Source organism: Calypte anna, chromosome 4A (genome assembly GCF_003957555.1).
Source record: "Calypte anna isolate BGI_N300 chromosome 4A, bCalAnn1_v1.p, whole genome shotgun sequence".
Lineage (NCBI taxonomy): Eukaryota > Metazoa > Chordata > Aves > Apodiformes > Trochilidae > Calypte > Calypte anna.
Genome location: NC_044248.1, coordinates 4,709,886 through 4,781,974, shown reverse-complemented (window position 1 = coordinate 4,781,974; position 72,089 = coordinate 4,709,886). Strand labels below are relative to the sequence as shown.

The 72,089-nt window shown below is 41.0% G+C and overlaps 2 protein-coding genes across 3 annotated transcripts; one reads left to right on the top strand and one right to left on the bottom strand.

The window, feature by feature from the left end:
- The first annotated feature begins 13,367 nt into the window (after positions 1-13,367).
- CLNK (cytokine dependent hematopoietic cell linker) lies at positions 13,368-39,421 on the top strand. Its single transcript, XM_030450167.1, has 15 exons — positions 13,368-13,524; positions 17,084-17,144; positions 17,502-17,520; positions 18,306-18,351; positions 19,485-19,513; positions 19,695-19,714; positions 21,437-21,565; positions 24,601-24,628; positions 26,199-26,217; positions 27,297-27,372; positions 29,414-29,454; positions 33,152-33,273; positions 33,597-33,674; positions 33,851-34,006; positions 39,275-39,421. Exons 1-15 carry the CDS (start codon positions 13,377-13,379, stop codon positions 39,419-39,421), a joined length of 1,119 nt encoding a protein of 372 aa, XP_030306027.1. The 5' UTR covers positions 13,368-13,376.
- Positions 39,422-40,704: 1,283 nt separating this feature from the next.
- On the bottom strand, positions 40,705-54,806 carry ZNF518B (zinc finger protein 518B). 2 transcript variants are annotated; one of them, XM_030450267.1, is made up of 2 exons: positions 54,646-54,806; positions 40,705-47,186 (listed from the first exon to the last, which is right to left on the bottom strand). In XM_030450267.1, the coding sequence occupies exon 2, from the start codon at positions 46,976-46,978 to the stop codon at positions 43,748-43,750; it is 3,231 nt and encodes a 1,076-aa protein (XP_030306127.1). In that variant the 5' UTR covers positions 46,979-47,186; positions 54,646-54,806; the 3' UTR covers positions 40,705-43,747. The 2 variants fall into 2 exon arrangements, with proteins under 2 accessions (XP_030306127.1, XP_030306126.1); XM_030450266.1 differs by lacking the exon at positions 54,646-54,806 and adding an exon at positions 54,171-54,231 and having other exon boundaries at positions 43,617-47,186.
- Positions 54,807-72,089: the final 17,283 nt, after the last annotated feature.

The following is a 72,089-nucleotide window of genomic DNA, read 5'->3' as shown; positions in this document are numbered from 1 at the left end:
ATGGGGAATGGCTTTAAGCTGGAAGAAAGGAGGTTTATCTTAGACATTAGGAGGGATTTGTTTAATCTGAGAGTGGTGAGACCCTGGCCCAGGTTTTCCAAGGAAGCTGTGGCTGCCCCATCCCTGGCAGTGTCCAAGTCCAGGTTGGATGGGGCTTGGAGCAACCTGGGCTGGTGGGAGGGGTCCCTGCCTTGGAACTGGATGAGCTTTAAGGTCCCTTCCAACCCAAACCATTCCATGGTTCCATGATTCTATGATTTTTCCTCATTATTCTCTCCCTTTCAGTGCAAAGTCACCTGGCTGGGATTCATTACAGCAATTCCAAACCAGATGAGGCTGGCATCCCAATAAAAGTGTGTTCTGTGTACCCCAGGTGTCAGCCTGAATACCTGTATTAACCAGTACTAGAGAAGTGGAATTCATAACACCTGCACCAGGGGACTTCTTGCCCTGATAAGCAAGTTTTATAGTGTTCTCTGGGAGGATGAGGTGGCATTTTGCAGCTTGGCACTAAGGAACTGTATCCGACACGTCTATATTCTGCATTTAAGCAGTACAATAATTAATTAATGTTCATTGTATTTCTGTTTCTGTGGGGTTATTTGTACTGATATTATGCTGCTTGGTTGGTGTGTTTATCCACACAATTTTAAAGGTTGCCAGGGAAACCTAGAACATTCTTTTTTTGAAGAAAAGAATTCAAATTAATTGTGTCAGTCATGATTTTTAAATAGTTTTGCCATATTTTTTGTCATTATGCTAAGACAATATGGATTTTAATATTTATTATTGTGCACCTAACATTTTCTTTAGGTTAAAAGAAAAAAAAAACCCAAAAACAACACAAGTCTCCTCCTATGAGTCACAGTTGGAGGAGGTTTTGACAATGTTATCTAGATTTAAAGTTTATTTCTGCTCTTTTGACTTCATTTTGATTAATGAGGGCAACAGCAGAGGTGATTAAGCCTTGCCCCAAACCAAATCTTACTAATATATAAGTAACAGCATCTAAAGAGATACATTTTACCTGAAAATAAATGATCAGCACAACCCACCTTCAAACCACCATGTAGCAAAATGACCCCATGATTGCAAAGTCCCCCAAAATCCAATCCCACTGCCACCAGCAGCGCTCATACCCCCTTCATCCACCATTTCAGGAAACAAACTGGTTTCTGAATTATAGCATCCCTTAACAGCCAGCCTGGTAAAAACTTATTTAAAAAATATCTTTAATCCATGTGTTGTGATGATCAGAACAATAAACAGAAGGATTCTTCTGTTGCATTAAGCAGCCCATACACCATAATACTGACCTTTTTCAGTTGTAGTAATGATGAAAAGGGATTTTTTCTCTCCAAGAGCTTTACAGCTACCTGGATTTTCAAGCTCAGGTCTGACCCCCTTCAGATGACTACAGTCAGCACAGAGTTGCATGCTCCCTGTTTTATTCCTTCTCTTCTAGCAAAAGTTGTTAAAGTTGTTTTTTTTTTTTACCTTCAACTTCTTCTTTTAGCCCTTATTTTTTAGTTGCAGCCACCTGTTATCTTTTATGCATCCTCTGGACTGGGACTGACCTTGTGATCCTGGATCATCTGGCACGGGGAGGATCTGAACTCACAAACTTTTCTGCAAAACCAAATAAATACTCCAAGAACTGCAAAACAGGGAAACAATTACGAATATTTGGGGCCAAATTGTGCCATTTTCAGTCTCTGATGAAGAAAGATTTGACACATAAGCAAGGCAGGGCCTTTGGAATGTAATAACAGATTGAAGAAAGCATCAGGCAATATTGAATTTTTTCATGTCAAACACTGCCCTCAGAGGAGAGCTATTTAATATGACAGCTACTTTGGCTGTAGAAATGGGAGAAAGAGAATAAAGATAAGAAAAAATGGGCTTTTTTTTCAACCATCTGCACTTCTGTTATTGACTTAGCCACCTTTTATTCCTGGGAAGGAAAATTTACCCTAGCAATAATCCCCTTAAATGCTGTGAAGTAGATAAGCTTCCAAATGGAGTAAGTGCCTGACAATTTCCCTAGCAATTTCATGACTTTGGGAAATTCCAAGAGTCTTGAAACTCAGATTTGCAGACACCCAATTCATCATCCATGAATCATAATTTATTGCCAGAGAAGCCATCAAAGTTGACATGAATGGGAATGTCACCCTTATCTCTAGGTGCTCCATTACAATTTGTCTGCAGTTAAATATTAGTCAATCATCACTAAAAATGAAGCTGAGCCTCAGTTTTTCTCCACTTTAAACCTTCTGGCCATACATAGCTTAAATCTTGAGCTCAGGGGGTTATTTCTTCTCTGTCTGTGCCAATGCCCTGCATGATCACAGACACACAGTTTAGGGTTTTGTAGCTGCTCAGTCTGGAAAGAGGATGGGAAATGGCAAAAATTAAAGAAGACAGAGAGTTAAAGGAAATTTCACATTCCCCTTAGCTTAAAGAAGGTGAAAATGTCTTCAATTGTATAGAAAGAAAACAATCCCACCTTTTTGAAGAAGGAAGGAGCAATGTTGCTGTAGGTTTGACCAAAGAACGAAGAAAATCCTGTGAAGGAAAAAAAACCTTTTGCCCTACAATTAGATGTAGGGATTTTTAAAGGCACAGCTTTATTTTAAACCAAAACAGGTGAAAACAAGACTTTTTGTAATCTTTTTTCATAGAATCCTAGAATCCTAGAATTGGCTGGGTTGGAAGGGACCTCAGAGATCATCAAGTCCAACCCTTGATCCACTCCCGCTGCAGTTCCCAGCCCATGGCACTGAGTGCCACATCCAGGCTCTTTGGAAATATCTCCAGACACGGAGAATCCACTACTTCCCTGGGCAGCCCATTCCAATGCCTGATCACCCTCTCCAGAAAGAAATTCTTTCTCATCTCCAACCTAAACCTCCCCTGGCACAACTTGAGACCCTGCCCTCTTGTCTTGCTGAGAGTTGCCTGGGAAAAGAGCCCAACCCCCCCCTGGCTCCAACCTCCTTTCAGGGAGTTGGAGAGAGTGATGAGGTCTCCCCTGAGCCTCCTCTTCTCCAGACTGAACACCCCCAGCTCCCTCAGCCTCTCCTCACAGGACTTCTGCTGGATCCCTTCACAGCCTCCTTGCTCTTCTCTGGACCTGCTCCAGCACCTCAATCTCCTTCCTGAGCTGAGGGGCCCAGAACTGGACACAGGACTCAAGCTGTGGCCTCACCAGGGCTGAGTACAGGGGCAGAATCCCTTCCCTGGACCTGCTGGCCACGCTGTTCCTGAGCCAGCCCAGGATGCCATTGGCCTTCTTGGCCACCTGGGCACACTGCTGGCTCCTGTTCAGCTTCCTGGCAATCCAGACTCCCAGGTCCCTTTCTGCCACTCTGTGCCCAGCCTGGAGCTCCCCATGGGGTTGTTGTGGCCAAAGTGCAGGACCCGGCACTTGGCCGTGTTGAACCTCATCCCGTTGGGATCAGCCCAACTCTTCAGTTTTTTAGGCAAGGCAAGGATTTTATTAATACATATCACCCAAAAGGTGCCAAGTGTCCTTACCCATAATAAATTTCTGATAAATCCTGTACTTCTGAGCCATTTATGCTACCAGTTACCAGGACCAGTTCTGAAGTACTCCTGGAAGTGGCCAATAAAAGAGAAATTCAACCTCAGTGCTGCATCTCCCCAAACTCAAACTAAAGAGACCAAAATAGTTCCCTGCTGCAAGGCAAGGGAGAACTTGCAGAAGGTCACTCTTCATCTGCATGTTGGGAAAGTTGCCACCAGAAAGGTCAGGGAGGGATGCAGTAAATTCAAACACACAAAAATTACATTCCCTGTATGTATAATATTTATATGAAATAGGCTTTTGCATTTGTAAGACACACTGCCTTAGGGGGAGTTGAGGGAGAAGCCTTGCAAAGGAGGAAATTGTTCTTTTAAAGGACAAAAAAAATTCTACCTGAATAATAAAAAGCATAAAGAAGAGAGAAATCAGTTACCTGTTCATATTCCTGATGTTTCAGAGAGATAACTCAGCAGTATAGATTTAACCATTTCACCAAAATTCTCTAATTACAGCAACAGCTCAAGCACTCTTCTTGCATGAATTACACAGCTGAAAATAAAATCTTTTCTCATTCTTTGCATTTGAGCTCTTTAGTATTTCCAAACTATCAGTTAGAAAAATTAATTCATTATCAAGGTGCATTCTAATATTGATTAAATATCAATATTGGTCAGGGGGTGTTTTTTTGTTTATTTTGTTTTTACAAAGGAGCTGGGGGCATGTTTATGAAGAAAAAAAACAGAATTTCATTTGGTAGCACTCTAATCAGTGTTACCAAACATCATCAGAACTCTACAATCAGAATCTAGGAATTGACAGGAATTTGGGCAGTGTGACATTGTTAAAGAGAACACAACCATTATTTGGCATTATTTGGTGAGATAACCCTTAACTCTTTTGCTGCAAACACTGCAACCAAAGGGTGAAAGCTGAAAACATCTCAGTGTTTCTTTCCAGGATTTGCAGATTATTTTGCAGGAATAAAATAAGGAGCTCTGTTTCTAGTAGGGTTTAGGAGCAACCAGAGAGGCCAAGAGAACTGATCCCTCTTGCTTTGACAGCTACATCACTGGTGTTGAACAAGCATTTTACTGGCAATAGAGACCTTGGATAGATGTCCCCCCTGTGTTCTCATTCCCATTTAGTTGTACAAGAGTGTAAGGAATGCCTTGCTCTAAAGAAACCAAAATGCTGGGTGAAGGAATTCAGTTTCCAACTTGCTTTCTCCAAGCAGAATGCGTTGATTTTTAATTTTTTTTACTTTAGTTGTTGGTTTTGGTGTGGGTTTTTTTTGTTTGGTTTTGTTGTTGTTCTGGTTTTTTGTTTGTTTGCTTGTTGGATTTTTTTCCTTTTGCTTTGTGTTTTTTTCTTAAATAGCTGAAAAGAACAAGAATATCAGCTAAAAATTAGAATCATAGAATCATAGAATCATAGAATTGGCTGGGTTGGAAGGGACCTCAGAGATCATCAAGTCCAACCCTTGATCCACTCCCGCTGCAGTTCCCAGCCCATGGCACTCAGTGCCACATCCAGGCTCTTTTGAAATATCTCCAGACACGGAGAATCCACTACTTCCCTGGGCAGCCCATTCCAATGCCTGATCACCCTCTCCAGAAAGAAATTCTTTCTCATGTCCAGCCTAAACCTCCCCTGGCACAACTTGAGACCCTGCCCTCTTGTCTTGCTGAGAGTTGCCTGGGAAAAGAGCCCAACCCCCCCCTGGCTCCAACCTCCTTTCAGGGAGTTGTAGAGAGTGATGAGGTCTCCCCTGAGCCTCCTCTTCTCCAGCCTCAACACCCCCAGCTCCCTCAGCCTCTCCTCATAGGATCTGTGCTCGAGTCCCTTCACCAGCCCAGTTGCCCTCCTTTGGACCAGCTCCAGCACCTTGATCAAACTACCTCCGCAGTCACTAGACTATGGCACTGAGTGCCATATCGAGTCACTTTTTAAATGTCTCCAGGGACGAAGAGTCCACCACCTCCCCAGGCAGCCCGTTCCAATGTCTGATCACCCTTTCCGTGAAAAAATTCTTTCTAATATCCAATCTGAACTTCCCCCGGCACAACTTAAGACCCTGCCCTCTTGTCTTACTGAGAGTTGCCTGGGAAAAGAGCCCAACCCCCCCCTGGCTCCAACCTCCTTTCAGGGAGTTGTAGAGAGTGATGAGGTCTCCCCTGAGCCTCCTCTTCTTCAGGCTGAACACCCCCAGCTCCCTCAGCCTCTCCTCATAGGGTCTGTGCTCGAGTCCCTTCACCAGCCTGGTTGCCCTCCTTTGGACCTGCTCCAGGACCTCAATCTCCTTCTTGAACTGAGGGGCCCAGAACCGAACACAGTACTGAACACAGAGAATTTCCATTCAGAGAATGGAAATGTTTAAGGTAGGGAATCATTTACATACGTGCATTCCCCAGACTGGAAAAATCTGTTGTCCAGCTCTGCTCACACTTTTATTTCTTCCCTCCCACTGCTGCTTTGTAATAGTAAGATTTTGTTCAATTTTTTCAGAGCTAACAGAAAAACAATAGCACATCACCCCACAGATCCCAACAGCAGGAGGACAACTTTGCCAAAAAATAGGTAAGGAAACAAATTCCTTTTAAAAGCCCTGATAAGAAACATCAATGGGATTTTGATTATTGATGTGCCCAAGCTCTAAGCAACAGACAGAGAAGGAGCAGATGACTCTGGGCTGCTTTACAGCCTGCTCACTGAACAGAAAACCACTCAGCTTTGTTTAAAAGCTGCTGCTAACCTGAATTATCTTGTAATTCAGCTATGATTCATATTTGGGATGGTATTTCACAGACTTTGGGCAATTCCAAGGGCAGATGCTTAGCTACAAGTTAAAAGAAGTGTGCACTAATCCAGTCCTCCCATCACCCCTGGCTGTATCACTGCAAAATATTTCTCCTTGTTTCTGAATCCTAATAATTCTACTACTGGAATGATCCAAAAATGTTGCTGGATGGGCTGATAACAGAGCTAAGGTCCAGAGAGCAAAGAAGGTGATGGCAAGAGAACCATCATCCAGAACATAAGGATGAGGTCAAGACCTGTTAGTTGTTTTTTCCACAGTAAATATATCTCACATGCCCTATGGCAGAGTAATAGCAGGATGGAATACCACACCAGGATGATAAATTATATAAAAATATAATATATATATATATATTGTATATATAAAATTCAGGTTTTGGCTGGCAGAAAGGGAAGAGAGACCTGGGCAGTGACAGAGCCACACATGAAAGGGAGGTTTAGCTCCTACCTCCCTAAACAACTTCATTCCTGAAATAAATATCCAGCAAAAATATACTGAATATGCAAAAGCAGCAATAAGGCTGGGTCAATATTTATGTCTACCATGAAAGTTTGCAAAACCAGTGGAGTTCTTAGTAACTGCCCCAATCTTAGAGCTGTAAGAAAATTTAAGTTTTGACCCAACAGTATTGAGTACCCAGTTCTGCCAAACTAATTTTTAATTACTATCCTTCCATCTTTCACTCATTTTATTAATCTAGACTCTCTGAGAAGTTTCCTAGAGCAATGGTAATTTCTAATATTAAAGTGAATTGGGTTTTTTTCTTTTTTATATCCTTAGATCCTGCCCAAACATATGTGCTGGAATGAATCCTTACACACATCCAAAAGGTAAAATTATTTCAGTACTGAAATAGGAAGCACCATAGAGTGTCTTTTTACCTTACTTATTACTCAGAGTCAGTGATGGCTTGTAATATGCAAGGCATAAAAGATCAGAACCTTCTAAGATCATAAAAATTAAAATTAGGTGCAAGGAAAAAAGGGAAAAAAATATTGCTATCCACTAATTAGAAACTGGATACCCACAGATGAAGACAGCAAAAAGGTGCCTCCCAAAAATACTGGTTTCTTGATGTTATACACCACAAAAAGCCATCAATAAATCATCCTCTGGTTGGAGCCTGAAAAAATAGCACTGGATGAGGAGTTTTGGAAAGTGACTAAGGGAATTTTCCTTTTTCCCATGTCACTACTGATGAAGGACTCCCTTCTTTTCACTGCTGCTCTTCCAAAGCAATGAGCCAATGACACAGGATCTCTAAACCCAACTCCATGACAGATTATGGTCAGTGGTAAAGCATGTTTTTAAATCACATTGATTTCATAAGTCAAACATTGCTCCTACTTGAGTTAGTGGAAAATGATGCCATATTTCACAGCTGCAGATGAGCTAACAGATATTTAATGCAAAGCATATAATATTAGCTAACTAAATGGGGGCACAACCTGCCAGATAAATGTATTTGATGTGATGTATGTTTATGTGAAGTTTACTTAAATGTATTCAATATCAATATGACACAGAAGACTTAGATCTAGGGCTGGAAAAAGCAGTTCTGCATAAATAAAATGCAGCAGAGCCTTACCATCTGATTGAGATCTATCTATGGATAGCTGGCCACATCACAAAACCTCACTATAAATGATATTTTTTCATGGAACTTTTTCCCAGTCAGAAGAGAAGCCTGCCTAGCTTTTTACTTGGTCTTGGAATTAAACCTCTGCAATTCAAGCAGCTTCTACTTGTCATGCCTAATCCCCCCTAGGAGCTAGAGGAAGATGTCAATAGAACAGGACAAGTTTTTCCATTGTACTTTTGGAGCAGACAGAAAACCAAAGTGACTTTGCAAACCCCTCTGCAGGTTCTGCCTTGCAGCATTTCCAGCCTCTGTTTTCTCTTGGAGTGGTTAGGAGGTTTATTAAAATGTATCCCCCAATATTTTATTGCTTTCTGCCACGGGCTGAAACACCCCAAACAGGGACTTGCAAACCACTGTGTGCTCACAGCCTCCCAGAAGTCAAGAGAAAGAGCTTTACCTTCTGCTTTGGCATCTAAAGAAAGGCTGGGATTCTGATGTTGGGTGTTCATGTACAAATTGCTCTCCTGTCACCCTTCTGATCAGCTTTTTTTTTTTTTTTTTTGGGTCACTGTGAAAAGCAGGCAAGGTTGCCACGAAAAGCACACAGTTTTATTCCCTTGCAAATTAAAGAGAAATTAATTTATTCTCTTTTGTCCTTTGACACCAGGCATTCTCTGCCAGCTGGCAGAAACACACCCCCCCATATGCCATGGAGATTTAACACCTTCCTGTTGCTCTGACTGATACACTTCACTTAATAGTTTCACAGAGGATGTAGAAAAGGAGGAAAAAAAATAAAATTCAGACTGAATAAAATAGAATCACTCCCCATAGCTTGAGAAGACTCTGACTCCTGCAGGGCTTTAGCTTGCAGTGAGAAAATATTCATATCAGAAGGTCCAGCTGATTGCAACTACCTGGCACAAGGATTCTGTCCTTTCATCCCTATACAAGAGAAACCAGGAAATTGGATATTCCAGGAGGATTCCTATAGAAAACAGTAATTTTCTTTTCAGCTCTTTGCCTGGCTCCCACCACCCCTGTGGCTTGCAGCACTTCTCCTTCTGAAGGCCCCATTCATACAGCAGAGCTGACAGAATGAAAATATTCCCTATGACCACCAAAATGCCAGTCTGAAATCACAGGAGGAGGGGTTTCTAGCTGGTTTGCACCCCTCAGCTTGCACAGAGCAAATATTTGGGCACCCACCTTATGTAAAGGGAAGGAGGGGAGCAATGCTGCCTCTCCCCCCCTTCCATCACAAGGTGCAAAGGAGGCACGAGAAGAGATGGAGAAGGGGGGATGGAGTTCTTCCAAACTCTGGTGATCCCAATGGAACAAAATAGAATATAAACCAGCCTGGACATCAGATTGTAAACTGATGTGGGAGGGCAATAAATCACCCCCAAGACTTGTGTCAAAGAGTCTCCTTTCAGCATGAAGCCATGAAATGCATAGCTAATAGCTTCAGTGTTTACCACTGTTACTGGTTTCTTATTGGGGAGGATAAAATGACCATTCTTTTAACTAGCAGAAATTCAAAAAGCTATAATTTAAGACACTGACTGCCTTCTTTCATTATTATATCAGTAGCATCTAATTATCCTTTCATTTGCATCTGTTTTCCTTGGTAATATTATTGATTTAACTGGGTTTCATTCTGGCCTGTACCAGCATAACCAAAAATCAGACAACAAATCTGCATGAATAACTGTACCCAATCCCCAACCCTCCCACCCTGAGCAGGGCTGAAAATACTGCACACATCAAATAAATGAACATTCAATGCCATCTGCTGGGGTGTACAAAACTCTGCAATAAAAACTGGGGCATACAAGCTGCAAAAAAATCACCCAGTATTCAAACCTTTGAAGAACATCAGTAAAAAATGTAAAGAGGATGTTTAGGTACAGTCTGAATTCCCTGAAACACAGCTGGAAGGGAGGGCTGTGGGATGCTGCCCATCCTTCATGTACTTGGACAGGCTACAACACCTGGGTCAAAAGTTAATTTTAACTCTCTCCTTTGCATGAAAGGGTTTCAGTCAACAATTTCCCCTTCATCCTAAGCATTAGAGCATGCTGTAATTATACATTACTGCTTAGGTTTAAGAGGAGGCATTACATGCTCTGCTTTTGAACTCAGGTCCAAGATTTGTGAGGCAGCCCAAGCAAGGATTGCTTCAACATCCTGGAACAAGGACACATCCCCAGCAGCCATGGCAGGTTTACATCCAGCAGGCACTGGAATAAAGATGTAAATCAGGTTCAGGGAAGAAACTGGGAGCCTCTTCTCAGCTGAACTCATTCTCCTGCTCATCAGCTCTTCAGCCCCATGCTCACCTGGCTATACCATGAAATCCTCTATGGGCAAAAAGCCACAACCCAGGATAGTTTAGAACCTGTAATTAGAGTGTTCTGCTTTGGCAAATGTGAATTTGGAGCTTCTCAAGCTGAAACATACTCAGATTTCTTGAGCAAGGGCTGTGCTACCACAAGACAGCAGCAAAACTCATTTTCCAGCTCAAGTCTTGCAAGCAAGAGTTCAGAGGTTTTCTTCTGCCACTGAATGAACAAGATCTGCTTCTGTTCAGAGGAGGGATTTCCAGACCAGGACCCTCAAAATCACCAGGACAAGCCCTTACAGTTCCACACCAAGCAGGAAAATTCAGGACAGGAGTTCAAGCACATCCTTCTCTGAGTATTTTCTGGGGAGGGCTCATGACACAGCTTGTGAATCCCATTTCTACCCAGAAACTTCCTCATGCATTGCACAGGTCACCCAACCCATGGGTGGATTTGCTTCATCTCCTTTTTTTTTTTTTTAGTATTTGTAAAAGGGTTATTTTTAATAGCTTCATTCTATTATATCTTATTAGTTCTTATATAATTTTCTACAGAATGACACCTGATTTTTTTTTTTTTCTCCATTTTATACAGAAAACAGAAGGCTGATTCCTGCTAACACTTATTACTTTGTAAGTATCAAAGTTTTTCCTGAAATTTCACTTTTGTCTCTCTTCCTGATGTGTGTTAATATTGCCTTGGCTATAATGCTGGTAACAGAAGATTTCATCCTCATTGTTAATACAAAATGAAGCATGAGAATTCTGCAGTATTTAGGAGAACTGTGCTGTAGTGGGAGGTCAGTGCTTCCATTTAAGGAACCTAAACCACATCTTTATCATAAGATCCTGTGAAAATAACAGAAGTCAAGCTGAACAAGCATGAAAATCATAAACCTGCCTGGGTTTAATATATAAATATTGCAAAGGAAAGCTGAAAAGCTAACTGCACATTTCAATGTCTTCCCATTTCCCCTTGGTTTTGAGCTTCAAGATTGCAAACATCTTGCAAGTCAGAGGAAGATGAACAGAAAGCACAGGTCTGTTGTTTAATGAGCAAGTTGAACAAGAAATGATGATTAAAGAATGCTGATGCAATTGATGCTTGGCTGCTTCAGGTTTCATGGAAAGGTTAATTACAGTCAGACCCCATATGGGACTGATACCAACTACACAGAAGAGTGCAAGAGAGGAACAGGAAAAGAACAGCCAGAAGAATATTTACTGTTGCTAAAGCATTTAAGAAAGTATTTGAAATAATTTCTGAGACATTAATTGATTATCTCTAGGAATTTTCCAGAGTCCCTAATTCCTAAAGCTATGGATAAGAACAGTGGTAGCCCCAATTCCTTACACTTAGCAAAATTATGTACATTATGTACAAAATTGCAAATGTGAACACAAAGGACATCTCATCAGCTCCTCAAACCAAAGAAATGATTTCCTTCTTGGCAAAAATAAGATGAAAATGGAGAGAAAGACAGCAGGAGATGTGATGTATCTTGATTTTTGTTAAGGTTTTTTGTTAGGTTTTCTATTTTCCTAGAAGACAGTCTCACTAGTAGAAACCTGGAAACCTGGTCTAGATGATAATGTGTGAAGTGTCTGCATAATTGATTGAAAAAATATCCAGCTTCAGCCTAGTTGGCAGTAGTCTGATACTGAACTGGAAAGAGTTATTCAGCAGAAGATCCTGCAAACCCAGGTACCCTGCAGGAGTCTGTCTTGGGTACAGTGGGATTTTAGAATCATGAAATAATTTGGGTTGGAAGGGACCTCTCAAGGTCACCCAGTCCAACCTCTGCAGTATCAGGGACACCCTCACCCAGATCAGGTTGCTCAGAGCCTCCTCAAGCCTCACCTTGAACATCTCCAGGGATGAGGCCTCAACCACCTCCCTGGGCAACCTGGGACATTTTTCCACTGCCCTCATGGTAAATAATTTTTTCCTAAGAACCATTCTAAGTCTACTCTTTAATTTAAAACCATTGCCTTTGCAAAGAGTCCCTCTCCATCCTTCCTGCATCCCCTTCAGACACTGGAAGGTCACTCTTATGTCTCCCCGGAGCTTTCTCTTCTCCAGGCTGAACAACCCCAGCTCCCTCAGCCTGGCTTCATTTTCTCTGTTATAAAAAGACAAACCTCAACCTGAAAAGAACCCTCAAGAACCTTTCTTGGAGGTCTGCTTGATGCTGTAACAAATATGTCTACAAACTAGAGACAGTTCATAGGGAAGTAACACTGAGGTTCAAAATCTTTTAAAGGAAGGAGTTTAAGAAGAGATTAAAACAAACATCAGGTGGGTGCACCTCTACTGTCTCTGGTGACAAAATATGAATTACAGAGACACTAAGTGCTCTCACTTGACTTCTCTCAGCAGTAATCTCAGCTCTGCACCGTTTGTGGGTACCTCCTCTTGAAGGAAGCCAGCAGTTATGTTCCAGCATGTAAACAGTGAGTAGGAAGGATGGAGTAGGACTCTAGAAAATAACCTAGAACACACCTTATACAAGTGTGTAGACACATCTAGAGACAACCTGAGTTGTTCTCAGCACCACCTTTCTGTAGCCTCCTGTGTTCAATACACACTTGCTATCACTTTCCCTCGGACTGCACAGTTGCCTGCAGGAATTCCCATGCAGGAGCATGATTTGATTTTAAAGCCTGACACTTGTGAAGAGTTGGTAGAGATAAACTTGCCAGTAACATATGTAAGCAGTCAGTACAACACAAATAAAACATGGATAAGATCACAATAAAAGGCACAGTTTCAAATGTCTGTGATTTTCATAAAATTAACTATCTTTATATTTGCAGGAGTGGTGACAGGCCAGTTCCAGAGAGAAGTGTCCCCAAAGGCTATTTAAGGAATCTAAATTTAGATCTTTTATGAAACAAAAATTTAGATCCTCAAAACCCTTGCCCAACTTCTTTCCAAGCCTTCATTTCCAACAGAAAATGTCCTGTGCCCCAAAATATCTGGTCCTGGTAATCATATATGTCCCAAATCCAATATTAATCTTGAACTTAAATCTATTCATATTGTCTGTGTATCTCTTCTATCCAGAACAAAGATCTGAAAATGAAGGGCAAGAGTGACTTCCAATCTTCCTCCAAATTACCTGAGGAGGAAGAAGGTGACTATGAGACTGTAAGTTCTTCCACTCTGGAGGCCATCCATGCTTTGAGAATCCTTCCTGCCAAACCCCCACAAGAATCTGAATATGCAGGTAACTTTTGCTGTCTGTGGAAAATGAGCCAAACCTACAGGTAAACAGGAACAGCAGAGATTTGGGATTTTCAGTCTGGATATATTGTTTTTAATTAAATGGTTCAACAAAAAAATAAAGCACTGGTGGGCAGGAACAAGATCAGACCTTTGTCTGCATCTTCATATCACAGGATCATAGAATCCTCATGGTTCGAAACAACCTTCAAGATAATCAAGTCCAGATAACCAAGTCCAATCAGTCCTACACCACAGTAACCCCCAAATCATCTCCCAGAGCACCAAATCCACCCTGTTGTGAACACCTCCAGGGATGACAACTCCACCACCTCCCTGGGCAACCTCTTGTGATGTCTCTCCACCCTTCTGGTGAAGAAATTTTTCCTAATATCTAATTGGACCCTCCCCTGGCACAACTTGAACCAGTTTCCTCTTGTCCTATCACAGTCACTGGGTAGAAGAGGCCAGCTCCTGCCTCACTTCAGCCTCTTTTCAGGGAGCTCTAGAGGGCACTAAGGCTTCCTCTCCTCTGCACTTTGGCCACAACAACCCCATGCAGCGCTACAGGCTGGGCACAGAGTAGTTGGAGAGCAGCCAGACAGAAAGGGACCTGGGAGTCTGGATTGCCAGGAAGCTGAACAGGAGCCAGCAGTGTGCCCAGGTGCCCAAGAAGGCCAATGGCATCCTGGCCTGGATCAGGAACAGCGTGGCCAGCAGGTCCAGGGAAGGGATTCTGCCCCTGTGCTCAGCCCTGGTGAGGCCACAGCTTGAGTCCTGTGTCCAGTTCTGGGCCCCTCAGCTCAGGAAGGAGCTTGAGGTGATGGAGCAGGTCCAAAGGAAGGCAGCCAGGCTGGCGAAAGTACTTAAGCACAGATCCTGTGAGAAGAGGCTGAGGGAGCTGGGGGTGTTGAGGCTGGAGAAGAGGAGGCTCAGGGGAGACCTCATCACTCTCTCCAACTCCCTGAAAGGAGGTTGGAGCCAGGGGGGGTTGGGCTCTTTTCCCAGGCAACTCTCAGCAAGACAAGAGGGCAGGGTCTCAAGTTGTGCCAGGGGAGGTTTAGGTTGGAGATGAGAAAGAATTTCTTTCTGGAGAGGGTGATCAGGCATTGGAATGGGCTGCCCAGGGAAGTAGTGGATTCTCCGTGTCTGGAGATATTTCAAAAGAGCCTGGATGTGGCACTGAGTGCCATGGGCTGGGAACTGCAGCGGGAGTGGATCAAGGGTTGGACTTGATGATCTCTGAGGTCCCTTCCCATCCAGCCAATTCTATGATTCTATGATTCTCAGCCTCCTTTTCTCCTCCAGCCTGAACAGCCCCAGCTCCCTCAGCCTTTCTTCATCAGACCTCTTTTCCAGACCCATAATCACCCTACTTGTCCTTCTCCTCACCCTTCTCAGCACCTTGATGACCTTCCCATGCCATGGTGGCCCAAACTGCACACAAGGTGTGGCCTCACCAAGGATGGGTACAAGGGTAAGGTCACCTTCCTGGCCACCTGGGCAAATGTGGCTCATTTTCAGCCAGATGTGAACCAGCAACCACCTTCTCAGGTCCTTCTCTGCTGGGAACAGAACACTCCTCCCCAAGCCTGCAGTGCTGCTGGGGGTTCTGGTGGCCAAAGGGCAGGACCCAACACTTGGCCATGGTGACAATCATACTACTGGCCTTTGGCCCATGGGTCAAACCTGTCCAGATCCCTCTACAGAGCCTTCCTACCCTCCGGCAGATCAACACTTCCACCCAGTTTGGTGTCATCTGCAGTAGTGTCACCTGCAATAGTGTCACCTGCAAACTTACTGAGGGTGCACTCTGTCCCCTCAATCCAAATCATCCATAAAGACATTAAACTGAGCCCTGGGGGACACCCCTTGTGACCAGTCACCAGCTGGATTTAACACCATTGACCACAACTCTTTGGATCACCCAACCAGTTGTTGATGCTACAGTTACCTTTCTGCCCATTAGATAATGTTAAATTTATAATTAAATGCTGCTTGTGTAATTTCAGTATTACCTTCATGGGAGAAATTCCAAGATCCCATTCCACCTGGAATGCACAAAAACAAGAACCCACAGCCCTTTCTAAAAACTGCCCTTTAATTCTACAAACCTTTAAGCTGCAAAACACACGAAACTTCCCTCCAGAGGGTAATTTTCAGATGCAGAAAAGCAGCATTCATTTTAAAGCCATTCTCTGCTGCTTTTAGTAGCAGTAATAAGCAATTACTTTGAGTACTTTTCTCAGGAATTCTTAACCTTTCAAGACAGCTGCATTAATCAAGTCTTGGTTTACTAAAGCCATCCTAAGTTGCATTTAACTCCCAAACATACAGTACCAATTAATATCCCCTTTATGGAACTGAAACATCATCCCACCTGTCCAGTCCTCAAAGCCATCACCAACACTCTGAGAAGGTTTTAAATCATGGAAAACCAGGAGGAAATTCTAGACGAGGAAGAATGGAAAGCAAACCCCAAAAATACCTGAAATCCAGGATCAATATATGTATGAAGCTTCCCCAGTTCACACCAAAGCCAGCAGAGACTTTTCTCCTGCTTTTCGTGGGAGTTATTTGATGTCTAAAGGCACAGGAGGCTTTTAATGTGAGTTCATGTGTAAGTGTGTGAGCAGTTTATGCTCTCTGTAAACAGCCAGATATTCTACATGATGTCCCAGAGACTCGTTTGCTGATTTAATTTGGAAATCTGAACTAAATTCCAAATACTTTTATCATTTTTTATCATTTTTATTGTGAAGACTTTCAGTCAGCAGTCAGCATTTTTGTTGTTTATGGAGGACTATCCTGAAAAACCCAAAAGACACCTTTTTTTGGTGTGTGATTTCAGAGAAAAGACATTCAGCCAGATTTTTTTTCCCTGTGTGTTAAGCTCAGTAACAACAACATGGCAGAGGGAGGAAAGGCCTGAAAATGTATTTCAGTGCTAACTTCCTATTTTCCCACCTTCCCTAGACAAACCAAAATGCCCTTGGATATAAAATTAATGACTTGAAAACACTTTATCTCTTTTAAAAACACACACTGATGGACAACCTGGGCCTTTCTTTTAGCTGGCAATGGATGCAGAACTTATTAAAGGCTAAAATTAAAATGAAAAAGCTCTCTGGAGCTCTCTTCCCCTTCTCACAAAACCAGGACAAAATGTCATTGTGAAGAGCAGAGGTTCAAATAAAAAAAACAATTTTAAATATTTAATTTTAAATAAAATTTAAATAAATTTTAATAAAATTTTAATTAAAAATGATATTTTAAGTCACTGTCTGCCTTAACTGGGTACCAGTTTATAGAGGGGTTGGGTTTTATTGGGGTTTTTTTTTTAGTTTCTTTAATGGCAGTGCAGAGGTTCAGCTTAAGGCTCTAACGAGGGCCCCAAAGCATCTCCTGAAAACAGATTTTTGGGAAAAAGGGAAAAAAATTAAATGCTTTAAAACCTCTAAGATCTGACCTGAAAAACCCATATTTTGAAACACTAAAATATCTTCTTCTTCAAACATGGTGTTACTGAATTACTCAGCCTTGCTCTTTCTTCCTTTTTACAGACAAACGTTGCTTGAAGCCTCCAGGTGCCACCTCTCCCCCAGCACCACCAGACCCCTCACTGCTCAGCTGTAAGTGGAGCCCTGAAACCCAACTCACAGCCTCATTTTCCCTTTTTGCAGCAGCAATTAAATCACAGGAGATTTCAAGCCACAAAACTTTGCTTTCTACTCGTTCCTGTGAGCTGTTCCTGTGTCACACTGCACCAAAACCCTCCCCATTTTCACTTCTGGGCTGCCAGGGGTCTCCAAGCATGGGAATCATAGAATCATAGAATCATAGAATCATAGAATAGGCTGGGTTGGAAGGGACCTCAGAGATCATCAAGTCCAACCCTTGATCAACTACCACCACAGTCACTAGACTATGGCACTGAGTGCCATATCGAGTTGCTTTTTAAATGTCTCCAGGGACGAAGAGTCCACCACCTCCCCAAGCAGCCCGTTCCAATGTCTGATCACCCTTTCTGTGAAAAAATTCTTTCTAATATCCAATCTGAACTTCCCCCGGCACAACTTGAGACCGTGCCCTCTTGTCTTGCTGAGAGTTGCCTGGGAAAAGAGCCCAACCCCCCCTGGCTCCAACCTCCTTTCAGGGAGTTGTAGAGAGTGATGAGGTCTCCCCTGAGCCTCCTCTTCTTCAGGCTGAACACCCCCAGCTCCCTCAGCCTCTCCTCATAGGATCTGTGTTCGAGTCCCTTCACCAGCCTGGTTGCCCTCCTTTGGACCTGCTCCAGCACCTCAATCTCCTTCTTGAACTGAGGGGCCCAGAACTGGACACAGGACTCAAGCTGTGGCCTCCCCCAGGGCTGAGCACAGGGGCAGAATCCCTTCCCTGGACCTGCTGGCCACGCTGTTCCTGAGCCAGCCCAGGATGCCATTGGCCTTCTTGGCCACCTGGGCACACTGCTGGCTCCTGTTCAGCTTCCTGGCAATCCAGACTCCCAGCTCCCTTTCTGCCACTCTGTGCCCAGCCTGGAGCTCCCCATGGGGTTGTTGTGGCCAAAGTGCAGGACCCGGCACTTGGCCGTGTTGAACCTCATCCCGTTGGGATCAGCCCAACTCTCCAGTCTGTCCAGGTCCCTCTGCAGAGCCCTCCTGCCTTCCAGCTGATTCACACTTCTCCCCATCTCTGATCATCTCAGGGGCAGCCCCATTTCTGCTTAGAGATTTAAGGATGATGACTGAGATCATATATATTTATTTTTTTTTTAATTTATTACAGAAACACACGTGTGTTCTGGAGGAGAGGAGCGTGGCAGGTGTTAGAGGTAAAATAAAATAAAATAATAAAAAAGAAAATTAATATAAAATTAAAAGATAAAATTAAAAGATAAAATTAAAAGAAAATAAGAAGATAAAATTAAAAGATACAATTAAAAGATAAAATTAAAAGATAAATAAAAAGAAAAATTAAAAGATAAAATTGAAAGAAAAATAAAGATAAAATTAAAAGCTAAGATAAAAACCTAAAATAATTAAAATTTAATTTTAAAAAAATATATAAAATTAAATAAAATTAAATTAAATAAATAACAAAATAACATAAAAGTTAACGTTAAAAATTAAATAAAAAAATAAAATAATAAATAAATAGATGAATAAAAGTAAATTAAAATTTTAAAATATAATTTAAACGTTAAAAATAGTAAATAATAATGTAAAGATAAAACAAATAAAACTATAAAATAAAAATTAAAAATTAAATTAAATTTAAAAATCCATGCAAAAAGGAATCTTTTTTTCCTTGTAGTTCACACCACGACACAAAACAAAGAGCAGCATTTTAGTGCATCCTGAGCTAGCACTGCACATACAGAACCTATTATTTTTTTATCATAAATGCACAGTTATTAAATGTTTATTAACCTTTCCTCTTATGCCCAGTGCTATGAGGCAGCTTTGCCACAAGATGGCAGGAAGAGCACAGAAAACTTTTTGGTATTTTCTAGAGTTGTTGCACATTTAAGGTACAATTGTTTTATTCTGAGCAGCTTGAAGAACTTAAATAACATTGCATCCCTTCCTGCATTAGTCAGGATTTCAGTGTACAGAATTTATGAAAATATTTTCCAAATCAAAATCTGATACAAAAAGATTACAGAGGGTTTTTTATTAATAAGATGTTCATTCATTAGATATTCATGTATTATATTCATATTAATATTTATTTAAATAACCAGGCATATCTTGGTAAATCTGAGAGTGAAATAAAACAGATTTAATTCCATTTCTTATGTTTCTTTTTAAAAAAAAAAAATAATTATACAAAAATCAAAGCAGAAAAAAAAATTGGGTGGTGATAGATTGCCATTAATAACAACGATATTAGAATAAAGCTACACCTTTACTTGTCAATTATATGGGTAGCACTCTAGTAATAATTATTAATAATTCTTTCTAGGAGAAAGAACTAAAATCAATGGAGCTCAGGTAAGCAGCATCTCCCATCAGTTAAAAGCCTTAAAAATCATTTTGCCATTTAATGTATTTGGTTTAAATATTAATCTTATCTCTTAATATTAATCTCCTTAATCTCATGTCTTTACATTTCTTTTTTGTTTTGTAAAACAAGGCAAAAAGTTTACAGAGGTTTCTGTTTCCTCTTTTCCAGGACCCTGTGCCCCCCCCAAGGTAAGATCACTGAAGAGATCACGTAATCATAGAATCCTAGAATTGGCTGGGTTGGAAGGGACCTCAGAGATCATCGAGTCCAACCCTTGATCCACTCCCGCTGCAGTTCCCAGCCCATGGCACTCAGTGCCACATCCAGGCTCTTTGGAAATATCTCCAGACACGGAGAATCCACTACTTCCCTGGGCAGCCCATTCCAATGCCTGATCACCCTCTCCAGAAAGAAATTCTTTCTCATCTCCAACCTAAACCTCCCCTGGCACAACTTGAGACCCTGCCCTCTTGTCTTGTTGAAAGTCGTCTGAACCCTCCCACCCATCTGAGATGCTCCTGGGAATTAGATGCCTGGAATTGAGCTGCCATCCTTTTATTCCCTGGCTCCATCTGGACTTTTTTAGGTTCTGGCATGAAATTAGGGACAACTTAAGTGTTTATAGCAGGAGCTCAGGGCTGCAGCTTCAGAATCAACTTGGCTGAGCTTACAAACTCAAAAGCTGAGAAACCTTGGATTCAAGCCAGATACAAATTATTGGGGGTTGGGAGGGATCTCCCTACAATTTATATCAGTGCTTTGGTACTCCATTGCCTCTTAAATCATCCTTTTTTTTTTTACTACAAAACTAAGTCATGTCCACAGAAATCAAATGTAACATTGCAACTTACTCCCACAGAAGATGGACCAAGCTCTGCTCCAGAAATCTATTTTTCTCTGATATGTCCCCAAAAAAAAAAAAATGTTGCTTCTTTTCAAGCAAATATAACCCCCATTATATATATATATAAATATATTAAAAATATATTTTAAAGTATATTTTTAAATAAAAAAATAACCCCCCAAAATAACTGCTATATTTCAGGCACCCTTCCAAAAGGTCATCCAGGACCAATGAGCTTATTCCTCTGTGCCTACACTGACTGACAGCTATAAAAAAATTAATATATTATTAGTATTATAGACTTATTCAAATTATTCCTTAAGTTAAAATATGAAATGTGATCACAAAAGGCCAATGTAGCTTCACAAATTCAAAACTGTAAAAGACCAGAAATAAGAATGTTCTCATTTTATTATGGTAAAAAATTTCACTGTTTCCATGTGTATCCAGGGGGCCAGAATGGTTCTTAATTTTCTCACCTGACTTAATTTTGGGCTGTATCATGCAAACACTCCCCAGGAGCCCAGCACTGGAGGGCCCAGTACAGGATGACTCCACCTCCAGTTTCCCCCATCCAAGCTCTCCATCCCACAGCTCCCAGTTGGAGCTGGGCTGGGACTGGCTGGACCCAAGAGCTGAAGCAGAGAGTGGCCACATCTGCCAGGAAACCCTGGGCACGTGTTAGCTGCAAGTTTTCTGGGATGAAGAACACTTTTTCCTCTCTGTTTGAGCTGCAGGGTGTTCCCTGGCTGGGCCTTAAGCACAGCCATAGCCATCCAAAAATATCATGTGGAAAGCTGAGCTTGGCACATGGTGGTGAAGCACACAAAAGGTGGGTTTAAGTGGCACCCAACACAGTACAACAATATCTTGCAAATGTAGAATATTCTCCAATATTATTATTGCTATGGAAGGGCCCCAAGGAGCTCCTGGCCCTGAGCACAAATGCATTGAAATGCTCTTGGGATATTTTAGTGGTTTGTTTCTTTAGCCTGCACTTACAACATGGTCCCTGCACCTCCTTCATGCCCTAATGGTTCTTTAAATTCATCTTTGACTTCTCTAGGCCTCTGAAGACACTGCCAAAGCAGTATCAGCCTCTTCCTCCAGAGCCAAAGACAAGCAGCCAGCTCTTCCACACCAGGAAAATGCTCAGCCAAGCTCAGGCTTTTCCAACATCAGCAAAAGCCACAAGGTATGGGTGCATTCCTCATCTTCCTGCCCTGAGAATCAAAACAATCTTCTCAGTCAAACCACGAAACTCCATCTTTACCTCCATTGCACCTCTGCTTTTGCTTAAGGAAAAAAAAAAATAGTTACTCTTTAGACAGCTGTGAATAATTGGGAGAAGTGGTATGGAAGGTAATATGACACTGCCATTTTTTAAAGAGAAAACTGCTAAAATAAGGGTAAAGAAGTAGAAAAGTAGGCAGAACTTTCCTGAACTCTTTTGTTTAAGCTTTGTCCTTCTTTTTCTTATTAACATTTGGAGCCTTAGAAACAATTATACTTACTTAGCACAGCTGGAGAACCCCACGATGGGGAAACTCACTGAACACACCAGAGATACAGAAATAGACTCCACACGCCAAGGACGTGACATTCAACAAAAGAAATGACTGATCTGGAGCCAAAAGTCTTGCTCCAGCCCATGAAACCAATGAATCCAGACTCTGAGTCACTTTTTGCCCTTTCCATCTTGTCAGAGAATCACAGAATCCTTACAGTTGGAAAAGATCTGTAAGATCACCACATCCAACTGTGCCCTCCAAAAAAAATATCTGTATTAATATCTGTATCACCCACCACAGCCTGTCCTGAAGTGCCTGGTTCTTAAATACCCCCAGGGATGGGGACTCCACCACCACCATTCAGGGCCTGATGCTGTCTCATTAAAGAAATTCTTCCTCAGATTTAGTCCAACCCTTGGGCACATCTGAGCTGTGTACTCTCCATCCTTCCATAGCTTCCATTTCAGATCAATGGGATGGAATTTTGCTTCATTTTACAAAGGTCACTACAAATCCCATGAGGGGGAAAAAAAAAAAAGCTAAGAAATCAATGAAGTAATCTTCTGCTTTAAGTATATACTCAGGGAGCCAGCTCTGAGTATGGGCTGGAGGGAGGGAGCTCATTTCCGGAATGTAAATTCCTTCAGAGATTAAGTTCCAAAAGCTGTTGGTTGTCAGGAAGCTGAACAGGAGCCAGCAGTGTGCCCAGGTGGCCAAGAAGGCCAATGGCATCCTGGCCTGGATCAGGAACAGCGTGGCCAGCAGGTCCAGGGAAGGGATTCTGCCCCTGTGCTCAGCCCTGAGGAGGCCACAGCTTGAGTCCTGTGTCCAGTTCTGGGCCCCTCAGCTCAGGAAGGAGATTGAGGTGCTGGAGCAGGTCCAGAGAAGAGCAAGGAGGCTGTGAAGAGATCCAGCAGAATTCCCGTGAGGAAGGGCTGAGGGAGCTGGGGGTGTTGAGGCTGGAGAAGAGGAGGCTCAGGGGAGACCTCATCACTCTCTCCAACTCCCTGAAAGGAGGTTGGAGCCAGGGGGGGGTTGGGCTCTTTTCCCAGGCAACTCTCAGCAAGACAAGAGGGCATGGTCTTACGTTGTGCCAGGGGAGGTTTAGGTTGGAGATTAGAAAGAATTTCTTTCTGGAGAGGGTGATCAGGCATTGGAATGGGCTGCCCAGGGAAGTAGTGGATTCTCCGTGTCTGGAGATATTTCAAAAGAGACTGGATGTGGCACTCAGTGCCATGGTCTAGCAACCGCAACAGTGGTTCAACGGTTGGACTTGATGATCTCTGAGGTCCCTTCCAACCCAGCCAATTCTATGATTCTATGACAATATGAAGTAGCTTCATGTTCAGATCTGTGACCTGCCCTAGGGTTACAAAGCTCCAAATCCCACGCCTGATCCCCTCCCTCCTTAGGGCAGCCCATCCATTGAAAGCTCTGGAGAACTGTCCCAAGCTCTGTTTGCCAGCAGATGTCCTTGGGTTGGAAACTCCAATTTTAAAGCAAACTCTAATATAAACACATGCCATTTCTTATGCTGGAATTAAAAAGCAGTAGCAAAAACCATAACCACCAAATCCACACAGCAGTTATAGATCCTAATGTATTTCTAATAGGTTTTGTGTTGGTTTATTTTTTAATTACTCTAATTTTTTTTTAATCACATCAGAAAGAGACTAAGACTACATATGATCTGGGGAAAGCACAAATTTCCCACAGAGAAACTTCACTCATATTTATTTCTCACTTATCTTCAGTCCAGTCCTAGTTCTGGAAGGAGAAAACATGGGTTTGAGCTGCAGTGTGGAGCAGGGCAGAACCACAGCCAGGTTCTTCTGGGCTGTCAGCAAAGCTGTCAAAGCCCAGATGTGGTTCAGCACTCCAAGTCCTGTTTTCCAACCAGATCTGGAAGACTTGGACTATTAAAACATCATTAGTCACCCACTCTCTAAATAGCCTCATAGCAAACACAGGCATGTGCAGGATGCTGGAAGGCATCTTAGAAGTTGAATGCTAAATAGCTCCTAAAATGACACCTTCTAAGGCTTCTGTTATTATGAGATGAAAGCTTCTAAAAAGCATATGTGCTCAACAAAACCAGGACACCTAACAAAAGGTGTCAGACTCAATGCATTGCCCTTTTCAGGGAGAGTATTTTGTGATGAACCTTATCAGAAAATAAAGATATTCCTGTTGATCAGGTGCATCAGCAGCAGGCAGAAAAATATTTTTACACCTACTTGAAGCAGGACCAGGAGAAACATTCTCCATTTCTCTTTTCTTGGGCTGCAGCTCCTGTCCTCTACATTTTCTATTCTGCCTCTATGAATATTTAATTCTTTTTAACTCTTCAAGGAATTTCCCTCTACTTATAGCTGAAGTCAAAGTTTGTGGTAAGACATTTTGGCATCAGATGACAAGTAGTGAGGAAAGCTGATCATCATTCATATCTTTTCTCCCCTCCTCACAGAATAAATGTTTTTAAAAAAAACCTTTAATGAACTCAATGGATGCTCCTTTTTTTTTTTTTATTGAAGTCCATTACTTTTTCTTGCAAATAATTTCTGTTAAAAAAATAATCAGACTCCATTTCCATAGCAGTAATAAAATCCTTCCCATGCTGTTAATTTCCAATGCTGATGTAATCAAAGTATTCAAGCACTTCAAGTGATTTTTATTTTGGGATAATGAAGTATTTTCCATGTAATTCTTTCTTTTCCAGCCATCTATCTGTTAAGGAAGCAAATGAAGTAAGTAATCATCTTCATCTATATTATGACCATACAAAGCATTCACATTCCAGCCATCCCCTATCACGAGGGCTGTAGTCCTACTCTATAGACTGCTCTGACCCTTAACTTTCAAATCCTTGGAGGTTTTTTTCATCACAGTTATGACTTGGGGGTTGGGAGGGGCTGTTACAGAACCCTGGTCATGGTTAGAAACCCTTTTGGTTTGAGAGATCATTTAAAAGCATGGTTTGATTCCAATATTGTAATGAACATTTAAGACAAAAAAAAAAAAAAGATATTGGAAAGAAAGAGAAGATTTAAGATTTTAACACAAATAGCTTTGTCTTATGCTAGATAGTGACACGTTACAACCCAAATATGAAAGCACCCCCAAGAACAATAAATACCCTACATCTGTGGTTAATCCCTCAGTGTACAGCTGCACAAATACTGCAGCTCCTAACAGGCTCATGGTTTGGCTACATCTTAAGGAGAAATACTCTATATCTCCTCACAGGGAAAAGATAAAATTTCTTTTGGATCACTTACCAGTCCTATAGCTCCAAAAACATAAAATAGTTTCAGTGTGAGCTGAAGGATGCCCCATCAGGATATTTCTGACACCAAAGAGTGGGTCAAGAGGTTTGAGAGTAGGACTGTCCTTCCCCAGGACCCAAACAAGCTCTACTAAAGGTGAAGAGAAGCATTGAAGCATTCTGAAATTGGGAAGGAAGAATGGAAAATCCTGCCCCAAAATGGACTAAACTATTCTTGAGAGAAATTCATGTTCTGGAGGTTTGCAAGACCCAGCTGGAGAAATCTCTGAGGCCAAATCTTATCTCCCACTTCCCCGTGCTTTAAGCAGGTGTTTGCACTAGAGATGAGCCCAAGTCCCTTTCAACCTAAGTGAGGCTTTGGATTTCTAAGGAATGGGAAATATTACTGGGGAAGGAATGATCAAGGTGCAATGATTAAAAAGGGAAAAACATCCTTATTTATGTATTATTATAGTATTGTGTTTATCAGAGTAATTAAAACTAATACTATTCCCATGTGAATCAAATAATACAGAAGTTAAATAATAAAGCAGTGAGAAATTATGACTCAAATTCAGGTCTCTAGACAGCCATCCATCATTCTCTCCTTTGTAACATCTTCTGCTGCAGTAAGACTCTCCAGACAGTGATTGTGAATGAAGTATCTGCCATGACAGGAATAATAATTGTGCTGTCAGTTGAAGAGATGGAAAAGAAATGACTAATTTGAATCATTACATTGTCTATCTCCAAATCAATCTCTTGATTTAATACAAGATTAATGATGGAAAACCACATTGCAAGTTAAACTGATGCCCAATAGGCATTATGAAATGATGATCACTGGGATAAACCATACATTCATTTAGATCCCTCAAAATTCAGTTCTTGTTGTCAGGAAACTTTCAGCCTGAGCTTTTGACAAAGTGATCAGCTTTGATTAAATGTCTGTAAATTGCTTTAATATTAAAAGATAGTTGGATCTGGTGGGGTAAGGAAAAGCTGGTAATCAAAAGAACAATATTTACTGTCTATGTTCTCCTTTTATATAGGCACCTGGAAGAGAACAAGGTTAGTACTTCAAAATATGATACTAATTTCTGGACTTTTCCTCACAGTAGAAACAACCCTGTATTTAATGAGACAGCTCCCAGGTGAGCATCTGGTGAGAACAGGGACTTAGAGTCACCTCAACACTTGTGGAAGATGTAGTGGAAAAAGGGAATTTAATTTGGCATTACCTACAGCTACTTGGGGAACTTGGGTTCCAAATTCTAAGCAAATCAAAGTCTTAAGATGCTGGGGAAAAAAAGAGTGTTAGAACTTAAAAAAAAACCTGAAGGATAAATTGAAAAGGTTAACCCTGAAAAGACTGGATCTGTACAGAGAATATCACCCTCCTTTCCATCTCTTTCTTCTTGGAATTTTAGGGCAATTTTTACTAAAACATTTTGAATAGCTTTAGCTTTTTAAAGTTACAAAAAGCAGGGTGTTTAAAAAAATAAGCAAACAAGCAAAACACACAAAAACAGTCAAAAAAACCCAAAACCAAAAAGACCCAAACCTGCTTCAAAAACATAGAAACTCTTTACAAAGAGCTGAAGCCACTGGCTGTGCTATGTGTGCATGAAGGTCCATGGAAAAAAAAAAAGTTACACTGAAATGTTCTGCAAAGAGAGAGAGTCTGCATGATTTTTCTGCTGTTTACACCTCAGTATTAAGGAGTTCATAATTTCCTCTGGCATTTCCCTTTGTGCAGTTTTCCTGATTTTCAGCTGGAAATAGCACTGCCTGCTTCAATGCACCCAATGCCTCTCCAGCCTGTCCAATAAAAAGGATTTACAGACCCTCTGTATGCTTCTAGTAGGGCACTCTCCATTATTTAAGTTTTATTAAGGCATATTTGGCAGCAGCAAAACTTGTAGCAAGCATTCACCACCTAACATCCAGCCCTGGCAGAACTGTTTCCTACTGAACTCATTAGCAGACTCATTTAAGGCAGACTGATTGCAGCCAATTTTCTTATTGAACTCCTCTCCCCTCCCCTATGAATTCAATTAAGTTCATTTATTTCTCAGTAGCTGCTAGAGAGTGTCAAAGCTACATGTGAGAGGAAACTGTAAGTTCTTTTTCTTATTTTATTCTGATAGCTCCAGGTCTGGGGGAGACACCTGGAATGGCTTTTCAAGCACAACAGTACAAACCAAACCATCATCCTGAAGCCAGGTAGGAATGTAAGAAATGTAAAAGTTTATACTAGCTGCTTCAAGGACTAAAAATTCTGCCTTAGAAAACTATACTTGACTATGAATACTATATATATATATATATATATATATACACTTGTCACGGTTTAACACTGGCCCGGCGATTAAACCGAATAACAGACGCTCTCTATTAATCTCTCTCTCCTTGATAAAGAAAGGAGAGAGAATAAGGGAGAGAGACTGATGAGTTGGAAACTAAACTACACAACTTTAATGAAACAGTAATGATAAATAGGAAAAATTACTAAATATATACAGATATACAGGAAAATGGATACCACATTCCTCCCTCCTTTCCCCCAATAACTCTCACGTCACCACCGAGGCTGCAGGGCAGCCCTGGGAAAGTCCAGGCTGGACTCCTGGAGTCGGCAGCAGTTGGGAGCTGGAGGCAGGAACACACAGATATGGGCTGGGATGGATCAGGAGCACAGGCAGACGAATGGACGGGATACTTCCAGGATGCTGGGTGAAGGAAGGGAAGCAGGGAAATCAGGAAATCCAGAAGTCTGGAAATCCGGAAAAGATCTGGCTCGGCCCTCGTGATGCCTCAAATTTATACTGAGTGTGACGTGTATGGGATGGAATCCTCTGTTTGGTCAATTCTGGCATCTATCTTGTCTGTTCCTCCCCAAAGGAGGCTGCAGGTGGGACCTCTTTATCCTCCTGGACGGTAAAATGTTTTCCTCAGAGCTGAGCAGTGTCCTTGGCTCTGCACACCAGTCTCTAGCAGTAACTCTAAACATCAAGTGTTATCAGTCCTAGAAGCACACACTGTCTGAGAAACTTGCTGTTCATTTCAGCAAGTGCAACTACTTACAAGAGACTTAGCTAAAAGCAAAAGTACAAGACAGAAAATCACCTTTATCCTGGCCCAAACCAGGACAACACTATGAATACTATCTATATATAGAGAGAGAGATAGATATGATACTGCTTTTTGATGCCATGGAGTGATTATGTTTTGCCCTGATGCATATTAACAGTCTTTGAGAATTGCTGCCAAGCTATTCTAATTGCTTCTGACTGATTTTTACCTTTAAAAGCATCCCACTGTATTACATTTTTTTGCCTCACTTTGTGTGACAGGGTGTTAAATGTGCTGCATAAAGCAGCTCTGCCACCTCCAGTCTCAGCAGATCCTCTCCCCCCTGTTTTCTATAAGAACACACACTTGGCTTCCCAAAACTGAATTATTTTTCCATAGAAAACTGCCACAGTTTCTCCTATTTTTTTTTTAACCTACACAATTTTTTTTAATGTGTTTTAAAACCTACATCCTCTTAAAGCACTCAACAAAACCCAAAAAGGATTAAGTAGGATCAAGTAGAGGAAGTTTGTGAATGATTTCACATCTTTCCTAGACTCCATCTCTCATCCAGCCTATGATTATGGCATTTCTCCAAGATAAAATTATTGTCTGGAGTAAATATGAAGACATTTGTGACCCCCTTTCATTTTGTTTCCTCTTGAGTGGTACCAGCAGCTCCATCATGGGATTTCATTTTGTTGATGCTCTTCCTCTGTAACTGTTCCACTCAACAACAAAACAAAATACCAGCTGGGTATTCAGCAGCAGTCTAGAAAATCAGAAAGGACAGGGAACAACAGCTCCCTGGGTCTTCGTCCCCTACGACTGAGAATATCAGGTGAAATTAGAAAGGAATGGGCTCAGAACAAAAAAAAAAAAAAAAAAAAAAGCAATCAGTGCTTCACTACACGTGTAGTTATAAATGTGCAACCCTTGCCAAAGGCTCTTGCAGAGAGTGAAAATATATTTAACTTCAAAACTGGTGAAATAATGGAAGAGGAATCTGTCAGAGGATGCTAAATACCCCCTGAAACCCAGGCAGGCCCAAAGATGCCATCAGCAGGGGGAGGGAAAGGGGTTCAGGGACAGCACAGCTCTGCACTGCTCTCTAATTTGACTCTTTCTGAAATGCTCAGCACCACCAGAAATGATTTTTCTGATATGAGTCTCCTTCCTTGCTTTCTCCCAGCTTTCAGTCCACGGGGAGCTCTAAAAGCATTTGCAGCTCAGGTAAGAACCAGAGATTGCTTTGTAAACTAAAGCAGGCAGGGATGAAGAAGGATGAGGAAGAGCTTTGTGTTGCCACCTGTGTGCATCTGCAGGGAGGGGCTACAGTGCATGGAGATGGTGAATAAAAGGATTGCTACAGAAAGCAAGGAGAAAAAAAAGTCAAAGGATGGCACAGTCAACACAGTGAAGAAATAAGCAGAGAGTTACTTGCTCAGCTAAAACCTATGCCTGGTTTAAGCCAAGAAACACCCAACCTAGAATGCAAGTGCTAACCCACTGCAGATCCCCCCACCTTGAAAAGGAAGGGGATGTTTTAGGTGAGCCACTGAAGGACAAGGAGGAGAGGAGGTGAAAAAAAACTGGGAATCCAAAGAGATAGCCATGGAGAAAGAGCATGCTGTGAGCATCAGTCCCTGCTTTGCCAGGCAGCGATGCAGCCAGTTGGGCTAAATGGAAACCACAGATGTTCAGGACTTTGCAGAGCTGCTCCTCTGAGTTTTATGCCTTTGGGTACACAAATAACACTCATCTTGGAAGAAATCCCTTTAGATTTATCCCAGATTCCTAGAGGGAGGGACATAATCAGGCAAGTCTGTCCAATCACCATGGTTGGAAGCAGGACATCCCCCAAACTGTGTGGGGACATCCTATGGGAACATCCTGGAAGCCAACATTAACACTGGGGGGGTGCCCTGCCAAGAAGAAGCCTGTGCTGCAGCTTGCCCAGGAGCCATGGCCATGGCCCTCTGCTCATTTTCCAAGGAATTCTTTAAGATCCCCAGAACTGAATGGGACACACACTGCTACCACTTGCTTCCCAGGCACAGTCCCTCTAATCCTAAAGGCAGATTTCTCCAGACATCATTACAAGTTGTGCTAGCTTTTTGCCATCACATCACATTCTGTCTTGTTCACCAAGCCTGCTATCACATTGCTTTTAGATAAATACAGCCTCAGGAGGTTTAAATCCCAAATTTCTATGTGGCTCATCCCTACCTTTCAGTGTGGTTACACCTACTTTAAGAAAATCTTTCACCAAAACCCAAAGGAGACAAAAAAACAACCCAGTATCTACTGGCAGACTTCCTGATGTTCTCAGCACTCTCTCAATCCCTTTTTTCTTTTTATTTTGTTTCTTTCTTTCCATCTCCACTTCAGACACTTCCTTGGTCATCAGGCTCTCTTGGATGGCATCATCTCCTTTAATCTCCTTTCCCCTCTGTAAACTCTTTGCCCACATGAAACACTTCCCACTCATGAAACAAACAAGCAGCCCTCCCCCTCCTGCCATCCCACAATTGCCTTTCAAGTCCACATTTGGATTTAAAAAAAAAATTAAAGAAGAAATATTAATTTTATTGAACTTGGAGAAATATCCTCTTTTATGCAAGTACCTATTTGTCTATTTTAGATTTTATTGTTGAAAACAAATTAATTTCTGTTAAAAAATGCAAAGCAATCCAATTTCACAGCAAGCTGCTAACTCCACCCGAATGAGACCACAAGCACTGCAAGACAATTTTCCACTTTGTCTCCACAGTTTAAAAAAAATAAAAGCAAAAATCAGAATAAAAACCCACTACAGAACATACACAGCACCAGTCACAAAGCAAACATGGTCCCAGCTGTAGGATATATTTTTAAAAAAACATATATATATATATAAAAAAATATATAAATATATATATATAAAAATATATAAAATAAATATACATGTACATATACATTTTATATGTATCCCCATATATATATATGTTTCCCCATATATATATATATATCCCCATATATATCCCCATATATATATATATGGGGATAGGCACCAAAAATGCAATGTGAACCCAAATGTCAAACCCAGGATTCAATAAGCTGAACAGTGACAGATTTGCATTTTGACAACTCCAACAGATTGCAGAACCACAGAATGGATGTCCCAGCCCCTCTGAGCAGTGATTTCCCTTCTGAGCAGACTGCCTGCCTGCTGAAGATCATGGCTATTTGTCTACTGAGATCAGTGCACATTGTTTACTGCCTTAAAAACAAATGTAACCCTGTTATAAACCAGAACATGGGACATGTGTGCATGAAGCAGTGAAAAGAATTATTCTGCTGTGAAAGAATGTCTTCCAAGGCAGATTTCTACAATATTCAGCTACATATGGATTGAAAAATAATAAACTGATAAAGCATGAACAATAGATAAAATATAATGAAATACCACTCTGGCAAACAGGACTGCCTCTTGTGAAAGTAACCAGAAGGAAAAGATGGAAGCCATTGATAATCATTTTTTTTTTTCATAATAGACACAAGGTCATTTCTCCCCCCAGCACTGCATGGAACAAAAATGCTTTCTGTTGTAAAGCAGGGTGTGGTGGGTTTCATTCTTCAAATTAACCTTTTTTTTTTTCCCACATATTTTGAGCTGCATCCAACCTATACATTGGATCTATACATACAGGGCCATTGCTTTTCTCAGGATGATTGCAGCATTCTGCTCACTGCTCCTGCTCCATCCCCTGAACTCCTGCATCTCCAGCAAGCTGGGCCTGGCTGGTAAAGGGCAACCCTGTACCTACAGATGGCAAAACCACCTTTGTTTGGGGAGGGAACCTTCATCTGCTTCTTAACAAATTTAGGACTGAGAAGTGCATTAATTGAAACAAATTGCAGAGGAGACTGAAATTCATCAGCACAGCAAAACCACTGAATCATTCATTTCAGCCCTGGTGAGGCCACAGCTTGAGTCCTGTGTCCAGTTCTGGGCCCCTCAGCTCAGGAAGGAGATTGAGGTGCTGGAACAGGACCAAAGGAGGGCAACCAGGCTGGTGAAGGGACTCAAGCACAGACCCTATGAGGAGAGGCTGAGGGAGCTGGGGGTGTTGAGGCTGGAGAAGAGGAGGCTCAGGGGAGACCTCATCACTCTCTCCAACTCCCTGAAAGGAGGTTGGAGCCAGGGGGGGGTTGGGCTCTTTTCCCAGGCAACTCTCAGCAAGACAAGAGGGCAGGGTCTCAAGTTGTGCCAGGGGAGGTTTAGGTTGGAGATTAGAAAGAATTTCTTTCTGGAGAGGGTGATCAGGCATTGGAATGGGCTGCCCAGGGAAGTAGTGGATTCTCCGTGTCTGGAGATATTTCAAAAGAGACTGGATGTGGCACTGAGTGCCATGGGCTGGGAACTGCAGCGGGAGTGGATCAAGGGTTGGACTTGATGATCTCTGACGTCCCTTCCAACCCAGCCAATTCTATGATTCTATGAAGATTTCAACAACTTGGTGGAAACAATGTTAGATTTACAGTAAGGGGCTTTGATCTGATCCAACACAAACCCAAGGGGCTCAAAAGGTCAGAGCACAGAATGAGCCACCCCGTGGACCAGATGTATTTGTTTTTTATTTAGCATTTGCTGGTTTATTTAATGGTTTAATATTCTGCTACGTTTCTGTGCACAAGAACCTGGCAGAGTGAGGTCAATTAAAAACTAATGTATTGAGTTTCTCAGAGCATGAATCTGAAATCACTGCTGCTGCATCAGTGCAAGACAACTCTTAAATGACAGCTCTACATTTTCCAGGCTAATATTGGGTTTCTAAACTGTAAATGTTATTCTCAGTGTTACTAAGTAAAACTGGTAAGGTAAAATGAAATTATAACATAAGGTTCAAAAAGCACAATTATTTTCCTTCTGAATTTGTTTTCACAGGGTCCATGTTAAATGTAGAGAAGAGGTCACCATCTCCTATGCCATCCACAGCATGCAAAAGCAAATTAAAACATTCTCTAGTAAAACAGGATTCACAACCTCTTGCCCAACCCATTGAAAAGGTAAAGAACACTCCATAAAGAGAAAGTTTTTTAGAAAACAGGATTATCACTACAGGGCACATGCATGTATAGCATAAGAACTGATATTTACTGAAAACATTTTCCTGAGAAATTAAATGGCCTGGAAATAAACAAGGGATAAGAATTTTAGTGCCTTAATTTGGTTTGGATTTCCTACCAAGACTTCTCATTATAGATGCATTACAATCATTTTTACCAACTGTGCTCAACTTGCTTCACGTGCAGATTAGATCTGCTCTGGTTTGGCTGGCTTGTGCTTCTGCTTAACTTCTCTACACTGCTTATTTTATCTTAAAATTAAGGATTTGAACAAATATGAATGGTACCTTGGAGAATACGATCGCCAGGAGGCAGAGGAGGCACTGTTAGAGGAGAGCACTGTGAGTACAATTTCCCTTCCAACACAGGGGGTAAAATCTTGGGGAAAATAATCTTGGGGAAATCTTGTAAAATAATCTTGTAAAATCTTGGGGAAAATTCCTCTAAACCATTTCTGATGTGGTTACAAGGTTTGTCTGGCTTTTTTTTGTTCATAATTTAAATCCGTGCCACACAGGACGAGACGTTCTTGGTGAGAAATTGTTCCAAGAAATCCAACACTGAGCCCTATGTTTTGGTTGTTTATTATGGAAGAAGAGTCTACAACATTAAAGTGCGTTTTCTAGAGGAGAGCCAACAATATGCACTGGGAACAGGGCTCAGAGGAGATGATGTAAGTAAAAGCCCATTTAATGTGAATATCTTGCTTTTAGGCCACACTTGACAAGTTCTTAATCTTAAGGAATAGTCATGAACTCCCCCACATAACAAACTTGCTGTTTCACTGAAGTGTCTTTTACAATATTATGTCTTAAAGTTTCAAGGAACTTCACAATTTAAATCTGGATTTTACACAGGATGCTCAAATTTTGATTTAAATTGATGTGAAAATTTCTTAAGTGCTTATAACACTTCTACCAACTCTACGTAACACCTGTAAAACAAAGGGGAAAAGTCCTCCCTTTCCAGGTCTATTTATTACTTTAGAATATTTGGTAATTTGTTATAATATAAGGAGATATTTTTAAATATCTACAACTCCACATATCTAAGAGCCTGGCCTGTTGCTGGTATTGCTGCATAATTGACTTTCTCTCATATAGCAAAAGGGGACTCAGTATCTTCTTTAAAAATGAGGAACTAGGACAAGTTATGGATATTCAGAAGCAACTAAATCATGTGGGTCCTCACCAAATCAAGTGTTTCAGACATGGTAAAGAGAAAGTATCTTTAGATTAGCAATGTTTTTTTACATCATTAAATTAAATTCTACTCATGCTGACTTTAATCCTTATTCTACCTTTATGGTCAAAGAGCATATATTATACCTGCATGACTTTCACACCAGAAAAAAAAAAGATAAAATTGGAATGGTCATTCCTACAAAGATAAAAAGTGAGTAAAGATACAAAGAGAAATTAAAGGAACTTAAGAAAGCTCAGCTGGGCATGAAATCCAGCATATGGGAGGACCAGCTGCACAGCAAGAAAAAAAAAAAGCTATGATGGATTTTATTAAGCTATGCAAACAACAGAAATCCAAGTAAGGTGAAGCAGCAAAGCTGAACCTTGAATTATGTTCTTTTCATGCTTATCAATGTTTTAAAAACTTATCTTTTCTATAGACAGACTGAAAAAAACCACCAAAAAAAAAACTGAAATCAAAACTGACCCCAGCTAACTTGATAAACTTGGCAGGTCCAAGATTTCCATTTGGATCCTTGTCAGAAAACATGGGATAGGATTCATCAGCTTTCTAGAGATGAAGGACAAAGTTTAGTGTGTTGTTCTTCAGGTTTAATAATGAAAGGGAAAAAAAAATCCTGCATTATTCCAGCACACTGGAAAAGTGTGGGAAGCAGAGAGGTAGGAGAGATCAGGAACTGTAATGCAGGGACCCTCACCCTGGCCTTGCTGAAGGGAAACATCAATCTTCTGTAAAAAAAAAAATCTGCATTTCTGAACACAGCTTCCCAAATTTACTGAGATTTTAGTCTGGTTTAGCAGAAAGCAAGGTTAGTTTTCTGTGGTTCTTATATTGTTCAGTCTTCAAAAAAAAAAAAAAAAGCTCAGATAAGAAACAAATGACTAAAAAAAATGGAATAGAACTGATTTCACACACTGAAGGATATTCTGTAGTACACATTCTGTACTGTACACATACTACACTGCAGACATAAATCTAAATTTTCATTTCAACAGATTTAACAATTAAGGGAACTAGGAAATTACTTATATATGTGAAGAATTTTAACTGAACAAAAGGGGAAGAGAACACAGCCCCTTCCATCTCAGGAAATAATGAAATTTATGAGACTGTTCCAACTTGTGCATGGAAAGTACCTCTCTTGAACAATGGGTCTGACCCAGTCAAATTGGAAAGTTGCAATTAATCATTACCTAATTTAATGATTTCAAGCCTCTATTTAATGCACAATAGTAGTTATATAGTAGACTGCAAGAATAGCAAATAAGACAACTCAGACTTGGGTTTACCAGGCCAAATCTGTGAACACAACACCTTCAGCCTTCTTTTTTTTTAATTCTTTAATTCAGAAATCCTCACACAGCTCAACTACAAGAGAAAAACAAATCAGAATTGTTTTACTGGTCACCTCTGTATAGTATAGGGGAAACACAGAAATAGCAGCCTCCCACTTCCACACATTATTCCCAGCAGTACACCTGAAAATAAAATAAACACTGGGCTGCCCAGGAAGCAGATGGGCAATAATGAACAAGCAGTGCACCAACCTTGCTCAGCAGAGCTCCTTCCATCTCAGGCAGGCTGAAAGGATTCTCCCAAAACGTTTTCTTGGAAACTGTCACCCCAACTTCTGCAGCTTGCTTAAGGTTCTTATGTCTGGAGGGTGAAGACAATCTGTAAGGCTGTGATTTACAGCAAAACTGCTGCCAGTTACAATGCTTTCTGGAGTGCTCTGCACAGGGAAAAACCCCATTGCTACACCACATTCTGCAGTATGCAGTGAACACCAGCTGCTTTATCTAGATGAGCTGAATATTCCCTCTTCACCTGAGAAGCAGAAAGCAATCTAATAAACAATGAACAGATGCAGGCCTATTACACTTCTGATGAGCTGTTAATTGTATTCAAAGGGCCAATCCTACTCATTTTCTGCAGCACTTTTGGGTTAGTCGCCTTCTGTCCATTTAAAACTTGGGTTTTTCTTCCACATAATTATTCCCTTTTCCCTGTGTGGTTGCATCTCCTCGGTTTCTTTACATACGAGGTGTCAACACTTTGATCAAAAGAGAAATTCTATTACCAATTTTTTGTTTTTAATTAAACTTTCATGTGCACATCATCAGCCTTTTAAAGCTATAAGGAAAGGGGAAGAAACATTGAAGATCCTGTGCTATTTCTTTAAAAAAAACCCTGTTATTTCTGTGTCAATGTGGTGGTGATCAACTGCAAGCACCTCAAGTCCCATGCAGACAAATTAGTATGAAGCTGGAATATAATAAATACAAGCAGAGGAGAAAAAAATAATTAAATAACAATAAATAAATAATAAACCAGTTAGTAGAGCTGTATCTTTTGCTTGCAATTTAGCTGCAGATGTTCACATCTCCATTCGTATTTCGTATGTTATATTAAGCTCATTAAGGCATTTACATTCAGGACCTGAGCAGCCTTTCCTTGGCTGTTGTATTCCTCTTGTCCAGACAGTTTTGAGTATTGAGGATATAGGAGTATCCTCCTATAATCCAGGATTATAGGGATTGAGTCCCTACAATGCTGCTTCAAAGATAAAAAAAATCCAAACCTTGCAGACATTTAAAGCTGATCACACACACAAGTGGTTTTCTTGCCATCTCTGCAAAATGAGCTCTACCACACACAAAATACACATTTTTAGCATGTCTACAGTGTCAAGGTCAGCTCACAAAGCAGTAGCTAAAAATTAAAGGCAAAATTAAGCTCCTCTTCAACACAGTGTCTGTTTTATACAGGAGCTCAGGGACTTGTATCTCTGGATCTCCCTGTTCTGGCCATAGTTTTCTCCATCCTGACCACTCCCTCTCACTCTTTGCAGCTTTTTTTCATTATCCAACCATTGCTCACACGTCATTTCAACTCAATTCATTTCAAAGTGAATCAAACAGATTAGTTCCAACTCTGTTCATCATCCATTTACCTGGCCTGGCTCTTTAAATCAGATGTGAGAGCCCTTCCAGAACATCTTCCACTGGCAGCATTAAGTCAAAAGTTACCACCAGGAAAACACCAAGTATTCCACAGTCCTACAGCCACCCCAAACAACTAAAACTACAGCTTTCACAATCCTTGAGACCTATTCCTATCACCCCAGAACAGTCTGGAGACAGCAGATGGGATATTAAAGTGTCTTCTACAGTGAAGGAAAACATCTTTATCTCCCAAAGTGTGAGGTTCCATTAAAAGAGCCAAATACATAAAATTTCGGGCCACCAGTGCTCATCATTACCATGTCTAAGTCAACTTAATGATCAAGCAGTCATGAAGAGAGTCAGAGCTTACTACTGGAAGTCAAATATGAGTTAAGGATGAAGCAAAATAGGAAAAAATATCTAAGTAACAGATGAGAAATTTTTCCTTCACTTCCTAAGAGCTACAGCTTTATGGTACAGGGATGAACGATGACATTGGCCAAGTGAACACAAATTTTCAAAGCAGGTGAATGATTACAGTAAGACTTTTTAACTTTCCAACCAACACAAAATAATAGAAGACAGGAACAGAACTGGTGCTGATCAAGAGTAAAAATTTAGATTAAAAAAAAAAAAGTTAAAACTGTTTTGGTACGGAATGAAACACAAACCAGTTTTGCCTGGATTTCTAGTAGCAACAGTGACATTCAACATCAGGCAAAGACAAAACAGCAAAGTAGAACCAATGCAACACAAGTAATAATTATCAACCCAAAACTATAAAATTAGCTCAATGGTTTGGTTTTCATCTTAAAATAATACAGAGGTTTCAGCGGATCACAGATTCCATCAGATTCCTTAGTTACAAACCAGGTGTGGACCAGGTAGAGATGACAAAGAGCACCATGAGACACCATCACCTATCTAAGGAATCCCTGTGCTTACAGCAAAGGTCATAATATAGATCCAGGATAAGTATTAATGTACCAGTAAGCTTGAATTACTGTCTGCAGGTCTAGTGATTTAATACCAGTGAGCCCAAAGAAATCAGTACGAGAAATAGTGGTGTGATGAGAGCTTAGTGATGTGATGAGAGCTTAGAATTTACATACAGGTCTTTAAATTAAAGGAATGCTGACAACTGGAATGGCAGGGTTAAGAGACTCCCACCAGGACAGATCAGGGATAAATACCTTGGAAAGCTCTGTTGCTGTTCCATCAGTTCAGGAACCTCAAACCACACCTTCACCATGTTAGGAATGGGCTTGGAAGATGTCATTGTTTTGAACACCAGAGAACAAGACTAAAACCCTGCCAGAATTCTCCTTGTTCCACATGTTCAAGGGATTTTAAAGCAACTTTCTCAGTAAACTAAATGGGGAAATAAAAGGTACATTTTAAAAGGTGCAAAGAAATTTGCAATGTCAAGTATCGTGTAATGCTAACTAAGTGCAGCTTTTGACAGGGTAAGGTTAGTAATGATTTATAGTTTCTACATCTTTTCAAAATCTATCATCACATCTCCCACCACCACCTTTTACAGGTGGGACTGCATCCTCAGGGCTCCCCTTTTGCCTTAGCAGACAGCTGCTTTCTGCTACACGAGACACAAAGGAAAAAAAGAGGATTAAAATCTGGTGCTCTTCCTTTTATGATTGCTTCCATCTAATCAAATCTTAACTCTATACAAAACATTACCTATTTCTAATACTGCCATCTGCAAGGCTTCTCATGTTGTAAGTAAAACCATCTAGCAATTTCCTTTTCAGTTTTTCCTTTTCCCCCCCCAGAAATTTAATTCCGTGAAAGAGATTATCGAGTTCTACAAATATGTTCCCATCACTCTCATTGATGGAAAGGATAAATCAGGAATCCAGAGAGAACAATGCTTCCTTACACACCCACTGAAGTCACACAAAAGATGTTTTCTGCCCTAATGTCTGTGATTTGTATAGATGTAAGCAGGAAAATTATTTAAATGTGTGAAAAATCAGATGAGTCTTTCAACTTTTAATTCATTATAGTATGAAGTATTCCAAATGTTCTACTTGAAAAAAAAAACAACAAATAAACCTCTCCAACTGAGAATACAGATCCAGTTCATTCTTTGATACTTGCAATTTTTTTTTTAGCTTTTATGTCATTGTATTAATTCACAGATGAGTGCAAAGAGAGAGCCTCCTGGTATCTTGACATTTACTTATCTTGTACTTTCTAACACAACCTGAAAACCGAACTCTTGCTCACCTTACTGAAGCTCAGTTAGACTTAAGACCTAATAAAACATAATAAAAGTCAGTAAAACAAAACCTCATAAAAGTCATGTAAAACTATACTCTTGCTTTTAAAAACACAGATGTATTGCTACTTGTCTGAGTGTTTAACAAGCTCGTTCAGGGTGCTTATATGTTTGCACAAAAATAAGCTGTGCTCAGCTGTCCCTCATTTATAATAATGCAGATTATAAAGCCAGCTTTAATTATTTAAATTCTATTACTTATCTAACACTTACTCCTCTTTATCTAAAGCAGCTGATACTTGTGCTCCCCATCTGTGTCCAGTTCTGGGCCCCTCAGTTTAAGAAGGATGTAGAGGTCCTGGAACAGGTCCAAAGGAGGGCAACCAAGCTGGTGAAGGGACTCGAACACAGACCCTATGAGGAGAGGCTGAGAGAGCTGGGGGTGTTCAGCCTGAAGAAGAGGAGGCTCAGGGGAGACCTCATTGCTGTCTACAACTCCCTGAAAGGAGGCTGTAGCGAGGTGGGAACTGGACTCTTTTCACAGACGACCTTCAACAAGACAAGAGGACACAGTCTTAAGTTGTGCCAGGGGAGCTTTAGGTTAGATATTAGAAAGAATTTCTTTAGGGAGAGGGTGATCAGGCTATGGAATGGACTGCCCGGTGAGGTGGTAGATTCTCCGTCCCTGGAGACATTTAAAAAAAGACTGGATGTGGCACTCAGTGCCATGGTCTAGCAACTGCTCCGGTGGGTCAAGGGTTGGACTCGATGATCTCTGAGGTCCCTTCCAACCCGGCTAATTCTATGATTCTATGATCTGAGGCTTCACACACTTACATAGCAGGACCATTATACAAATGATCTGAATTCACAGCATGGTCAAACATAGAGGTGAAAATCATCAGTAGGAAGAGCAGATGTACTTCAGGCTCAGCAAGGAAACATGTTCCAGTGTGTAAAAAAGAAGACAAGAAGATGGTATTTTTTCCAGCAAAAAATACGATAATATTTATTCATATAATTTGAGTTTTGGAAGGCTTAAGTAAATTAATTATAAATATGAAAGACAAACTTCAGTATTTTTCTGCAAAGCATCCATAACCTTGCATTCTAAGCACACTCAGAAGTTTGAGTAGGTAATTGGAAAACACCAAAAAAGCAACCACAGTTACTCTATCCTTACAGAACAGGAACAAGAAGAATGAAAACATTCAAACCCAAAACATGGCATCCCAGTTGAATTTATGGTAGAGTATGTAGGGAACAAACTAGGTCTGAAAAAATTTAGCAGCTGGTCATTGCCTTGCTGCTACCTTTTTATTTCTCAACACTTGATCAAAATCTAAAAGAGAACATTCATTGCAATTATTTCTCTAAAATCACTGGGACTGTTAAAACTTGAAGGCAATTATTCTGACATGACTTGATCAATATAATAAGAACTAAAGTTAAAACAGAAGCTGCTAAGTAGCTTGGCAGAGCTCATCAAAAAGTGGCATGACAATGTGCTTCAAGAGATTCATAGCCACCATAAAATTTAACTTAGAAAAGGTTTTCACGTTAAAATAATAATAAAAAACCAAAAATCTAAACTAAACCCATGGGGAAAAACACAGCTTAACAAGTTAGACAGCAGATTATGGCAGTAACATACACAGCTTTGCAGATGTTTGCTAAAACATTTAACTTGCATAACTTGCAACAGACAAGCATTACTAATACTCTTAAACCACCTAAAGTTATAAATGCTGAGCAGCAACATTTCCCTGCTCCTCCAGTACAGCTTTCATGAGGAATGTTCTAATTTTGCCAGCCACGACTCATATGAAGCAAATTCAAAACTATTTATTTAGTAGCTTCTACAGAAACAAAATGAAATCAAACTTACAGGAAGCTGGACCGAAGGAGCTAAACCAAAGGAAAAGTTTTATCCATGTTTTTTCTTAATGACTTTAATATTTATTATATGTTGAAATGCCAGAATTTTAAAATGGAAGCTATTTTCACCATTGAAAATGCAAACAGTACTGTTAGGCTTGGCATCAAAGTATATGAAGTGAAAAAACCCTCTAGTGTACCCACCTAAAAAAATATAATTCCATTTGAATACAAAATGAGAACTGCAGTTTCATTATTATTGACAAAACGGTCAAAAGGAAGTTTGTTCTGTGGAACAGGTTAGTCTGATACAAATGATACAAAAATTTTCCATGTGTACATAATGAAAAAGATCTGACTTAAAGCACCAACTATCTGAAGGTTTGTAACACTGTATTGCAAAAATGACTGGAAAGCAATGTTTTAAACTGGTTTTGAAAATAAGCCTCAGTCAGATGTACTTTTAAAATATTTACATTTCCATACAGATACATTATCAAAACCATGTATAGTCTGCTGGAGTTTGTAAAAAAATATTCCCAGCTTAAACTGTTTTAAAAAATGCACCAACAGTGAAAAGAGTTAGGAACTACCAGCTTTTCAGGAGCAGCTCCAGTTCAGACATAGAACACACATCCAGCATTTGAGTCAGCATTGATTTTCTTACCTGTAAAAACATAAGTGACTTGAACTGTAACTATGTGCTTCACTGTAGTTAGTTCCATATGATTTTAAAATGAGATTGACAAGATGAGAAAAAACACCAATTGTTCACATACACAAACATCAGACTTCAGCATCATCCATCCCTCTTCATCCCTAAAAGCTTGAAATTTGGCCCTAATTTAGAAAAGTGTTCAAGTAACTGAGCAGTGCTCACTGCACTGAAGTCAGCAGATACACATCAGACATACATGTACAACCAGGCACAGGCTTGTAGGAGTTTGAGGGCTACAAAAAAATATATATATATTCTAACAACATACAGATTCTTAGAGAAGGATGAAAGATTGCACTGGCAATCTGCTTCAACACTGTCAACATAAAAGCTGGGCAACGTGGTTCTGTGTTTGGAAAAGTCTTCATCCTCACTAAGTTCCCCCTGCAAATAAGCATTAACTCACCAACCTGGGTTCTAACCAAATGCCCAACTCTGCAGATTTGTTTCTAGGAGGTTACACACACACACACACACATACACACACATGGTAGTAAAGGCTTTATGTTTGGTTATTACGTCCTTAGATTTCAGAACAGCCTTGAGATGACAGAGAAAAAAGCTGCTCTCTCCTTTTGTTCCAGGCCTGATGCTTTCTCCAGCTCTGCCTGTCCAGAACAAAGATGGTACAGAAAGCTGACAGGGTTCTGCTCTCTCTCACACCTACACAATACAGGCTAGGTAAAGACTAAGTACTAAATAAAATTAAAATTTTTAGTGCTATCTGACCTTGTGGGAATAACTCTGATCCCACAGACTCTTCACATACACCCTTCTGATCAACCTGATGGGAGGTGTTCCTGCCCAAGGGAGGTGGGCTGGAATTAGATGATCTTAAAGGTCCCTTCCCACCGTGAAAATTCTATTATTCTGTCTCCTCTGAAGTCAGCAGAAGTGGTTTTGTTTCACTAAGACAGAGTTCTTGCATTCAAGTTTTACTCTTCATGCCTGGTGCTTAATTTAACACTAAAATCTACACTATACACTTTCTGCCAACAGAGGATCAGAGGTGCTTCTCAATACACATTTGAAACACAGTGCTGCAATAAAACAAACTAAACCCCATCAAATTTACAAAGATCTCATTATCTTCCATTTTAATCCACACAGGCCTAGCACAAACCAGTCACAGCACAGTGTCCTAGCACAGAGAATGGCAACTAGAAAGATGCTTGCATAGCCAATCTTTTTCAAATTGCTCATATGGAAGAGATGAAGTTGACCTCCAATACAAATTTCAAACACAAGAGTGCAAAGTAGTGCTTAATCCTCACTATCAGCTTCTCTGTGTCTCTGCTCTCCTCTCCCACTTTGCTAATAGCAGAGACCTTTTGGCAAAATAAAACAAGTTATTTCAATCTTACTTTCCAAGCAAGTTAGTGGCACTCATTAAAAGGAGGAAGGGAAACCCCCTCCCATGTCTCTCCATTAATGCTTTTTTGATGGCAGAGAAAGAACATCCCAACCCTTGGTTGCTTCTATCAAGTGCCTCTGCCCATGACTTATCCATTCCTCTTGGTCCATATACACTCTTCCACAAAACCAACACTTAAACATACACTGAGCTGTTTCAGCTGGTGAAGTTTCCACCACTTGGTAGTTGTTTTTATGGGTCTTCTTTAGTTTCATTTTTAGCATATTCTGCTTTTTTGCTTGGCTTCCTGTCTCAGCATTCTGCAGAGTAAGACGCTTTCGGTGGCGTTTGACACCAAGAAAACTGCTTGTCCTTTCTGAGAGAACTACTTTCAGCACTTGACCTTTGTACTTGTTGATGGTCTTCATGACATTAATTATCTCTGGAGAATCCACATCAGGATGGTTTAGGACCACAACTGGCTGGTTACGACGAGGGCATTTGATCAACTGATTCATTCTCAGAGGGACGAGCCGGAGGCGTCTTGCTGTCAACAGATAGGACATGTCAGAACCTGAGCTGGTTTCTGACTGAGTTCTTGCTTTCCTCTTAGGAAGCTCCCTGAAGGTTGTTTGTTTTGCCTTATTTTTGGGATGACCTTTAGGGTAGGGTTTGCTCTGCTTACTCACATCATTGCTTTTCTGAAATGGCACACCAGATGGTTTGCTATTATTTTTAACACTCGCCTCTCGCTTTGGTCTTTGCCTCAGTGATTTACCCCGGGCCTCAGCACTGGGTTCACTCTGATGGAGCAAAAATGGCAAATTACTGCTGGGTGGCTCAGAAACAGAGACAGGAACAGGGCGAGGCAAAAACATTTCATTGCAGCACCCAGAAGAAGCTGATGTTTCACTCCTGCTTTCTATTCCCTTTGAGTTTTGGCTGGTAGTAGCGTTCAGCACTCTCAGCATTGTCCCTTTGGGTATAAACACTGGAGTAGCAACATGGGAGTTTTTAGTTACCCTGCTTTTAGATGTTCTTGCAAAAGTAAGCAGCTGTTCTTTACTCTGTTCTTCACTACTAATCACACTGTTTGCACCATGCACCTGAGGCAAAGAAACTGAGTGTGCCCCTTGGGTGGCTGGAAAACCCCTCTCACAGCTTGCTGAACTTTCTTGAGGGAAAAGTGCCTTTTTACTGGAACCTTCACACCTCAAAGGCATGGATTTCATGTTAGATTCTGCAGCAGACATTAGCTGAGCAATCTTTCTACACAGCAACGTTGCCGACTTCTTATTGCATGTTTTGTTATGCCACCTGACACCCTCCGGGACATTTTCAGCCCCAGAGCTAAGAGAAAACACAGATGAAATAACAGGTCCCTCAAGAGGCTTGCCTTTATTCTCCATTTTCTGTAATTCTAATGATTCCAGAAGCAGACTGTTCTTTCGACTCAGGGTTTCAGCTCTCTTTACTTTGCTAAAGCCAAAAGTCTTGTCCTTGCAAGATGGAGCTTTAGTGCCATGATTTTTTTTTCCTGCTTCAGAAGATACAACAGATTCTTTATCAAAACCTTTCCCAGCTAAACGCAAGCCTGTAGAGCTGACTGGCAGACTCCTACATTCTTTGTCATTCCTCTTTAGAGGCAACGTATCCTTTTGTTTAAGGACTGCAGAAGGATAATTTTTGCCCTCCTGAGCAGCCTCTACTGAAATGTTCTTGGAACTTTTAGATTCAGAATTAGCAGCATATTTCACAGGGTGTACATCCACCCCTTCTTCACAACAATACAAGTCACAGTTCTTTTTTCCATCTACTTCCCACCTGGAGGATCTAAGATCACTTCTTTTTTCAGTACTGTTCATCACCAGAGATGGAGAGCAAAGCTCTATAACACCTGAATGGACATCAATACCTTTCACCAAATGAAAGCAGAATTTTGATGCATCTTCCCTCTGTGTAGGTAGAGAGTTACAGTCTGAGGGGTGAGAATCAGAAAAACGACATTCAGAGCTCTTCCCAGATGTACTGTCCAAATTAAGGTGGTTACTAACACTGGATAACTTGTCTACATTCACTTCCATGGTTAGCAACTCATTTCGAGATACAGAGGATGGTTTTCTTCCTTCTGCCAATGGTTCTATAACTTGATTCTCAAGGAACTCCTCAGCACTGTTCACAGGTTTGTAAGTTCCTTCTTTCATAGGAATTAGTTTCAGAACCAGCTGTTGTGCTCCATTCACTATTTTAATCTCTACTATCTGAGCTAAACAGTTGGAAGGGACTACAAGTTCAGATGGTGCAATAACTGTTAAAGGCATCCCAGGTTGTAAAGGCTCCATTTTTGGAGAATAAACCTCAACTTCCACACTTTGATTCTCACATTCACTGATTTCAGGTGGGTCCAATACTGTTTTATCCTGGACTGCTGCTGTGTTTATGCTACATTCTACACCAGGAGATGAACAGACTCTTTTAGTTGCTTTGCCTGGAATCTCACAAACCATGTTTGAAGGCGAACTTAAAAGTTCATTCTGAAAAAGAATTTTACCAGATTTCTGCTTTTCAGATAAAGTGCTTTGAGTCAGCTTCTTTTGTTTGTGGTTTATGATAGTATTTGACAGCCGTTTTGTGGGTGTTTCATGTACTCTTCTTGTATGCTTTACTATATAGTCATGTCTTACAGCACCATACTCACAGTATTCACACTGATATGGAAAAGTCCCCGTGTGCTTCACCAAATGTCTCTGGAATTCTCCTTTGGTGTAGGATATGTAACTACAGTGGGAACAAATAAATTTAATTTCTTCATGTTGACCTACATGCTTTTTATACTGCAATGGATCCTTTGTTGAAAATCGACATTTATCACAGTAGTATTTACCTGGCAGGAAGTTTTTAACTTTAAATCTTTTCTGTGCTCTAGGTGGGGGTCTTTTTTCATGTTTTTCAATGTCTATAGCATTGGCACCCTCAGGAACAAAATGGAAAGCTGGTGGTGTAATATGACTGCACTTCTTGCAGATGAAACTTTTGTCTTCAGTCCACCCAAGCTTCTTATGCTTTTCAACATCTTGCACTGATATTTTCTGAACACTTCTGCATTTTATACAGCTTATCAGTGACAATTTATTATTCTCAGCTTCAGTCCCTTGGTAACAGAAGTTTTGGTCATCGTCCCCTTTTGATGGATTTGTTTTATCCTCAGAAGACTGCTTCGGAGATGTGGTTAAGGAAGTATTTTTATCATTAACTTGGCCAGGGTATAATCGTGGTAAAATTTCCCTCATTTTTTTCAACTGCATTTCAGAGGAGGTGACTTGGCATCAGTTTTGTCAAACACTGCAGGAACAGACAGAATTTTCTCCTTTTTGCAGTTATCTGTCTGCTGCTCATCAATCAGTCATTCAGGCCACCAGTCTACAGAATACACCCTTTGGAACAGATGGTGCTCAAGCAACTGCATGCATGTTATATTCCATTTTCTTAGTCTTGTTCACTCAACTTGCAGCCCTACAAAACAAAAAGCAGAAGATTAAGTCAGTTACAATTCACTGAAATACAAGCAACTAATAACTGAACTATTAATGAACTACAGAGTGCAAATCTACTCTTAACATACCACTGACTGTATTCTGCATATACAACCATTAACTCCAAGCAAAACATACCCAGCCAAATAATCCTTTCACATTTGCTCTTACACAAAATGGTTGTACAAAATTATCTGCTGCATATCAAAACCTAAAGTGTTTGTGCTGTTTCTTCCATGTCATGAAAAATTTTGACATTCAAGAAATGTCTTTGTAAGCTTAACAAGAAAAACACTTGGAAACAGAAGTGAACAGAAGAATTATTTCAGTTCATATACAGCTCTTAACTCAGAAAAGGATTTTATGAAACACTGCATGTGCCATTGGCTGGCAAATCCCAGGAGGAAAAAGGAAATTTACTACAATGATTACTTGAAACATGCAAGTTTGAGTTTATTCTTATATATGAGAATATTTAAGTTAGCATGGAAATTCCTCAGGTACAGAAGGAAATTCTTTTCTAATCATTGCCAATGGTTTAGATGAAGCCAAAGAGGCTTGAACACTAATTTGTGACAAGATGCAATTTATACTTCACGTGTTCTCAAAGTAATGAAGTCAAAGCAATCTGTGACTGCCAAATCAGTTACTTTCCCTTCTATTAATAACACACTAATCACTTCTACATAAGTAAATAAGCATATAAATCCAGTCCATCCTGATAATACAGAATGTGTCAATCAAGCAAAATCATGCAACAGCAGGCGGAGGAAAATCAGTAGTATCAGTGGAAAATCTTCACATTAACTTGTGCAGTGTATTTGCCCCCACAGGTTCCAGCATTCCCTGTGTCTCTTTTCTATATATGATATGAACAAGGTTTCAGCCTTTAAACTTTTATCAAGACTATGAGACCACTTGGAAGATAAAAACCTATATTAGCCTTTTTGAGACATACATAACACAAAATGAAGTCCAAACCTGGTAGTGACAAGTAAAATCTACTCAACATCTTTCTTATTTAAATATTCTTACTTGCAGACAAACCTACACAGCCCTGCATTCATCTGTAAACCCTACTTCATGAGGCTATTTCTAGTTTCTTTTAGATTTCTGTACATCCTACAGAAGGCTTCTGAAGTCCAGTTTTCTCTCCAAGAGAGCAGAGCCTGATTTGGGCTTCAAAAGCACAGTATTAGGATCATCTAAGCAGCACCCTATTACAATAATCCTACATGAATAAGGAAAACTCCACAGTGGTGTGACAGAAGAAAGCAATTAATCCAGAAAGTTTTTCTTGCACTTCCCTGTGCTCAATCTGCCAATATCCCTCACTGCAACAGGAATCCTGCCCAAAGGTGGGGCTCTGCAAAGATCAACCTCAAACAACAGTAAAAATATGTTAGAAAACTGGTTAGGGACAACATATTGGGCCTTTCACTCCTGTAGAACACCTCAGTAGTTCTTAGGCTGTAGCAATCAGCCTAAGACTCCTGTATCATAATCTGAATATTTTTTAAGCAATTCTAACACTGGTAACATTTATACCCTGTATTATCCAGATTCTGAAGGGGAAAGAAGAACAAATGTTTCTGGTGCTCTCGGATGGTCCATGGTAGTTCTTAGAGTCAAGATGGACCTGGCTGGCACACAAGTGTGAGGACAGTCCTAGGTTCAGGAGATGCACTGCTTTCATTAAGGGGGTCTTGAAGCACAACATCCAAAGATCCAGACTTAAAGATTTCTATACAGCTTTAAGAACTAAAATTTTGTTTGAAAGGGTGAAGTTAGATCAATATTTGCCTTTATTTTGCTGTTAACAGCTATCCATTGATACTGCTCATCCAGTCATACTCCATATAAGCTGGCCAAAAGATCAGCAGAGAGCCCTTTATGTTATCTACATCCTTGACAACAAAAACCAGTAATTCACATCACAGGGTTTTCTTCTAGTGGGGTTTTTTGCACTTCACACTTGAGAAGATGAGAAAGGAACCACTACCTTTAAAGAGTAAGAAAGCACAAGAACCAATGTCAAGCATTTTAAAGAAATCTTTGATTTACCAGACAGCTCTGGACTGTTGAGTCAAGAGGACACTAGAAAAATTTAGCAGAAGTAAATAATAAGAGGCTTGTAATCCTTCCAAACTTTCTTAACTCCCACAGCTTTATTGATGAAAGTGAAAGCAAACAAGTATATAGCCCCAAAACCAAGCTGTAATTCAGACCTGTGACAAATACCAGGTTGCCAGAATCCAAATGCTGCTGGTTGATCCAAACCAGCAGCCAAGCAACCACACAGCCACTTGCTGCCTCCACACCCATCCCCAAGTTAAAAAGAAAACTTATGTGTAGTGAAATGAGGCAACCAGGTGCCACTAACTACCAGGTAGTGGGCATGAGCTGTCGGCATCTTTGCATTCTTTTGAGCGTTTCTTTCGGTGCTCGGAGCGGGTGCTTCTTCTTCTTCCTCTGGCCCAATGTCTGTCAGAAACTCAGCTATAGAATGATGCGATTTTCCTGTCATGCCCTTGATGGCAAGGCTGTTGTCCCTCAATCCTAAGAATGCCTTCTGGGTTTTTCCAGCCTCAGGAGGAGGGGTGGGTAGTGGAGGTGCTGTGGGGACAACACCAGCTCCTGCTTCTGGTGGTGGTGGTCAATGCCAGCGTTTGGCGGGAAGCGCTGCAATGGCAGTGACGCCAGCTTCCACCTCGGCTTTTATTTCTTTGGGGCACTGATCACCACCCCCCATGTACCGTCTAATCCAGTTATGTTTTTATTCATTTCTTGAGTATGGAGGCTTCCCAGCAGGTCACTGACCTCCTGCCAAAGTTCCCACACGGCCGCAGCAGACAGGGAGGAGGAGAGTTCCTGCTCCTTCACCCATGTCATCGGCTTCTCGTTAACAGGGGTGCTTGATGACAGTCCCATCTTTTCCTTTTTCTTGGTGAATTGGTGAGAGAGAAGGAAGGTAGTAGATCTTCTTACCCGACTCCTTGGGTTTTCTGCTAATGTTTGTTTGCGCCGGACTGGCTCCCTTTCTTCTGATTTGTCTGAGCAGGGGCTAGACCGAGGTCTATGCCTGCATTCTCCACCAGATGTTGCAAGACGAACCTCTCTTAGGGCACGGCACCCCAAGGTCCAACAGGTGTCCCAGCAGAAGTGCACAGACAGTGCCCTGAGTTGGTTGCCCTCAGGATTGGTTAGCCTGGCTCAGTGCTACTGCTCCAGATCCAACTGACCTCTCTGCTGGCTTGCTCAGGAGTGAGTTGAGCTCGTGTCTCAGGCCTCACCTTTTATTGGCCCCCTAATCCTGCTCATGCGCAGTTGGGGCCTGCCCTAATCAGGCACAGGTGGGCTTAACACAAGCTCATGCCCACTACCTGCTAATTAGTGGCACCTGGTTGCCACATTTCACTACACTTACGGTTCAGGACCAAGGCAGTTTGATAGGTGAAGAGGCAGGGAGCTAACACAAAGGAAATTACTCCCCACCTTCCAGAAGCAAAGTGATGCTCAGCTTGTCTCCAAGCACCATCCACCATGGAAGTCAAACCCCCTCACCCCTTCTTCCTTTATTTCCAGTTTTCATTGCTTCATAGAATCATAGAATTGGCTGGGTTGGAAGGGACCTCAGAGATCATCAAGTCCAACCCTTCTATTTCCAGTTTTCCAGTTTTCATTGCTGAGCATGACACTGCAGAGCATGGACCATCCCCTTGGTGTGTCCTCCCAACCTCTTGCCCACCCCATGCCTGCTGACTGCAGAAGAGGCCAAAACGGGCAAAAAAGAAAACCTGGACACTGTGCAAGCAAACAACAGGCAAAACACTGGTGTGTTCCCAGCTCTCTTCTAGCCACAGACCCAAAACACAGCACCATGCAGGCTCCAAGTGAGGAAATGGAACTGCATCCCAGGCAGACCCAGTGAAAAAGAGCTGAATAATCAGCTGATGCTGAACTGACATTGCTGCTGTCTCCCTAGTTAGCTAATTACTGATCTTTCATAACACTGGCTACCTAGTAAGATAAGTTTTGACATAAAATGGTCCACTTTAACATCACTATTTTGGATAAAACAAGCCCAAAAATACACTTCAATTTCATTCTTATATTTTACAAAAATAATAATACTTGCTCTTTCTGATTACAGGGAAAAAAATGAGCTCATCAGCGTATATCATCCAGCATCCATTCACTCCACACAAACAGGAGAGGAAAAGGGTGTGGGGGGTGAAGAATTCCCCTGAATTTTTTGTTTTGATCTTTAAAGGGTTAGCAGATCCATGCTTCAGAAGATCTAACTGAAAATTACACACTCAATTTTTCAAATTACAACCAAAGGCAGAGCACACAGATCAATCCAAATGTATTATTAAAGGAAGACCTGAAAATCTACCTGGAGTCTGAATGCCAAACACAAGAATAGGAGAGACAAAGACTGGAGTAAGAGACACTAGAGTGTTAAAATCAAATCCAGTTACTGTCCTTACATGAATGGATTAGAAAAAGGAGTTTGTAAAAAAAAACTGTGAAATATAATAAGGTATCTGAAATAGAAGACATTAAAAAAAAACACACTAATTTTGAAAAAAAATTGGAGGCAAACATTTAGAGGTAAAAGGACAAAGAAAATAAATCAAACATTCTCATTCATGCCTTCTACCCAACACTTGCAATTCAGTAACATGAAAAAGTCAGGTGTTTATAAAAATATTCCTGTGTTTCACACAGCACCAGTTCATCTTGAACCTTCCTCAAGACACTGAGATTAACAACAGATTGACAGGAGTCAAACAGCACTCTAGACAGTGGATGTCACTTGTACCCAAAGGTTAGAAAACAAAGACCAAGCAGATTAGGAAGAAACAGCCTCTGCAGCTTGATTGTGCCAAATTCACCCAGTACAAGGTTTTCTGCACTGCAGCAGATTACAGACCACTGTCAAAGACAAGAACTGCCATTTCTTACCATTATTCTACATTCTTGATATTTTTTTCTTCTTCAAATACATTCACACTTTGCTCATCACTTCAAAAGAAAATATTTCTGGCGTTTTATTTCCCTTTTTTTTTTGTCTCAAATTCTACTCTGCTCTCAATGCAATGGGTGTGACAAGCAGCCTGCATTCACCATGGGTGATCAGATAAATCAGACCTCACTCCAGCAGAGCACACACCTCTCAGACTGCATCCAACAATCACCAACAATGACTGTAGAGGTCATTTCAACAGAGAAGGAAGTTTAAAGAGGATTGGAAGACACTGTGCTGCACTACATCAGGAAGATGCAGCCTGTAAATCTCTGTTTATACTTAAAATTACCTCCTCTGCATTGTACAATTTACATATATGCTACATACCACCCATTTACCATCAACTCTGTTAAGCAGAGTTAACTGTTCTACAGACCCAACTAAGTAACAGACAATTATCAGTCACTAATTTTAGGCCTGATGACTGAGATCCAAAGTGCTTGACTCAAGTATAACATATTGTACTAATTAAAAGAACTGATTTTGTATTAAAGCAAACAATTCAAGCACACAAAGACATTACTTTCTCTTTCACAGTAGCAGCTTAACACACAGCCATAAATATTTTCCGTATCTACAATTCACATGAAGTTTTTCCCTCAAAATGAACAAAGAATGTCAATGCAGAGAATTAAAAAGAGCAAAGACCATGCATCGGGTTTTAAGAGGTTACTTTTATTATGAAAATATACAGTTGTTTCACTCTACAGGAAAAAAATTACATTCAAAATTAGTACTCCTTTCTAACATAAAGCTATGAAAAACACTGATTAAATCACTCTTATTCAAATCATAGGTGGAAAAACGCCCCATTTATTGGCATTGTATGAAGTCAGGTCAATACATCTGCTACACAGTATTCTACTGAAATGGAGGTCTGCTGCTCTATGGCTCTAGGACTGAGGCCTTGCTTTATTTGTACCTAAAAGCCATATTTCTGAAACACCATTCTGTTGCTCGATGGGGTCTTCAGTCAGTAAGCTAAGCAACGCACTCTTAAATTACTACCTCAAAAATAGTATTTTTGAGAGTGCTCAGGTGGTTTTTTTTTCATTACCTCTATGATCAACCTTTACATCTCTGCTGCACGTTTCAGGATTTCACACAATTTACAACGATTTTTAAAAAAATCTCTCACTGTATCCAAAGCACAATGACTGGTATTTAGTATTCCCTTATCCCAAGCTTCAAGGCCTGTAAGGAATAAAACAAGGAAGTGTGGCACTAAAGAAAATGGGAGAGGAGGAGGAAAAGTCCCATTAAAATTACATATTCCTCCGTGTCCCACTCACGTGGACAATAAAATTCATTTCTGCTGATTTAATTCCTGCTAAAATCAGCCATATGTGTAAGGATCTGCAAGGAAAGGGCCTTGACTATAACCTCTTAATGTAGTAAGAATACAGAATAGAATGCTAGCAAAATCCTGGGGAACACCATCAGTCATGTTAGCACAAAAACAGGCTTTTTTTTTACCAAATGTGTCTTTCAGGACACTTAGGCTGTGTCTGTGGTAACACCAGATCATTAATTTAGCAGAAATCCAAGTCATTACCTCCAAATCATGTTACGTGTCCACTGTAATACTTCTCTTAGGACGGAGCCTCTTGCGACAAAACTCAAATGTAGGATTTAATTAGGAAAAAAAAAAAAAAAACACAACAAAACCCCAACAATAAAACAAAACCTTACGCCCAAACGCTCTCAAGTACCAAAATTAAAACAGAAAACACAGGATATCCCACCTTGCCCCGTAAACACCCTTCCTAACCCCAAAACCTCCTCTTCTTCAGCAAGATGCCAAACCTGGACAACAGCCTCACGGCCCCGCCGAACCACAGGCGCTCTCCGATGGCGCCCACCAGACAGCAGCCCCCGCCACCACCACCACCACCCAACCCCATCTTCCTCGGCACCCATCCCACCCACTTCAGCCTTGCCTCCTCTCCCGGGGGGGGGGATGAGTGCCCTCCCTCGCTGCCTCAGGGGCCGTCTCCGCAGGCCCAGCCCGACCGCGGACCCTCCGCAGGCCTCGCAGACCTCCGCCCGCCTCCTCCTCCTCCTCCTTCGCTGCCGCCGCCGGGAAGGCGGCTCCGCCCGCGCCGCCCGCAATGCCACCGCCGGACCACAGAGGGCAGCACCGCGGGGCCCGCCCGGACACAGCCCGCGCTCCCCAACAGAACCGAACCGAACCGAACCGAACACTCCCCCCCCTCTTCCTCCATCATTGGCAGCAGCGGGGAGGGTGTGTGGAAGCCTAACCCGGCTGGGAGGCGAGCGAGGAGGAAACAAGGCGCAGCCCCCGCCATTGCTCCCCTTATCGTCCCCCCCACCCCGGGGAAGGCAGCGCCGGTGCTGGGCCTCCCCCTATCCCGCTGCTGCCGTTCCTCCCTGCGGGACTTACCCCCGGTGGGGGTGAGGGTGAACCCCCCCTCCCGTTTGCCGCCGCGACGGAACTGAGCTCAGCGGCCGCGGTGGCTCCGCGCTGCCCCATTGGCCGGAGCCGCACCGAGGCTGCTGCCGGCGGCTCCGTGTAGAGCTCTACTGAGGCGCCCCGGCAGCCGCGGCGCAGGCGCGCTGAGCACACACGAACCCGACCCGGCACAGCCCAACGAGGGGATCGGTGGAGATGGACCCAAGCTTGAGGTGGCACCATGGGGAGAGCGATCCGCACCCGCTGAAGGGAGCTGAGACCCTTGCTGGGGGTGGGGAAGGTTGAGTGAGGGTGAGGTGGTGGTGAAGCACCTGGAAGGTGTCAGGAGGGTACAGGAGGGTGCTCCAGGTTCAAGGGTTGTCACAGCACAGCTGGCCAAGGAAGAGGTGATGTTTGCACCCTCGGTACCACCGTCTGTCATTAGCACGTTGCTCAGTTTAAGGAGGGTGATGGCCTGGTGGTTGTGTGTTCCCAGATGTAAAAATCCGAATGTGTCTTTAAAGTACTCCCAAGTCCAATTTGAAGAGAAGGGAAGAAGGGTTCTACTCTTTAATGTGCTATTCTTTAATGTTTTTAGCTCTAATATCGCTGCAGTAGCTAACCACGATGGTTAAGAAGGAAACCATATCTAGGACATAAAGGCTTTCCAGATGGTGTCTTTAAAAGGGGATGTTTGGTGTGATACTTCATTTTGCTGGTTGTTCTGTTAGCACGGATTCTGTGTGGTAAAAGTAAGTTATTCTTACTGATTAATTCTCTACTGGAATGATTCAAAATGGGGCTTGAACCATCCTTACCTTTGTCAAGGCACACACCTGGATCTTAGACCTCAGGTTTTGAGGTAGGCTCCTCGGGTCATGGAAAAAGGAACAGGAGAGCTAAGAAAAAAGGAACTTTGAAGAAAAATAATCCTCTCGACTATGAACTTTTAGCTTCAAAATGAGATCTTGCTGTCAGAGTCTGTTACATGTTTTGATCAGCAGTGTAAGGAAGCACAGTTAACAGTGGGGTTTCAAACACTGGAGCTTACTGAACATCTTTGAAACCTTGTGAAGAAGGCTGAACTTTCTAGAAGGCCTTTGAAAAAGGCTGTAAAAAAAACCCTAAGCAGTAATGGCACACAACCAGATGAGTAAGTGGTTAAAGATGGAGCACAGGGGGAGGGAGTGTGTGGTACTTGTGGTATAGAGGTCAGAGATGCTCTGCTGTAGTGGTCTCTGCTTGCACCTCCTCAACACACTCCCAAGTGACTTGGAAAAGGAGCTGGGCACTCAAGTGACAGCCTTCTGATGATCACCAAGTTACTCAGGGACCTAAGGCAGTAAAATGGCAGATATTCCGAGTAGATAAAAGTGATGCATAGTGAGTAAGAACATCCTGACTTCAGACACCAAATGGTAAGCTCCAAGCTGCACAGGAGAAAAAAATCTTGGAAATTCCAGTATGTCTGTGAAAACCCCACTTCAGTGCTCAGTGCAGTTCAGAAAAACGAGCTGTATGCTGAAATTTGAAAGGGAACAGAAAACAAAGCATCCTTATACTCCTGTCTAAATTCATGTTGCATTCATGTCTTAAAACCTGTGTGTGTGGTTCCCAGCTCAGAAAAGACAGAATAGCAGCGGAAAAGGTTCAATGAAAGGTTAAAAATGTGATTAAAGGTACTTTGCTTTCAACTTTCATGCAACAAACAACTAAGTAAGCTATTGGCTGAAAAAAAATTAAAAAAATAAATATCATTATTGATATAACAAAGGGCTAAAAATCATGAGGGTACATTGTAATTAAACAGTTACAGGTGGGAATTGTGTATATGGATCCTGTGAAAGCCATCAGGGACAATTTACACTTCCTGACATATTTCAGCTACACTGTACAGGTAATTATGTGATCTTATGGAAGTTCATTGCCCCTTCTATCAGACTTAATACACTGACATGTTATAAACTTTGCTGATAGATATTACTTAACATTCTAAGCTGCAATGTAATGAGGTAGTGGAACTGTGGAACTTTACTGGAGACTTTGGTATTATTCATGCTCAAGTTAAAAGACAGCCTGGCCATGGAAATAAGGACTTTGCTTCCTGGAAGCTTAGAGCTGTCCCTGAAGGATAAAGGATACCATGGAAAACCCAGATAAAGGAAAACCCAGATAAAGGCAGCATTCTAGCTTCTATGACACAACTTTGAAACTCTCCCACTGTCATCTGCCATCACAGATAAGTGACATCAGTAGACAAGCAACAAGAATGCTGCAGAAATATGGTTGCTTTGCAAAGTTTTGCCATGATTAGTAGGAGGAGGTGTGGATTTTAGTAATTAGTAAAATCACCTTGTCCCTGAATGGCTGAAGGGTGTAAGAACCTCATGTAAAACTACACTGAGGGTGACCCAGTTTGGCTGGCACACCTAAGGCACATGAATAAATATTTACTCTTCTTGTTCTGCTCTTGGATTCTGAGCCTCTCTTGGTCAGCATGGGCCAGCTGAAGCTTTCTCTAAGTGAGCTAGACTTACAATAGCATTTTCCTCAAAACCAGAAAAAATCAGGAACATTCCTAAATGAATGATGATATTCTGCATCACAAGTTAACAATTCAATAAATAATTTGCTAATCAAAAATGTTTGGTTTGGTTTTTTACTTTTTATTTGTTTTTTTCAGCTCATCCATTTCCATCTGAAACAGTCCAGAGTGCAAGAAAAATACTTCATATTGGAAAAAAAATGGAATCAGTTATCTGAAGCACAACACTGACTAAGCACCTTTACCTCTCTTTTCTTAGATATGTGGAACTTAGCAAGGCAACCACCTGGAACAAATGCAAATAGATCATTTAGTGTTTATCTAAGGCCAGGCTAAACAATACCATCCAGAAGAGTTTTGGTTATGTGAAGCTTGAGATTCAATTTGCATCAACCTCGGTGTTTTCCAGCTCCATAAATTCAGTCCCTTCCCTGCGGGTTCAAAGCTGCCCCATTTCCTTCCCTTGTCATGGGAACACTGGCTTTGAGCCATGAGTCCGACCCAATCCAATCCAAACCCCTTTTTCTAGCTTAGTCTCCAGCCCTGAACCTGGTTAGACTCCCAGAGAGCTTGGAATCCTGCTGCAGTTACCACCTTTTGGTTGCCATTTGCCAGGCTCCTTTGGTCACCTCTGAATTCCCAGCTCTTCCCAAGTCTTTTGTTCCTTCTCCGTTTGTCCTGTGCCTCACCCACCCTGCACTGCAAGTTGGGCACTTGGGAACATCCCTGCTCCCTAAAAGGGAGGATCCATCACTCTGGAATGATGAAGGATGCTACCTGGGGAGGAGGTGCTAGTGCTGGTACAAATTGCCAAAGAGAAGCAGCACCCAAGCAAACAGCCTGTTTTATTTACATCATTGTGGGTCCTGGTTTTTAAACAGCAAGGAGACAATGCCCATGCTGCATCCTTGTTGTTCCCACAGGTTTGGAGACTTGAAGCAACCAGTTCGGTTGTGGCTCTCAATTTCTGCAGCTGATCCTAATGAGGTGTTCCTGGCCAAGCAAAGTGCATCCACAGCTACAGAATCATAGAATCATAGAACTGGCTGGGTTGGAAGGGACCTCAGAGATCATCAAGTCCAACCCTTGATCCACTCCCGCTGCAGTTCCCAGCCCATGGCACTCAGTGCCACATCCAGTCTTTTCTAAGTATCTCCAGACACAGAGAATCCACTACTTCCCTGGGCAGCCCATTCCAATGGCTGAACATCCTCTCCAGAAAGAAATTTTTTCTAATCTCCAACCTAAACCTCCCCTGGCACAACTTGAGACCCTGCCCTCTTGTCTTGCTGAGAGTTGCCTGGGAAAAGAGCCCAACCCCCCCCGGCTCCAACCTCCTTTCAGGGAGTTGTAGAGAGTGAACTTCCAACCTAAACCTCCCCTGGCACAACTTGAGGCCGTGCATTCTAGAGGTTTCTAGGGTGCATTCTAGAGGTTTATTTAGGTACAGAACAGCTGCTAATTACCAGAGTGATTCCTCCTGCTGTTTTGTCTGATTGGAGGGCATTAAGACTATTAAGAAGTATCAAGAGGTTTTTTTACCCTATGGTGGTCATTTCTGCATTTGTATTTCTAAAAGCATTAGAATTGCTTTGTATGTATTGCTTTGTAATGTATTTCTAAAGGTAGGATGCTCGGATTTTGCTGTACCAAGCATGTTACTGCTGGTTATCTATTGCTCTCTAGTGGCCATCGTGGTGCTTACACTGTGTCTGTGAAAACCCCACTTCAGTGCTCAGTACAGCTCAGAAAAACAAGCTGAATGCTGAAATTTGAAAGGGAACAGAAAACAAAGCATCCTTATGTTCCTGTCTAAATTCATGTTTCGTTCATATCCTGAAAGCTGTGTGTGTGGGTCCCACTTCCCTCAGCTCAGGAAAGACAGAATAGCAGTGGAAAAGGTTCAATGAAAGGTAAAAAAGGTGATCAAAGATACTTTGCTTTCATGCTGCCCTGCTGCTTACTCTATAAAAATCGCCTTCATGTTTTGTTACACAGTGTTTAACTTTATAACCCTGCCCGCAGCCATTTACTTTCAGTTTAAGGAAATTTACACTTGAGAAAGAAAAGCAAAAAAAAAAAAAAAAAAAACCATTTAAAAAACCCCAAGTCTCTTGTGTTTTCCCATGTTATATTTCTAATATTTCCACCCACTTTCCCTGTTTGTCCATGACCTCACCAGTGCTCGGATAAAATCTCTTTTCTCCACCCCAAAATGTCCCCAGACAAAGCCTCCCTCTGCTCTCCCTGAGCTACGTGGCAGTTCCTCCTTCTGCCTCTCGCCAAGCAAAACATTTGGATGGGCTGATAGTAATCAAGGCAGAGCAGCTACTACTTGGATTAATTTAGTTGTTGCTTCTCCAGCAAATGAGCAGGTTTTCCAGCCTTAGAGAAGAGCTCGTTCTCACACAGAACACTACTCATTTATAGAATTGTTTCATTTGGGCAACATTTAAAAGTGATGGCAGTAAGCACAAAGGTTGGGAGCTGTGTGATGAGTGTTCCTTAAAACATTTGAAATTACCTAGGGATGGAATAACTTCCTTGCTACAGTCACAGACAAGCAACAAAACGTGGTAAAGATGTAGCCTGTTAACTGATACAGCAAAATAAACCTGAAATATTCTTACATTTTACACATAAAATAGAGAAATAGTGCTCAGCCAGATGTCATTAACATGTCCTAAATGCTCTTTTCAGACTTTTCATATGTAGCTTGCAGGTTGATTAAAACACCCATGATATGGTGCAATTTAAGTGGGATAAATACTCTGCTAAATACTTTTTTCACTCCCAGATAGATGCAGCAACAAAATTTATTACTACTGCATGGTGGCATGGTCTGGTGAAAACAAACCTTGCCCTAATCCTGCTCCAACACCTCATAAACTCAAGAGTTTAAATCCAGAAGACTGCTCAGGGTGTGCCTTCTTCTTTGGAATAAAGAAGGATGCAACAAGAGTTTAGGGTTGGTTTTGGATTTCCTCCATCACTCAGAAACTCAGGTCCTCGTTATTGTTTGTGTTTTTTATCTGTAAGTTGTAATTCCTGAGGAGGTAAAAGTGATGAATTATTAGAAGGGAATATTTTGAGTAATTCTTAAGGTTCTATAGATGGCCACACCTCGAGTACTGTGTCCAGTTCTGGGCCCCCCAGTTCAGGAAGGATATCGAGGTCCTGGAGCAGGTCCAAAGGAGGGCAACCAGGCTGGTGAAGGGACTTGAGCACAGACCCTATGAGGAGAGGCTGAGGGAGCTGGGGGTGTTGAGGCTGGAGAAGAGGAGGCTCAGGGGAGACCTCATCACTCTCTCCAACTCCCTGAAAGGAGGTTGGAGCCAGGGGGGGGTTGGGCTCTTTTCCCAGGCAACTCTCAGCAAGACAAGAGGGCAGGGTCTCAAGTTGTGCCAGGGGAGGTTTAGGTTGGAGATTAGAAAGAATTTCTTTCTGGAGAGGGTGATCAGGCATTGGAATGGGCTGCCCAGGGAAGTAGTGGATTCTCCGTGTCTGGAGATATTTCCAAAGAGCCTGGATGTGGCACTGAGTGCCATGGGCTGGGAACCGCAACGGTGGTAAAAGGGTTGGACTTGATGATCTCTGAGGTCCCTTCCAACCCAGCCAATCCTATGATTCTATGATTCTATGATAGTCAGAAGTGTTTGTTTCCTTCAGGCCTGAAAAGTGCTTACTGCCTCACTCTGGATACCCTCTCAAAAATACACTTAAGGAGCATTTTTCTATTTATATCTTAGAAAGAAATTACAGGTTTTTACAGTCTCTGGCTTAATTTTTCCCTGTATCTCAAACATCAGATAGTTAAGGCTGCCAATGCTGTACCTGTTCAATTTAAGAGAGAAAAATGCAGTTTTGATGACAGTTTTTATGACAGTTTTCCAGCAAGCTTACTACTGTAGAGCTGACTCCTTGTTTATTGTTTGATGCAAAAGAACCTAAATTTCAGAAAACACAGCATAAACACAGATTTTCCACACTTGATACCCAACTTTAGCAATAAATGCATTTTAAATACCCCTTTTGATGACTCACAAGTGTCTATTAAACTTTCTTTGTGGTGAACAACCATTTCCACTGAAGGAGTCTAATTGCTCTTTTATAGTTTCTGTTCACTCTCTCCAAGCTAATATTAAGGAACAAAAAAAATAATGTTTCAGTATTATACAGTCACAAAATAAATCTGAGCAAATTCCTAGATCTTCTGACACTGTCTCAAGGGTACTGAGAGGAAACACTGCATTACCAATGAGCTCCAAAATATATCCTGTAAAATTTGGGGTATTCATGAACCTGAAAAAACAGTTTTTTAAGGCTCAAATACAACATGCTGATTACTATAAATTATTGGTTTGCATCTCTGCAGTTTATCACAAATCAAGCCTGATAAATACTTTCCTACTCATTCCTATATAGATAGATAAAAATAGATACTTTTATTTTAAATGTGCCCAGAAAAGGAAGGTGGCAAACAAAAAATTCCTTTGGATAAGACTAAAAAAACCAAGCTTCCTAGTTTCAACCCCACAAAGTTTACTTCCTCCTTCCCTTTGGAGCTTTAAACCTCCTTAGAGAATCTCAAAAGGCAAAAAAAAGTCATTATCAGTGCCATGCAAGAGCTTGGATGAGAAACTGAGGGAGTCACTTCAAGATTTAGCTGCCTAAGTCTTGATGGCATCATCTGGACTGGTTGGAGAGTAACTCAGCTTGGGAGACAACCATGCTGGAAGAATATTAGATAGCTGGAGACTCCTCTTTGAGCACTGATAAACCTCATTTCTTTTGCAGCTATTAATATATTAATATATTCTGAAGCGTGGTTACTTCTCTACATACGTTTAGTCTTGTAATCATCACTGAAAAAAGAATGTGGACAGTTATAGAAAGTGTTTCTGGCTGTAAATAAAAGTCAGTTAATTGACTTTGAACAGATAAAGGATGCAGCCAGTCTTCTGAATACACCTAATGAGCTTATTTGCCTTTTTGAAGTCAGTTTGATGTCTCAACAAGCATCCTTAGTGATATTTTTAGTCGCAGTAAATAATTGCATCAAAGAATGAGGTTTGCAACAGGGAAATCTTCCAGAACTAGAAGAGATTTCCTAGCAGCTGCTAATTGATAACTTTTTCAAGTAAAATATAGTCTTCTGTTTCCATTCCTGGAAACTGTTTGACAGAAAGGGAACCAACAACAATAAGATTGCAATGGAGACACTTTTTAGGGTGTTATTTTATGGGATTGCATTTCATTCTGCATGGGTGTTGCTAAATCATGGCCCTGAGTTAAAAATGATTTGTTTCATTAAGTCCTTGAAGTGAAGTATTCTTCTACATAACATCTTGAGTTTAGAAGTGTACCTTTAAAAGGTGGTTTTGCTCTAGAAGCAAAGCACTAGTCTGGTTTCATGTTATTACTGAGAATTTCTGGGAGCTGTGCCTAAAAAAAAAAACAACCTAAAACTGTAGAGCAATATTCAACATTTATTTAAATTCTTTCTATTTTTGACTATGAATAGCTCCAAAAGTAGAGCATTTAAGGTCTTTCAGTGTTTATATATCTGAATAGCCCCAAGACCCTATCTCTTGAGCTACCAACAGAACCTGAAAACCCTTCCCCAGCACACATCACTAACTTATTAAATAACATAAAATGATATATTGGTTGCTAGTACCTTTAAGTATTTCTTCAGAACTAAAATTAAGAAGTGCAAACACCTCCTCCTTTTACATTCTATGCCACCCAATTTTACCAATATTCAATTAATTTCATTTTATATTCATATTTTCTTTATAATGCTTGTCTATCAAGGCACTTTGTAACACAATTAGAAACATCATGAGGTCTGTATGCAATTATGTATTTAAAAGTCAGTCATTAACTGATCAAAACAAAATCTGGAAGCATGATCTGTTCTTTTCATGCTCAGAAGTGGATTCCTTCCTCTCTGTCATCTTTATTCCAAGCCCCACAGGCAGGATTCCAAATAAAGCTGACAAAGGTCTTCCCATTGATTTTCACTGACTTGGGTCAAGCTCCAAGTGACCTAAATAATGATAGCAATGAAAAAGCTGATGCTCATTGAATCTGCTTGCTTAGAGAAGTGATGAAGCAGGGCAAAATTCCCACTTAATCTCACTTTACTGGGATGACCACTGACTGAACAGCACCCCAGCAAAGACAAATTGTAAAGGGACAGACCTGAACCCACCTGCTGCACGTGTCATTTAATTACCTTAGTTCTGTGATCTTAATTTCTCCTCCTACAACCAGCTACAAATTTCAGAATTAACCTAAGAATGCTGTTTCTATCCCCTGTCTTTGCTTTCACTTATTTTTGGCACTGGCCAAATGTTGTACAGTGCTAAGAACCTGTAGGCTTGAAGGGACTTTTACCCCATCAATAGGGATAATGTGGTCCTTTCAGATTGCTCCTCCAGGTGCTTCTCTCTGCCCAATTAACCAGTATTTTTCTGTTGCACTTCCCTCCCCTACACACCCTTCTAAATCTGAATTTGGCAGGAACTGAACTGTCTGATGTTTTTTTTGTTTTACTACCTCAACACACACTTCTTTCTCCGGAGTGAAGTCAGTTGAATGATTATAAAGCTGGGTAAAATAAAGTGAATTTTTAAAGTCATCACCACTGCTGGCTCTGCTGGTGGCTGCATCAGTTTTAATGACTGATCACAGGGTGATCCTAAGCCTCCCAAAGCAGAGGAGACACCAAACTGTGTGATAAGCACTGAGAGCATCCAGCATGAGAGCAAACCAAAGCTGAACACAAAGCAGGCTTTGCAGGGTGGGCACACCAGTTCTGAAACACAACATAGCAAAGGATGGAAAGTCCAATGGATATATTTGTATTTGCAGAAGAAATCATCATTCTCACACATTCATAAACCTAGACAAGGCTTGAGGTGAGAGCCCCTCTGTGCCAAACCATCACAGCTCTGTTGTCTCCAGAGCAGTGGCCATTTATATCAGCTTTTAGTCAGGAAATCTAACCTAAAATTAATGATTGTAAATTCCCCTGACAGTCAGTACAGAAGCCTCATGTGATTCTGGTTAAAGCCAACTCTAAGAAGGTTGTCATCAACATTTGCAACTAAAAGGGGTGTTTGGTGGTCTGTTCTTAATCCCAGCATTATCTTCCATTTAAATTATCTCTCAAGACAGAGCCAAAAACTTACTAAATACCCCAGTCCCTCCTCATAGCACCGATACACAAAAATTCTTCTACTCCAAAAGCCAAATCTGTCTACACAAAAAGAAATACTCATTTTTTCTGTAGCAATCACTAAATATGTCTCTGCAAGTGGAGAAATGACTTAGATTCATAAAGATATTTACATCATTTGAAAACCCCTCTTGCTATCTCTTTTTCTTTAGTTTATAACTGCACACGCAATCTGAATGAGGTAAAATGTTTCTGTGCACTGAATTATCCACTCACACCAGAACAAGAAACACTTTTTTTTTTTCCTCTCTTCTCCCTATCTAAACATCACATGTTGTGTCCTCAAAATTGCTGATAGCCTTTTATACTGATTCTTTACTGAATGGTTAGTATGATCAAGAAGGTCTTCATGAAGAAATTTGGCCAGAACAGAATGCATTTGCAGTTTGTCAGATAACAACTTATTTGTGGAAAAAAAACAAACCTCAAGAATCCAGAAATTCAGGAAATTTCTCACCTTGCACATTCCACATGGAATGTACCTGTTACTGAAGGAAAAGTAGACACTTGTGAAGTGGAATGAGAGAAGCAATGTGGAATCAGAATAAAGCAGAATAAAGCATTAACTTCACAAATAATAGGATAAATAAAAAGCTGAAATTGTCTTTGTGAGAAAAGTTATAAGGAGATTTTATGGTTTAAAAGGAACTGCATACGATCTAAGGTTGAACTATTAGAACTGTCTTGTGTGATGAAAACCCTGCTGAATTAAGATATTTCTCTGAATTAAAAGAGGGGATATTAACCTTTTCTATTGAAATTAGACATGGCTTTGAAGCAGAATTTAAATTGAGTAGTAGCCCGGAAGCTTTGATTTACATCAAATAATTGGATCTGTACTTCCAGCATGCAAAGCAGGCAGCAGCTGAAACTCCTCTGAAGCAAAACAAGATTTGGAAAATCACCACTGAATTATTGGTAATAAAAGGTCAAGAGTATTGGGAACAAAACCAAGGGTGAGAAAAGTAATAATGGTTGGCACAGGAAAACTTGGTAAAGGCCTCTCTGCTACTTCCATTCATGGCAAAGATCTTACATAGAATAAAGAATTTTATGAAAATGTCAACTAAGTGCTGAAGTGCTCAGGTCAGAAGATAAATCAGATGCTAGAAATTACCAAAAGAAAGGACAGGACCAACAGAGCTGATGCTAGGGATCAGTAAACTGCATTAAGTAGTAAGTTACAGGTGGTGATTTTACAATGAAAAAGAGCTATAGGTATTTCTTACAAAAGAACAGGTTTGAAGAAGAGAAGATTGAAGAAGCTAAAAAGTGGTGTAAGAAGATTGTAACTTAGATTTACAAAGGTATTTGGCATTCTTTAGCATGTGGGAATTTTGAGTTACTGATACTTGGCCCAGCTTTCAGAAATTAGTCTAATTAGGAAGAATTTCCTTACTATCAGGGTTCCAGAGCCCTGGCACAGGCTGCCCAGAGAGGTTGTGGAGTCTCCTTCCTTGCAGACTTTCCAGACCCACCTGGATGCATTTCTGCATCCTGCCCTTGTTTTGGTCCTGTCCTGGCAGGTGGGTTGGATGTGATGATCTTCAGAGGTCTCTTCCCACCCCTGGAATTCTGTGATTCTCTTATCAAATAATCAGGTTAAATAAAAAAGCCTTTTGTAGAGCAGTTTGTGTGAAAGATTCTGAGGGCCTGCAAAGAGCCTGCAATAGGTCAGCTGATTGCAGCCAGACTTTAGTTTTAATTTTTTATCCAAAACAGTTTAATTTCTTTTTTTTTTTAATGCCTTTTCCACACTCTTGTAACAGTGAAGCTGTTGTGGCTGCTTGAGACCTAAATAAATACTTTCCACTCCAATTATCAAGTGAAATTGGATGTCAGGCCTTGGATAATATTCCACAGCTTCAGCCCTGCCGTGGTTGTAGTCCTTGAAAGTAGGGAAGTGGAATTCTGAATGAGGAGATTATTTCCCAACAGACTGTTTCAGGAAACTGTTTCAGGACTGTTTCAGTATTCAAATGGTAATAAGGGTTTATTTTGGGGTTTTGTTTTGGGGTTTTTTTGTTGATGCTTTTTTCTTTTTTTTTTTTTTTAATCACAAAAGCTGCTCAGGTCACTTTATGATCTTGCATCACATTGGTGAAGAAATAAATTTCTTCTCATGATTATCTGAAGCTTTCTGGGCTAATTCAATACAATGAAGACTGTGCCTGACACCCAGCAGTCCCTAGAGAATATTTAGCACTTGTTAGCTCATCATACAGCTTAGATCCCTTCATTAATTGTGAGAAAGCATTAAGAATTCTCCTCTTGTCTCCTATATAGTAATCATTATTATACTCATTACTAAGTTAATTGCAGGAAGCAGTCATGATTTTAATACTTATCACGTCACCTCTTAAAAGAAACACATATAAGCATTAAATAATATCCCTATTTACTCACAGCTTTTGAAATAGAATTCAGTTGGAATGAAATTGGACCACTCTCCAAGCTTACAATCCTAAAATGCAACACAAAGCAGAATAGATAAGGGGATGGAAAAAAAAAATTGTTAAATTTAAATTAAAGGATGGTTCTTCTAGCTCAAGTTAGACTAAAAACATGTAAAATCTAAGAAGGCTAAGACTTCCCACTTCTTAGTTTAAAAGGAATTATAACCTTTATTTAAATACATTTTTAAATAAAATGTGCATAATATAACCTTTACTTAAATTATAATTTAAAAAGGAGTTATAAACAAAACACTTGAGTATATGCCTCAAGCAGGGGTATATATAAGAAAGAGAAAAAATAAAGAAAAGAGCCAGCATGTTAAATCTAAATGACAGTTGTCACATATCTCTAATATCAAACTAACTTGAACAGTGACAGTCTAAGAAACATCACTATCCAGGTACTTACATCATGTTTAACCCTTTTTCTTCAAGTGAAAGAAAAAACTTCTTGGAAAAGGGGCAGTTAAATAGGAAAAAATCCTTTCATATGCTTCACATTAAAGAGAAAAAGAACTTAAGTTCCAGTTGTTCTTAAGAATACAGAACACAATAAATTGCATTCTTATCAATAGGTAAAAAAAAATATTGTAAAGGATCAAGGTCATCTCCAGTCAATACACAGCTAAATCTTTCTTAGTTTCATGTCATATTCTGAAGTCCCAGCTGCTGAAAAAAGGGAGGAGAAATGGTCCAGAGTGGCAGTGGGCCACAGGGATGCTTTCTGCCTGCATCTCTGCCACTGGACCAGTTTCCACTCACCAGGAGAGAGGGAGTTTGAACCCATCCAATTTCTTCCCTATCTTTGCATCTTTTTTTTTTTCTTTTTTTCTTTTTTTTTCCTTTTTTTTTTTTTTTTAATTTTTCTGCTTTTATTTTCTTTTTCCTTTTATTTTCTTGGTTTTACCCCAGCAGCTGAGAGGCCCTAACAGCCCCGTGATGTGGGATGCAGCACACTGAGTACTAACAGAATCACTGAACTATTTTGTTCTGGCTCCAAACTTGAATATTTGCTAAAAGCTTCCTGCCAGCAATGGACTGCAAAAGGCTTCAAATCAACATATTCCAACTGTCAGCCAGCTGTAAATAAAAAACCATTGCATTCAGTGAGTCAGCCCAGTAGGAGAATAGAACTTGAGGAATCTATTTTTGTCTGGAATGGGACCAAACCTTAACCATAATTCTGTCCAAATGATTAAACTGAAGCTGCAGTGTGTTTGAAAAAGAAATTAGGATTGCTCTTAAATAAAGATTGGGGAAAAAAAAAAAACAACCCACAACTTCTTGATGAGGACAAAATGTCAAATAAATGGACATGTACAATCAGGAGGTAGCTGGGGAAAATTGCCACAATTTAAGCTACTGAGGGAGGTATGGAAAGTAAACCAGGGAATTCAATTACTTCCCCAGAGAGGAGATTGGAATAAGAAGTCAGAAGTATCAGAAGTTTTGTGCCTGCTTCCCAACAAGCCCAAACAACAAATAATGGCTCAAGCATGAGGCAGAATTTGCAGTTAAAGTGATGATTTTAAGTGATGATTTTAAAAGTGGGGGGAAAAAAATCAAAAAGTAATGCAAAAAGAATCCTAGAATCCTAGAATTGGCTGGGTTGGAAGGGACCTCAGAGATCATCAAGTCCAACCCTTGATCCGCTCCCGCTGCAGTTCCCAGCCCATGGCACTCAGTGCCACATCCAGGCTCTTTGGAAAGATCTCCAGACACGGAGAATCCACTACTTCCCTGGGCAGCCCATTCCAATGCCTGATCACCCTCTCCAGAAAGAAATTCTTTCTCATCTCCAACCTAAACCTCCCCTGGCACAACTTGAGACCCTGCCCTCTTGTCTTGTTGAAGCAGAACTATGCACTATCTGGGGAAGATGGTCCAGAAAATATGGATTAAGCTGATGAGGAGGAGCTCAAATGGCAGCTGTAGCAGCAGTCAGGTTATCTGGGGAGGCCAGGGATGTGATCCTGAAAGGAGATTTTGCCCAGACAGCTCAGATACAGACTTCTTTGTGATAGAGATCTTGAGAAAGCAATTCAGCTTTTAAGAGACACCAAATTATATTTCTAGTGATTAGAAAATTTAAATTAGAGAGCCTGATGTTAGATGAGTCTACCAGATGTCAGATGATATCCATCATGCCTGAGCTACTGCTGAAAGTCCAGGACTCCTGGCAGGGAATGGGCTTGGCCTGGCTGAAATAACAGCAAAGGTTTTCAGATGGAATAGTTGACCTCTGGTTACTTACTATTAAAACACCAGCTGGAAACATCCACCATCTCCTCTGGTGCAAATCCTTACCAGATGCAACAAACACAGCAAGAAGAAATCTTGAATGAGCATTTTTGGCTTACTTATATACCCAAAGATTAATTTCTGCTATGAAAAAAAAAAAAGGCCAACTCCCATTTTAAAGTTTAACTCTCCCACAAATGTGTCTACATCATATTTTTCATTTGATAAATGCTGAAATCCTCCTATTTTCAGTAGGTTTGAAGCTTGGTAAAATGGAGATTTTGAGTACATAGCAGGAGACACCTTAGCAGAGGTATCATTGCAGCTTTAGTGCAAAACAGAAAGCTAAAAGGGCCATTTTTTCCTGAGCTTTGAAAAAAGATTTAAGTGGCTTTCCTTTCTTTAAAAGCTTCTTTGGAGAAATGCCACTAGAAAAAAAATCTTTCTACATAATTGTTTATCAATACAGAAGCATTTGCTGCAGCTTGTAATGCAGTTAACAAACAAGATTAGTTCCTCTAAACTGCAATTCAAGATGCCTCTTATTTTCCCAGACTTCCTACTCCCATCCCATCAGGAACCCCTTCTGCTTCCATTTTCTGGAATATATAACACAGATACTGATGAGCCCTTTCTCAAAACAACCCCATTCACAAGAGAGTAATACATGTCCTTTTCACATCAGATGAGACATTTACATGACCTGGTTTTCCAGAGTTATGTCATTAGTTTTTTGATTTGGTTGTTAGCTTTAATTTTTTTCTGTAATGCCCCAAATCTTCTGAAATCAACAGCACTGAGAGGGTTTGTTGTACTGTAACATGCAGCTGAAATGCTGTAAAACTCCAGGATTTCAGTGTATTGAAAGTGTATTGAAGTGTATTTGGATTGACAGGAAGCTGAACAGGAGCCAGCAGTGTGCCCAGGTGGCCAAGAAGGCCAATGGCATCCTGGGCTGGCTCAGGAACAGCGTGGCCAGCAGGTCCAGGGAAGGGATTCTGCCCCTGTGCTCAGCCCTGGTGAGGCCACAGCTTGAGTCCTGTGTCCAGTTCTGGGCCCCTCAGGAAGTTCAGGAAGGAGCTTGAGGTGGTGGAGCAGGTCCAGAGAAGAGCAAGGAGGCTGTGAAGGGATCCAGCAGAATTCCTGTGAGGAAGGGCTGAGGGAGCTGGGGGTGTTGAGGCTGGAGAAGAGGAGGCTCAGGGGAGACCTCATCACTCTCCAGCTCCCTGAAAGGAGGTTGGAGCCAGGGGGGGTTGGGCTCTTTTCCCAGGCAACTCTCAGCAAGACAAGAGGGCAGGGTCTCAAGTTGTGCCAGGGGAGGTTTAGGTTGGAGATTAGAAAGAATTTCTTTCTGGAGAGGGTGATCAGGCATTGGAATGGGCTGCCCAGGGAAGTAGTGGATTCTCCGTCCCTGGAGATATTTCAAAAGAGACTGGATGTGGCACTGAGTGCCATGGGCTGGGAACTGCAGCGGGAGTGGATCAAGGGTTGGACTTGATGATCTCTGAGGTCCCTTCCAACCCAGCCAATTCTAAGATTCTATGATTCTATGATTCAAAGACAGTATTTTAGTTCACCATTGTATCTTTGAATCTGACATTAACAATACACCAAAGGGTGAGACTTATTTGCTTCTTTATAAGGCAGGATAATCTCCACCTGTCCAAAATCAAAGTTCAAAGTAGTATAAATCATTATTACAACTTGAGTCCCTCCTTTTACATGACTTACAGCTTTTAAACCCAGACCAGGCAGAGTTTCTTTGGAATCTTGTCCCTTTCTTGTCATAGGACTGTGGGTGGTTTTGGCTAGAAAACTTCTCCATGACAGATATTTTAGTGGTGTAATTTCTGAAAACACACCAGAATTTTCTGCCTACAATTCCTCCTCTTCTGGATCCCCTTTTGACAGCCAGGATTTTCAAACAACTCTTAGCTTTGCCAGCACTGTGTTTTATTTCAATATTAAATCAGTGAAAGGCAATTTCATTTGGATAATATGAAAGGTAGTTCCCTGGTTATATTCTTTTTTTTAAATCATTTCCTTGCAAGTCTCAAGGCAATGAACCAATGTCTCCTGGGTGTCACTTCCCTCTCTATTTCCAGCTCACCAGTGACACACAGAATTGCATGTAAGGAGAATCATAAATGCTGAAGTTGGGAAAAAAAAATACTAAATTTGGAGATCCACCATCTGCTTTTTCCACGGAATGACAATGCAGTCTGGATCAGAGCTATTTTCTAAAAGCTGAGCCTGCCATTCCTATACCAGCAAAGAACACAGATGCTGCATTGATAGCAGATTTCTTGGAAATGCCCTAAATAATAACCACATCTCTGCTTCAGTTATCCTTGTGTGCCATGGGTTGATTTCTCAGCATCACAATTCTTGCATTTGTGGGGTTTTTTTACTTACTTTCCCTTCAGCAGGAAGGGCATGGACATACTCTGTGGCCTCAGAATGAGACAAGCAGGGAAGGTTTCAAAAACCAGGTTCATAATCCTTGTGGGGAACTCACACGTGCTGCTACAAGGCACAGAAAGCTGCTTTCCTGCTAAATGGCATTATTTTGTCCCACAGGACAAAAATAGAGATGTAGAAGAAGGGAAGAGAACCCTGAGCAGCTGAAACTTTCTCTGACATCCTTCTTCATTATTTTACCATGCCAGAGGCAGGCAGCTGACCCACCATAGGCAGGTGAGCCAAGCTCAGGAAGAGTAATAGGAAAAATGACCTTCATGTGACCTTGACTCTGCTGATGTAAACTGGAATAACACCTGAAATGCTTGAATACTTAAGTGCAGACCACCCTGGTGAGGTGCTCTCAGCTCCTTATCACCTGAACAGAAACCAGTTCCATGCAGGTGCAGGAGAGCTCCTCCTAACCCTCCAAGTCTTGCCTTTCATAGAATCATAGAATCATAGAATTGGCTGGGTTGGAAAGGAC

Coding starts and splice junctions, on each gene's coding strand:
- CLNK (XM_030450167.1), top strand. CDS start 13,377: ATGAAGGGCAAGAGTGACTTCCAATCTTCCTCCAAATTACCTGAGGAG. Junction 27,373..29,413: donor AACCATCATCCTGAAGCCAG/GTAGGAATGTAA, acceptor GCTTTCTCCCAG/CTTTCAGTCCACGGGGAGCT. Junction 33,675..33,850: donor CACTGTTAGAGGAGAGCACT/GTGAGTACAATT, acceptor CGTGCCACACAG/GACGAGACGTTCTTGGTGAG.
- ZNF518B (XM_030450267.1), bottom strand. CDS start 46,978: ATGCAGTTGAAAAAAATGAGGGAAATTTTACCACGATTATACCCTGGC.